We start from the raw sequence: 71,922 nt of genomic DNA, 5'->3' as shown, positions 1-71,922 counted from the left end.
CAGGGCACTCTCGTATTGGGGTATTACTTTCCAATAGGTCACCTCTGGTGGCTCCCTCCCCCTTTTATCTTCCGGTATCAGTCGGATGTTCCCACTCCGCTGTACCTGTCCGCTGGCATCTTCTGCCCCTGTAGAGATCCAGACGTGTATAATTCTGATCTCAGGCTGATTTCATGGGTGATCGGAGTTCTTTGGTAGGTAATCAGCTCACTTTAGGGTACAGGTTGAAACAGCGCCTCATTCTACTTCCCCGCCATCTTGTCCTCCTCCCTGAGAGGTCTATTTTTGATATTTTATCTTTTTTATTGTCCTTTTAAATTTATGTTTTTGGGGTTATTAGGTGTTTTGAGAATGCATTTCAGAACTATTCTACATATTTGGTCAAGTTGGAGAAATTGGACCCAGATAGTCTCCAGTCTTTTTTATTTTTTTAAAGATTTTAAAAATTTATTTGACAGAAAGAGAGCACCGGCAGGGGCGTGGCTTGATTTCAGGACCCTGGGAACATAACCTGAGCTGAAGGCAGATGCTTAACCAATTGAGCCACCCAGGCGTCCCTGTTAGTCTCCAGTCTTGAACAATTAGAATTTTGGACAAAATATATCAAACACCAGTTTTTAGACCATGGACAAAAAGCAGCACAGGACTTGCAATCCTAGAAAGAATGTAAGAAGAAATAAGTCCGCCATGGCCATGTATGCCCCTAATTAATCCTAGGCTCCCTTACAACTTGATATGATCATGTGTCATGGTTCTGGTCAAAGAGATGTAAGCAGGTGCCTGCCAGAGATTCCCAGGTAAGTTTTGCTTTCCTGTAAAGAGGACTATCCTGTTTGCTTCCTTCTTTATTGTTCCTGTATGGTAGGTGAAAGGGAGACTGGAGTTGGTATAGGTGTCTTATAATTTTTTAAAAAATGGACTGGAGGGGCGCCTGGGTGGCTCAGTGGGTTAAGCCTCTGCCTTCGGCTCAGGTCATGATCCCAGGGTCCTGGGATCGAGCCCCACATCAGGTTCTCTGCTCAGCAGGAAGCCTGCTTCTCCCTCTCTCTTTCTGCCGGCCTCTCTGCCTACTTGTGATCTCTATTTGTCAAATAAATAAATAAAATCTTTAAAAAAAAATGGACTGGAGAATGGCATCCAAATGCTACTACAGCTCAGACTACTTACCTCATGATTTGTGGTGAGAAAAATAACCCCGATTCTGGGGAGGTTTCAGTTACATATTTACCACAGCCCCAGCTGGAAGGACACTTTAGGTGGAAGAGTGAAGGAGACTTGGGGACACAGGGATTCAGGCTTCTGAAGAAAGACTGCACTAATTTACTCTAGGAACTCCTACCCTGCGGAGGCAGGGAGCCAACATGGTGGCCACAGCTGTCCTGGTGCACTAGTCCTTCATGGGGAGGAACTTTCTGGGAGAGTCTCAGTCAGTGCCATTTTGCTGCCCTCCAAAGCTGCCCCATGGAAAAATACCCTTTTAGGAACTTAGTGGAAAATGTGTGAGCCATGCAGATATTATTCTTAGGCAACATCCTAGGAGGGGCAAAACAACAAAACGGGAAGATCTTGGGTCCCAGAAGCTGTGGGCATAAGCCTGGACAGCTAATGCCAAGACTATTGAGTCAGAGTCAAGTAGAAGCCTTCTATCTCGTTTAAGCCAGTGTTACTTGGGGTTGATTCCTCATCCAAGTTATCCCAAGAAAGTATGTCTTGCGTCAAATTGTTAAAATTTGTCCATCCATGATAAAATTAAGGGTATAAAATTTTACCTTTCAATGTAAAGCAATATTTGTGTAAAGTCTGTTATGGAATTGATAGACATTAGGGAACTCTTCTAACTTGTTTATGATGAAAAAGACTTTTTCAACAGTTTTAGGTAGCTTACAGAATCTCCAAGACCTGGAGCCAAGATTTGGATGCTACAAAGATAGGAAAACCATCAGCCAAGAGAAATACCCAGGTGTGTGGCAGAAGGTCACCATATACTGCCTCCCCTCAGCACTTGTGACACTCAAGATCTGACACCAAAGTGTCCCCAGAGCTTCCCCAGAAGAGCTGAAGACTTCCAACCTCATGCTGGTTAGAAGGGCCATTCTCCTGTCACTCTCTTACTACACGTTCCCTCCCTTCCCAAATAGTAGGCCTGCGGGTTCAAACCCAGACCACACCCAATTCTGAAGCTGCAAAGAAGTCTGGAAATCACAGAGAACATTCTAGGCTCTGCAACAGGAGAGCCACCAGAGCAGGACTGAGAGGCATTGTGTGAGCCGGTCATAATATCTCCCGCAGAAAGGGATGCTGACTTATGCCTGTGAGAGCTTTGCCCTGTGTGTTGTTGTGCCTTTTGGAAGTACGTCTGAAACATGAACTAATGAAATCCTCAGGGACACCTGGATGGCTCAGTTGTTAAGCATCTGCCTTTGGCTCAGGTCCTAACCCCAGGGTCCTGGGATGGATTCCCGAGTCGGGCTCTCTGCTCAGCAGGAAGTCTGCTTCTCCCCCTCCAACTCCCCCTGCTTGTGTTCCCGTTCTCACTGGGTCTCCTTCTGCCAAATAAAGAAATAAAATCTTTAAAAAAGAATAATAAAGAGACCCTCACTAATGTGGTGATTTGTTATATTTCTATAAACTTCTTACGCAAATCAAATGTAAGATTAATAAATGTTGCCTGCTCCTGGGAATCTGTTACTCCACTGTACATCTACATACGCAACATAGCACATGTTTTAAAAAGTTTTTATTTAAATTCCAGTGAGTTAACATACAGAGTAGTATTGGTTTCAGGTGTACAATATAGTGATTCAACACTTCCACGTACCACCCTGCCCTCATCACAAGTGCCCTCCTTAATCCCCATTGGTAATCCTTTGGTAATCGGTTTTTTTCTCTATAGTTAAGAATCTGTTTCTTGGGGCACCTGGGTGGCTTAGTGGGTTAAACCTCTGCCTTCATTCAGCTCAGGTCATGATCTCAGGGTCCTGGGATCGAGCCCCACATCAGGCTCTCTGCTCAGCCGGGAGCCTGCTTCACCTTCTCTCTCTGCCTGCCTCTCTGCCTACTTGTGATCTCTCTCTCTGTGTCAAATAAATAAATAAAATCTTAAAAAAAAAAGAATCTGTTTCTTGGTTTGCCTCTCTTATCCCCCTTTGCTTATTTATTTCTTAAATTCCACATATGAGGGAAATCATAGGGCATTTGTCTTTCTCTGACTGACTTATTTTGTTTAGCATTATAATTTCTAGCTCCATCCATGTTGTTGCAAATGGCAAGATTGCATTCTTTTTTTATGGCTGAGTAATATTCCATTAAACATATATACCACCTCTTCTTTATCCACTCTTTAGTTGATGGATGCTGGGGCTATTTCTATGATTTGGCTATTGTAGATAATGCTGCTATAAGCATTGGGGTGCCTAGTATTCTTGTATTCTTAAATACTTAGTAGCGAGATTGCTGGATCATGAGATAGTTTTGTTTTTAACTTTTTGAGGAACTCCCATACAGTTTTCCAGAGTGTGGGCACCAGTCTGCACTTCTACCAACAGTATGGTGGACATTTTTAAATTCTGAAAATATTGGGAACTTAGTCACGTAAGGTCATATGTATCATAATCCAGACAAGGAGACACTCCCAGCCTTGGGCCTTCTTCCTCTTTTTTCCCTGGCCGAATAGCCTTTCCCTTTGTGATCTCATCTTCAGGAAACACTTGGTTTCCCAGCCTACTTTCCAGGGCCTTGACAGCCCCTGAATACCTTTTGAGGTACCTAGTGGCACACCCAATAAACACGGCCAAATCCAAACTCACAAACCTCCTCCCTAAACTTAGTCTTCTTCCTGTGTTTCCTCCAAACCTCTCCCTGAGAGGCTGTGAACCCCGCACATAGACTGTGAGGTCCAGCAACATTGGGATCAAGTCCCAGAAATTCTAAGGGTGAAACCTCTCACCGCCACCATGTTCTCTCATCTTAGAGAGGGGGCTGCCAATCACTAAATGGTTACCGTGAGGGTGAGGTGAGTTCACCATGCGTGATGTCTGTGGCTGCATACCAGTCTCCTCCGAGACTGAGCGGAGAGAACAGCAATCACCAATGATACGACCTCTTGCTGCTGTGGCCGGTGGGGAATGCGGGCGTGCTCAGCCGGGCAGTTCTGCAGGGGGGCTCTCTAAAGGCTGAGCTGGGGACAGGGGGACACACAACCCTCTCGGGGGCTGGCACAGCTGGTGCTCCTCAGGCCTCTCCCCCCCACCCTCTTTGGGATCTCTGCACGGTGGCCTCAAGGTAGCCAGACTTCTTACGCAGTGGCCAGAGATGCCCAGAGCAAGGGGCCCAAAACAAACCTGTACAAGCCCCAGGGAGTTTGTAACTGAGCTCAGGCGTCCCGCTCTAGTCACGGAGAGCAGCGATCCCCAAAAACCTGCCTGGGGTCCCGGGGCGGAGGTACGAACTCCGACTGTGCGTGAAGGCCTCTTGAAAAACTCCTGGGCTTATTAAAAAAAGCTATTATAGTGAGTGACCATAAAAATGTTCCAGAGGTTAGCTTCACGGCAGAGTGATTAAAAGACTGAATTAAAGATGTGCTACTTATCTTTCTTTCACAAAGAGACAAGGTTCAAATTGTTGGTCACTTCTATAGCACAAATATCTGCGGGGCAGGACATACTAAGGAACACCTTTCCTACCTGAGCTATTTTTAGGAAATCAAACACACTTAATCTCGCTTCCTGGTTGGTGTTTGGAAACGTTTCCATCTGATGTGCTCTGGTTTCCAAAGCCTGTGTCACCTGTGAAAACGCTCTCTGAACATTCTCTTCCAGCTGGCCTTCAGGGTCAGCGGGCTTCGGGCTGACGCGCTCCTTGCTTGCTGACCGAAACCCCACACTTGGCCGCAGAACTGATCTATTTCCCTTGAGACCCTGCAGACCGCTGGCTTTGGGGAAGAAAGAGCCAGACTTTTCGGAAGATACGGCGTGATCGCACTTCAAAACAGCTGCCACTAGCCATGGTATCCCCCATAGGGAGTCTTGCTTCCTGCGGGAAAGGAGAGGGCTGGCCTGCCTCGCCCAGGTGCAGCTAGTTGGGCTGCGGAGGTGTCCTTTACTGAGAAAGCCCTGTCGAGCGGAGTAATCTGGAAGGCTCGCCAGTCCAAATGATTAACTGCTGAGCGCCAGCTTCTCTTGCGCAAGGCCCCCTCACCATTTCCAGTGACTTCCTCTTTAAAAGCCCTCCGCTTCACCTGGACTGGGAAGATGGTCTATGGGACTTTAGCCCATCCTCTTCTCTTAAGAAAGCATACCTTTGCATCAACCAGACTCTTTGAGTATTGGCTTTGGAGTGGCCAGTAGCTGACCGTGGGTTAGGAACTGGTTCTCTGCCCAGTAACCATTTTAAAAGCTAGAATTTTCCATTCGGTTTAAGAATCTTCCTGGGGCGTCTGTGTGCCTCAGTTGGTTGGGCAACTACTTTCGGCTCCAGTCCCATACCGGGCTCCCCCTCCGTGGGGAGTCTCTTTCTTTTTTCTTTCTTTCTTTCTTTTTTTTTTTTTTTAAGACTTTATTTATTTATTTGACAGAGAGAGGGATGACAAGTAGGCAGAGCAGCAGGCAGAGAGAGAAGGGGAAGCAGGCTCCCCGATGAGCAGAGAGCCCGATGTGGGGCTCGATCCTAGGACCCTGAGATCATGACCTGAGCCAAAGGCAGAGGCTTAACCTACTGAGTCACCCAGGCGCCCCGGGGAGTCTGTTTCTCCCTCTGACCCTCCCCCCTCTGGTGCTCGCCCTCTTTCTCTCACTTTCTCAAACAAAACAAAACAAAACAAAAAACTTAAAAAAAAAAAAAAATCTGGGGCGCCTGGGTGGCTCAGTGGGTTGAGCCTCTGCCTTCAGCTCAGGTCATGGTCTCAGGGTCCTGGGATCCAGCCCCGCATTGGGCTCTCTGCTCAGCGAGGAGCCTGCTTCCCCCTCTCTCTGCCTGCCTCTCTGCCTACTTGTGATTTTTCTCTGTCAAAAAATAAATAAAATCTTTAAAAAACAAATCTTCCAAACTAGGACTGACTTACACTACTACACCGTGGATCCATTTGTTAAAAATACAAATGCAAAATCGGGTAGTTCACAAGAATGCAGTAGGGAAATGGAAATCTAGCAAATGAATTCCAGTAAAAACCTTTGAATAGTTGATGGGTGGAACTGAAAACTCGGCATCAGGGTTTACTTTAATAAACCACTAGTTGATGATCTATTTGGACCCAAGGTTCTTCATGAGGTCTCCCCCCAACCCCTTCTATAGTCATTAAATGCAAGTATCAACAAAGTGGACCTTCGCCTTGTTTTATCATGAAGTGTTAAATCAGGATTTTCAAAATAATAAAGCATTTATTATTATTAGCAAAATAGGCCTTTGTGTGTGTGTGAGGGAATAAAAAGGCTTTTGATCACGTGCTTCTCCTGATAAGGATGTCGTGTGTAAAGAGCTGGAAGACCACTGACACGAACACTCTGTCAGCGGGCTGGAAGATGGCCTCAGCAGGTGGCCCGGTGTCCTCAGCTTTGTGGCTTCGTGGCGCTGCCTCGACTGTGGGGGAAAGGGGAGAGTCAGGAGCCCTTGCCCCCGGGTTCCTGCTGAGCATCGTCCCCTCCCTCCCTTCCTAGAACCTTACACCCCCGGGAAGGAGGAGGAACAAGTTTCATTAATTCTGCCTATAGCAGCCTTGATTACATATGATTGTCCCCCAACGTCGCCGTCAGTCTCTATGAATGTCATTTGTTTCCTCCACAACCACCCTCTTTCCCCAAAGTGTTCACCATTTGGAAATCACTCATGTTCTTAAGTGATGCCTCTTGATTCTATCACAATTTGGCTCCAAGGGCTTTCAAGAGGAAAAAAATGTCCTGATGTGATGGCTGAGTCATGCTTCGTGAAAATGAGCAATTCATTCCCAGCACGCGCTCTGGTAACATTACATTACATTTGTGGAGACCATGTGTCTTCTGGGAGTTTTGTTTCATGAAAGGAGAAATCTAGTCTCTTTGCCTTTTTTTTTTTTTTTTTAAGATTTTTTTTTTTTTTTTTTTTGATGGAGAGAGAGATCACAAGTAGGCAGAGAGGCAGGCAGAGAGAGAGGAAGGGAAGCAGGCTCCCTGCTGAGCAGATAGCCCTATGTGGGGCTCGATCCCAGGACTCCGGGATCATGACCTGAGCTGAAGGCAGAGGCTTTAACCCAGTGAGCCACCCAGGCGCCCCGAGTCACTCTGCTTTTAACTCCTTTGATAAGCTTAACGAAACAAAGCAGCATTTCTTAATTTAAAGATGATCATGGGGATGCCTGGGTGGCTCAGTTGGTTAAGCAGCTGCCTTCGGCTCAGGTCATGATCCCAGCGTCCTGGGATCGAGTCCCACTCGGGCTCCTTGCTCATCAGGGAGCCTGCTTCTCCCTCTGCCTCTGCCTGCCATTCTGTCTGCCTGTGCTTGCTCTCTCTCCCTCTCTCTCTCTGACAAATAAATAAATAAAATCTTTAAAAAAAAAAAAAAGATGATCATGAACCGAAAGTACTGAAGTCCTCCTTTTTTTTCTCTTGGATCCTGATGGCAAGCAAGGTCCAGTTCGGCCCGCCGAATCTTGGCAAGATGCCTACAAGCCATGTCACACTGCTTGGCCTCAGTTTCCCTATCTACAAAACAGGGTCAGTAAAACCGGCCCCCTTTATGCCTTGTTAGAACAGTTATTATTGGATTGACTTAAACTAAGGAAATCTTTTTAGAAGCCTAAGTGGGACCTCGTTCTGCTATTGACAATGCAGTTTCTGATAGAAGTTTCTCTCTGTTTTGTCTTATGTTTCGATTTCCTACAGCTGGAATCTTTTTTGGCCTTATGAAATGAACTCAAATTAGATACCCTTAATTTCAGAAAACAATCAAAAACTTTCAAACAGCGGCCCCAATCTGAAGCTTGCTCAGACTACCTCTTGCTACCTTTTTTTTTTTTAAGATTTTATTTATTTATTTGACAGACAGAGATCACAAGCAGGCAGAGAGAGGTAGGGGGGAAGCAGTCTCCCCGCTGAGCCGAGAGCCCGATGGATCCCAGGACCGGAGCCGAAGGCAGAGGATTAACCCACTAAGCCACCCAGGCACCCCCCTCTTGCTACTTCTTAAAAGGCTCTTTCCCTGAGAGGTGACCGAGGGGCCGGGCAGGAAACCAATGTCTCTTAGAAGCAGCTTTTCTCCTCACCCTTTCTTCCTCTCTGAACCTCAGGGCTTCTCACTTCAGCCCAGTTTTTGGAACTTGGTCAATAGCTGCTGCTTGGGGCAGAAGGAGGTTCTGGGCTTAAGTCCGGTTCTATTTTGGAGGCCGCCCATTGAGTCACCCTCTCCTGCCCCCAGCCCCCAACAAGCTCTCTTTATCCATTTGACAGCTTCTACACCGTGTCTGGGACCGAGGAGCTTCGTGAAAAGCTATGGACATTTTTGAGACCTGACAAAAGGAAAAGATTGACCTCGAAATATAAAAACAAAATTGAGAAACATTTAATTAAATGTTTACAAACTAAAAATTATGCTGACATTATTAATTGATAAATGTTAATATTCATATAAATGGCAATTAAATTTGAAAACAATTACTAGGTCAGATTATTTCCCTTGATCTTTTTTAAAGACTTACTTACTTTATTAGAGAGAGAGAGTGCAGCAGAGGGAAAGAAGAGAATCCCAAGTAGACTCCCCACTAAGCGTGGAGCCCAAGGCGGGGCTTGATATCAAGACCAGAGCTGGTGACTTAACTGACTAAGCCACCCACGTGCCCCAGGTGAGTTCCCTTTAAAAGAACTTGCCGAGAAACTGACTATAAATTGAGTGGTTGACTTGTAGCTAAATCATTTTGAAAAGTTTTCAGAAAACCAGTACTGTGTGTACATTTTAGTGTATTTGATAAGATGTGTAGTGAGACCTTCGAAAGACTGAGTGCTTGGAAATTAGAACACAGCCCATGTGCTAGATGGTGTTAGTCGATGATTTTTAATTTTCTTAATTGTGTGGATGGTATTGAGCTTAATGGGAGAACACTAGGAGAGACATCCGGAAGTATGTAGGGGTGTCCTGAGGTCAGCAACGTGCTTTCAAAATGTTCTGCAAAATATTAACAACTGTGTGATGAAAAGGAGGAAGTAATGGTCTCATTTATTCTGCTCATAGTAGCCTTGATTATGGATAATAGTTTCCACATCTTTGTGGTCAATGTCTTATGTTTGAATGTCATTTGTTTCCTACAAAATCATCCTCTTCCCCTAGATGTTTGTCATTTGAGACTCACTGAGCGTGCCAGCCACCTGCTTTCAAAAGATTCTGTAAGTGATAATACACGTGTGTGTGTATAAATATATATGCATATATATATGATACACAAACATATATAATACGTATACTACACACACACATAAAGGGAGAGAAGCAGTGTGGTAAAATGTTAACAAGTGCTTTGAAGACTGTAATAAACCAGGTTAAGAGGATAATGAATGATGGATAGCATGGTCAGGAAAAACCTCTTGGAATAGTAACATCTAAACCAGATCAGAGTGAAGTGAAGAAACAACATATATAAAGATTTGAAAGAAAAGTATTCCAGGCACAAGGAAAGGCATATACAAAGGCCCTGAGGCAGGACTTAATAGAACTTGATACTGTCCAGCTAAATTGTTGTTGTTAATCTGGTGAGAGTAGAACGTTCTCTAATGACCCAAATTTATATTTCCCCGCTTATTTTTCATATATTTATTTACTATGTGTGTTTCATTTTTTTTGAAATTCTTGTCAAGTCTTTTGCCTAGTTTTCTATTGGGTTGTCTTCTTATTGATTTGTAGGAGTTATTAATATATTCTGGGTATGGCTCCTTTGCCTATTAGGTGTGCGGCATATATCTTCTCCCACTTTTATGGATTGTCTTTTCATTCTTTTTACGGTGTTTTTGTAAAAACAGGTGTTCTTCTTTTTCTTCTTCTTCTTTTTTTTAAGATTTTGTTTATTTATTTGACAGAGAGAGATCACAAGTAGGCAGAGAGGCAGGCAGAGAGAGAGGGGGAAGCAGGTTCCCTGCTGAGCAGAGAATCCGATGCGGGGCTCGATCCCAAGACCCTGCGATCACGACCTGAGCTGAAGGCAGAGGCTTTAACCCACCGAGCCACCCAGGCACCCCCCCCCACCTTTTTTTTTTTTTAAGATTTTATTTATTTGACAGAGAAAGACACAGTGAGAGAGGGAACACAAGCAGGGGGAGTGGGAGAGAGAGAAGCAGGCTTCCGGCCTAGCAGGGAACCCGATGCAGGGCTCAGGGCTCAATCCCAGAACCCTGGGGTCATGACCTGAGCTAAAGGCAGCCACTTAATGACTGGGCCACTCAGGCCCCCCATTCTTCATTTTAATATAGCTGGATTTATCAGTAATTTTATTTAAAGTGTGTTTTTATGTCTGATTTAAGTTTTTTTCTTATCCTGAAGTAAAAAAGAGATGTTCCATTTATATTATTCTAAATGTTTTATGGTTGTGTTTTTCATATTGAAGTCTTCAATCCACCTAGAATTGAGTTATGTATAATATGAGGTAAGGATCCAATTTTGTATTTTTTTTTCCATATGAATATCTAATTGTTTGGACACCACTTCTTAAGTAGCCCTCCCTTTTCCTACTGATCTGTAGGGACCACTCTATCAAGAAAGGCACGATTTATGCATTTATGTTTTGGGCTATTTCATTCCATGGGTTTATTTGTCTGTTCCCAGATTGACACTATATATCCTGTAGTTTATATCTTGATATTTAACAAGGAAAGTCTCTCACCTTGCTCTTCAGCCAGAATCTTATTTATTCTTGAACCATTGTTTTCCTAAGTGTTAGATTTAACTTGTCAAATTCTATGAAAAATCCTGCTGGGATTTTAACCGAGATAGCTTTGAAGTTATCAGTCAGTGTAGGAGAATGGACATATCAACAAATGTTGACTCTTCCTGCCCAAGAATATGGTTAATCTTCCCATTTATTTAGGCTTTCTTTAATGTCTTTGAATAAAGTTTTATAATTTTCTTCCTGAAGGACTTGATTTATTTCTAAGAACTTTCATTTGGTTCCCTTTTAAAGATATCTTTACAAATCTTTATTTTCTAATTTCTTGTGGCTGATGTATAGAAATATACTTGATTTCTGTATATCGATTTTGTATATTGGTTTTACCTAGGAACCAAGTGAAATATTTATTAATTCTAATTATTTCTTGGTAGATTCTTTTCGGTGTTCTATGTAAGTAATCAATCACCTACAAATAAGAACACTTTTTCTGTTATTTCTAATTCCTATACAGTTTTTGCCTTTATCTGGTTTTATTGCACCAGTCAAAATGTTCACTACAATATTAAATAAGAGAGGTGAAACTGACACACATATCTTGTTCCTGGTCTTAAAGAGAATGCTTCTGAAATTTCACTGGTAAATATGAGGTCTGCTGTAGGTTTTTCAAAGATACCTTTTCTGACATGTGTTTTCAAACACCACCATTTCTCAGCAGGCACTGATTGGGTGTCTCTCCAACTTATTTTTTAAGATTTCATTTTTTAAAGTAATCTCTACACCCAGCGTGGGGCTCGAGGCCACAACCCTGAGATCAAGAGTCATGCACTCCACCAACTGAAGCAGCAAGGTGCCCCAATGGTGTCCCACAAACTTAATTCTGACACTCTCTACCTGGAGAGACTGTCAAATCCCACAGGTTTAGGGCTCAGCCCGCAAGACTGTCCCCGCTTCAGATGCCAATCACAAGTTGTCACGGACTACAATTTGGAGTTCCTACCACCCCCTCCTCAGGTTTAACTAACTTGCTGGAGCAGCTCACAGAACTCAGGAAAACCAGTTTACTCACTCGGGTGTTAATATATCATCATAGGATATTAAAGGATACGAGTGAAGAGCTGGATAAAGAGATGAACAGAATGAGGTCCAGAAGGGTCCTGAACACAGGCGCTTCTGTCCCTCTGGACTTTAGGGTGGGTTCCTCTGGGCACACGCTTACATCATGTTCTCATGTGCCTACTTTGAAACTTTCCAAACCCCATAGGTCAGGGGTTTTTACAGGGGCTCCATTAAGTCATTATGTAATTGGCTAAATCATTGACTGTTGGCGATGGACCTCAGTCTCCAGCCCCTCTATCCGCCTTAGAGGTTGGAGGTGGGATTGAAAGTTTCAACCCTCTAATCACCTGGTTGGTCCTGTGGGCTGCCAGCCTCTATTCTCAGGATACCGAGGCACTTTTCAAGAGTAACCTCATTAACTTAATGAGGGGTGATTGTAAGGGGCTGTTTTTAATAACAAGACCCCCCCATTTTACCTTTATTGTTCTGAAGCTACTTCAAGAGCTAAGGGCAAAAGATCAGATATTATTCTCCCTTTGCTCTTAGTAGGAAATTCCAAGGGTTTTGTATTGTATCTATTGGTTCCAAGACCAATACATATTTCTGATTATAAACCACAATATCAAACATACACAGCCTTTCCTCCTTAAATCCCCCCCAAGTCCACCCTGCTTGTTTTAAAATTATAACTTTATTACTCTCTTCTATACTGGACCAGGTGCCTTATACCTTACCTCATTTAATCTTTACAATAACCCTTATGAAGCAGGTATTACTGCTTTTCTTAGAGAAATTAAGTAACTTTTTTTAAAGATCTTATTTATTTATTTGAGAGGGAGCAAGTGGGCACAGACGGAGACAGAGAAGCAGACTCTCTGCTGAGCAAGGAGCCCAATGTGGGGCTCTATCCCAGGATCATGGCCTGAGCCAAAGGAAGACGCTTAACCAACTGAACCACCCATGTGCCCCTAAGTAACTTCTAGAATAGTATTGCTGGAAAGGGATTGAGCAAGCTTTGTCCAACTCTGCAAGCTCTGCTTTCCCCAGAAATCTTTGCTGCCTTCTCCTCGGGTTGAAATCTATTCCAAGGGGCACCTGGGTGGCTCAGTGGGTTAAAGCCTCTGCCTTCAGCTCAGGTCATGATCCCAGCGTCCTGGGATCAAGCCCTGCATTGGGTTCTCTGCTCAGCAGGGAGTCTGCTTCCTCCTCTCTCTCTCTGCCTGCCTCTCTGCCTACTTGTGATCTCTATCTGTCAAATAAATAAATAAAATCTTAAAAAAAAAAAAAGATTTTCTTTAAAAAAAAAAAGAAAAAAAATCTATTCCAATATAGGGAGCTCTGTGGGGATGAACCAGAGAAGTTGATTTGGACAGAGGAGCCTGTGAGGAGAGGAAGTGAACAGAAACGAGAACTTAAATGGACAGTGAGAGCCTCCTCCCCCGACATGTGATGCTGAATGTGTGGGAAGTAGTCATTTCACCTTGACTGACTCGATCACCTTCACATCCAAATGTCTTCTCTCAAGACTCCCTCGGATGTCCGTAGCCATGGCAATCCGGGTAGTTCCGGGCGGACAAGGGCCACAAGGTGTTCCCCACCGCGTGCCACTCTCAAGCCCATCACAAGTGCTTCCTTACTTTGGTTTTGTTCTGTTGCTCCCAGGTTGGCTCCCTGAACACCGCTTCCTGGAAATCATCTCACCATCCTACGTATCCTGTGTTAAGCGTTTGTTATTCCTGCTACAACCTCTTGGTTAACCTCTCATTTCCTTTGATGGAGAAGTAATAACAGGAGATGGAGATCCACAGGGAAGATGCATTCATTTGCTCTGCAAATACCGATTGAGTGCCTCATGTGTCTCAGGCACCATGCAAGCGGCTAAGGGTATAGCAATGAACAAGACTGGCAAACCCCACTGATGCCTGTATTCGAGAGACAGAAGACAGGCACCAAGCTAATAAACAAATATAATAAACTGTGGATTGGAATAAGAGATAACCATGCAACAAACTGGGTAATGAGCCGGAGGCTAAATGGGCAGGACTTCCGAGACGAACGGTCAGGGAAGGCATCTCCAGCTCACACCGGAGGAGTTAAGAGCTGACATTTGAAAGAGACAGCACGCCCTGTGAAGAGCGGGAAGGGAGCTCTGGGCAGAAGAATCAGCAGGTGCACAGGCCTGCAGCCAGGAAAATGCTTGGCAAGTTTGAGGAACAGAAGGTCTGGCTGGAGTACAGTGAATGGGAGAATGCACTAAATGACGCTAGAGAAGGAGGGGGAGCCCGGGTCATGGCAAATCGTTTGTATTTTATTCTAACTGCAGGGAAAAGTCAACACAGGGCTTCAGCAAGGCAACAGCAGGATCTGCTTAACTGTTTTGAAAGATCACTTCGGTTGGCCGGGCCCCATGTGAAAAGTGGGTGGGAGAGTAAGAGATGCAGGCAGCATGCCTGGGGAGTGTTTTGTTTTTGTCTTTGTTTTGTTTTTTACATGGTTTTCCTAGAGGCTCTGCTCAGGGACCCTCCTCCCTCCCCCGACATCTCATTGGTTAGGTGGTCAGCCCCAGCTGCAGGAGATTTGTAGAAAGGTGACTATTTTAGGCACAGGAAGGCAAAGGGAACAATGGTTTGTGAATGGCTTTTGGGTAGTCCATCCAGTGTCTGCCGGCTAAGCCTCCAGCATGGGTGGGGCCGTTTTGGGGGGGCTTGTTTCTAAAGGGGAAACAGTTTTAAAACACACAGAGCTCACAGGGCTTGAGTCCCAGCCTTCTGACCTCAAATTCAGTGTGCTCCTTTCACTATCTTTCATTTTTCTGGGCCCTGCAAAAGGCCGACCCTGGTCACACAGGTCCTGCTGTGTCTACAGGTGAACAATTCTTCCAATTCTGTGTTCAATATCTGGCGTCCCTGAGCAGTTATCACAGCTGAATGGGAACCGGAGCCTTTCAAAAATGAAGAGAAAAAGTACTCTCTTGGGTTATACTCGGAAATACTGTTCTACCGAACAGAAGGATAAGGTAGAGACACCCAAAGGGGTGTGGAAGACAGTCCGATGGAGGGTGGGAAGGATACTTACATCTCGTCTTTGTGCGGCTATGGATGACAGAGGTGTGCAGGTTTAGCATTGCTAATATTTAATACGTGAATTGACACAAGAGGTCGGGCATGGAAGCTCCCTCACTGTGTGTTCCTTTCAGTGGATTGTGACAATATGTGCTTATGAGTGCCTGCTTAAAGGGATTTTACCAGTAATAGTATATTAAACGGAAAACTATAATTCTTTGATGAGATGGGGAGGGTCAGTGAAATTCTACTTAGAAAAACAATGGCTAGAGATGCCTGGATGGCTCAGTCGGTTAAGTCACTGCCTTCGGCTCGGATCATGATCCCAGGATCCTGGGATCGAGTCCCACATCAGACTCCTTGCTCAGTGGGGAGCCTGTTTCTCTCTCTGCCTTTGCCTGCTTGTGCTCTCTGTCTTTCTCTGACAAATAAATAAAATCTTAATTGTGCTCTCTGTCTTTCTCTGACAAATAAATAAAATCTTAAAAAAAAAAAAAAGAAAAACAATGGCTAATAACCATACATCTATTTCTTCACATGGCCTCGTAGCCGGAATGCAGCATTATAGAGTCTATTCAATGACTATTTAACACAGGTACATTTTTTTTTTTTTTTCCAGATTAAGGAAAGATCTCGTCCATGCATTCTTTTGGGTCATCCCCCACCTTCAACCAGTTGGGATGGTAATCTCTTCCAAGTAATGACCTAGACCCATGTTTTCTATCATGAAAATTCAGTGACGTAACTAACGGATAACTAGTCAGACAAGGAGCGGATAACCAGAATCCCGGATTAGTCACGGCTAACGAAGGGTGGGTTGGAGATTTGTGCTAACACAATCAGAGCACTATCTCCCTGAGGGCAGATTGACAGTCAGAGGATGGCTTTGGTGCACAAGGACTCAGAATGAGGGGAGTTTTCACATATCCATGCAATGTTTAATGCTATCTGATAGACCATTCACAACAGTGATCACTGGGCCAGTGGGACCAGGAAATTCAGGGAAGGCAGAGTTGGATAGACATTAGGGTGGGTAATGTTGGCCTCTGGGACACTTGTTTTTTGATATGTTTATGGTCACTAACTTTCACTTTTTTAAAATCTCCTTTTTCCTTTATGTTTTCATTGTGGAGATTTGGAAACATAAAAATACACAGTATAAAAGAATGACCTCCCCGCCCCCCCACTGTGTACCCATCACCCAATTTCAATCGTTATTCACACAGGTCAGTCTGGTTTTTCCTACATCCCCAGCCCCTTTCTCTACTTCTTATATTGGAATTTGAAGTAGACGCCGAAATCCTGATGGTTTCTTAAGATACCTTATGGAATCAAGTCCTGCTGGTTTGACAGTTGTTTTTTCCTTTCTCTGGTGACTGTACATGTCTCTGCTCTGATCTTAAGATGGCTCCCAAAGAGCCATTTCTGAGTTCTTGGAGGAAGCCTCTGTTCTGACAACAATTACCATTATCATTATGCAGAGTACATTCCACTTATTTTATCTTTCCTTAATTACACAGGAGTATCATTCTCAGATCCCCGACTAGACTGCACGGTGATGCAGAAATGCCAGGCTTTCTGGGTTCCGCCCAGGGACTCGACCCACATGCCGGATCTCTGCCGCTAGGGTCCAAGAGTCTGCACGGTTAGCAAATTCTCAGGTGACTCTGCCCACTCAGTTGGAAAAGCAATGGCGGAGCATGCTGTCAGAGGCTGTTGAAGTACATAGGTTTTCCAGCCATGGTGCCGGGAAAACCAGCCACACTTTCTAATGCTTCTCCCTACACTCTCTCTTGCTGGCTCCCACCTCTCACCGCTCAGAGGCTCTGAGGCTGGAAGGTTGACGTTCCACGGTGGCTGTGTCAGGGAGGTCTAGAGAACAAAGGGCACGAACTTTGAAATAGCTATTGGCGGCTCAGAAGACACTTGCTTTCAGATTTCTGGCTGTGTTCCACATAGCCATGGGGGCTGCAAGTCTTCCGTACATAAGTGGTGTTCCAGTACACACACCCACACACACATACACACATCACGCATGTACACACTGCATACACGCACGTGCATGTGCATGCACGTACGGACACACACGCACCCACACCCATGCACACATGCATGCACACACACAGGCCACCTGCTAAATTTTGGATAGCTCTATTATGTGAAGAAATTTTGAGAAATTTGTCTGATATCTCCATCCTACTGGATATTTTCCATTTAAGGACCTATTTTGGTAATATGGATGGACAAAGCTGCCCCCAGTATATATTCTGCTCACATGGTGAGCTTGAATATGACTTCCTTTTTTTATTTTTTAAATTTTTAAAAAAAGATTTTTTTGTATTTATTTGACAGAGAAATAGAGAGAGAGCACAAGCAGGCAGAGAGGCCTGCAGAGGGAGATGGAGAAGCAGGGTCCCTGCTGAGCAGGGAGCCCAATGTGAGGCTCGATCCCAGAACCCCAGAATCATAACTCCAGCCAAAGGCAGCTGCTTAACCGACTGAGCCACCCAGGTGCCCCAACTCCTTTTATTTTAAGCTACTTAAGATTCTCTTGCTTTGGAGAAACTGTATCCTTATGCTGCAGCTATGAGATAGATTCTAGAGGTTAGAAGAAACTGGGGAAGCTGCTTATTGGTCAAGGTATCTTAAACACTTGCATTTGCTTCTGCATACCTTGTGCATATGGTTCCCTAGGTCATGTTCCCTGGTGATCCATGACTCTCTCACAACTCATGGTTGACTCATGAAAGAAAGAAAGAAGGAGAGAAAGAGAGGGACAGAGGAAGGAAGAAAGAGAAAGAGAAAGAAAGAAAGAAGTGATAGGTTAGGGAAGTACAAGATTAGATTAACTCAGGACTAATGAATTTATAACCCTTATTTTGCAGAAAACTGTGATCTAGCTAGGTAGAGATTTTAAAGAGCTACATGACATGAAATGCTTTGGTTTGTTTTTAAAAATAAACAAGTTCTACAGGCAGCAATCTCTCTGACCTCAGCTGCAGCAACTTCTTCCTAGCGCATCACCAAAGGCAAGGGAAGCAAGGGCAAAAATGAACTATTGGGACTTCAAGATCAAAAGCTTTTGAACAGTAAAGGAAACAGTCAACAAAACCAAAAGACAACTCACAGAATGGGAGAAGATATTTGCAAACGACATTATCAGATAAAGGGCTAGTATCCAAAATCTATAAAGAACTTATCAAACTCGACATACAAAGAACAAATAATCCAATCAAGAAATGGGCAGAGGACATGAACAGACATTTCTGCAAAGAAGACATCCAGATGGCCAACAGACACACAAAAAAGTGCTGCACATCACGGCATCAGGGAAATACAAATCAAAATCACAATGAGATACCACCTCACACCAGTCAGAATGGCCAAAATTAATAAGTCAGGAAATGACAGATGTTGGCGAGGATGTGGAGAATGAGGCACCCTCCTACGCTGTTGGTGGGAATGCAAGCTGGTGCGGCCACTCTGGAAAACAGCATGGAGGTTCCTCAAAAAGTTGAAAATAGAGCTACCCTATGACCCAGCAATTGCACTACTAGGTATTTACCCTAAATATACAAATGTAGTGATCCGAAGGGGCACATGCACCTGAATGCTTATAGCAGCAATGTCCACAATAGCCAAACTATGGAAAGAACCTAGATGTCCATTAACAGATGAATGGGTAAAGAAGAGGTGGTATATATATACAATGGAATACTATGCAGCCATCAAAAGAAAGGAAATCTTGCCATTTGCAATGACATGGATGGAACTAGAGGGTATTACGGTGAGCGAAATAAGTCAATCAGAGAAAGACAATTATCATATGATCTCTCTGATATGAGGAATGTGAGAGGCAGAGTGGGGGGGTTTGGGGTCAGGGAAGGAAAAAATGAAACAAGATGGGATTAGGAGGGAGAAAAACCATAAGAGGCTCAATTTCACAAAACAAACTGAGGGTTGCTGGGGGGGTGGGGGGTAGGGAGAGGGTGGTTGGGTTATGGACATTGGGGAAGGTATGTGCTATGCTGTGAAGTGTAAACCTCATGTTTCACAGAACTGTAGCCCTGGGGCAAATAATACATTACACGTTATTAAAAAAAAATAAAAATAAACAAGTTCTGTTCAACTTAGTTTACTGCAGGCTTCAAAAGGGTTACTGGCTCTTCTGAAAGTTGGGCTTATTTGAAAAGTGAAAAAGTCCTGAAAGTGATGTCTTCAGTTGGTTCATCAAAGTCCCACCTGATGACGGGGATAAACTCCAGCACAGGGTTTATGTTCGTCTTTGCAATGTTATTAAATCTTCTTTTTGCTCAAGTTCTTTTTGTTTTAGTTTCAGGTCAGAAACAGTACCAGATCCTTACCACAAGAGGGAGCTGGACCATGAAGAATTAATGGGTTGCTTCAGAGCTAGAGATAAAAACAGGGCGAGTGCAAGTGAGATAAGATCAGCGATGGAAACAGAAGTTATTCCTCAAGTGATTAGCCCATTCTTGCAGTTGTTTACACCAAAATTCGGAGTCAGCCTCGACTTTTCTAACTTCCCAACGTACTAAGCTTGTTCCTCTTCTCTGTTACTTTGACCGGCCCTGGACTACCAGTTCCCAGAGAGAGCAAACATCGGCTTTCTACATGCCCAGCGAGCACCGCGGAGTCCACACCACAGCTGGCTGCTTTGTACACGGTCTTCCAGGCTCTCGCTCGCTGGGCCAGTATCACCCAGGCCGGGCACCGGGCAGCTGAGGGCCCCCTGCACCCCACAGCCTGCTGAAATTATTCAGAGTAGTCAATCCTAAACCTACTTATCCTGCCTTGCCTGTTCCTTCCCCCCCAGATCATAATAAAGGTCCCTGGACACCTTTTCCCTTGTTCCCTTGTGACCAATAGTCAGCCTTCCTCGTGTGGCCTCCTTGCCAACCCCCCAACCCCCGGCCCCCAAGCCCTGTGCCAGCTCCACGGTGGTGCCCTCTCCTTTGGGAACGGTGAGTTCCAAGGAGCCAACTGTTTTCCAGTGGCACTTGTCTCCTGGTGTGCTGGCCTCACCATATCTGGGTAAGAATAAAATATGGCTTTGAAAAGAACGCCATATCTCGTCTCTACAAATTCTATTGTCTTCGGCTTTACGGTATGTCTGAGAGTCAACCATTTCTTTGTCCCTTCTGTTCACCTCCACCATCATCTTGTCCTTCGTGCTGTCGCCTGGCCCCGCACTCACTGCTGTCTGTTCTCCGCTGGTTAAGGGCCAGAGTGACAGAGTGATCCTGCGATAGAAGGAGAGCAACTCTTCCTCCTCTTCTCTTCAGAGCACTCCAAGGGTGGGCTCACAGCAATTACAATTTTACAATGTTTTTGGAACCTATAGTAAACAAAGTTAGACAATGCTGGTTTGTTTTGAAAAACAGACTGAAGTATTTTATATCATCTGTTGATTTCCCATTACACTCTGAGTTAATCCCAAAATCCTCACAATGGCTTTGCGGAGCTCCATCGGTCTGGATTCCTGCTCTCCCTTTGAGCACATCACCCAATCCAGTCCTCGCCAGCCACCCTGTCCTCCTGCTGTCCTTGGACCCTCCAGGCAAGTGGCCCTCCCAGGGCTTGGCTCCTTGCAGCCCCTCCTGAGTCTGGAAACTTTCAGTGAGGACTTGAAGGTGGGAGGCAGCAGGCAGCTACCAGGGAGGAAGACATGCCCGGGTTCCTAGAAGGGCGAGAGCCCAGCATTTCAAAAAACACAGGGAGGTGCAGGTGACTGCCCTGGAGGAAGGGAGGGAGTGGGGCACAGTACGCATCACTCAGTCTCTTCAATCCCAAAGCACCCCTGTGCAGCAGGGTTTATCCCCATTTGCTGGAGCGCAACCTAAAGCCTGACGTCACGTAGACAGTGGCAAAGCTGATTAAAGCCAGGCTGACTCAAAAGCAAACAATCTGATTAAAAAATGGGCAGAGGACTTAAATAGACATTTTTCCAAAGAAGACATCCACATGGCCAACAGACACATGAGACAATGCTCAACATCACTAAGCATCGTGGAAATGCAAATAAAACCACACTGAGCCATCACCTTGCACCTATCAGGAGGGCTAGGATCAAAGAGATGAGAAAAAAAAAATAACTATTGGCAAAGATGGGGAGAAAAAGAAAACCCTCAAGCACGGTGGGAGTATACATTGGTGCAGCCATTATGGAATAGAGTTTAGACATTCCTCCAACAATTAACGCTAGAAATACCAAGTGATCTAGCAATTCTACTTCTGAGTATGTATCTGCAGAAAACCAAAACACTAACTTGAAAAGACACATGCGCCCCTCTGTTCATTCCAGCATTATTTCCCATAGCCAAGATATGGAAACAACCTTAGGGTTTACAGATTGTAGAATGGATAAAGAAGAGGTGGTGTGTAGACACTGTGGGACGCTACTCAGCCATCAAGAAGAACGGAATCCTGTTGCTCGGGACAGCAGGGATGGACCGAGGGCCTATCGTGTGAGGTGAAATAAGTCAGAGAAAGACAAATACCATTTCATTCCACTTATGTACAGAATCTAAACACACCCACACCCAAAAAACAAAACAGAAACAAATTCATAACTACAGAGAACAAACTGGTGGTTGCCAGAAAGGAGAGGGTAGGGGATGGGAAGAATAGGAAAAAACAAAAATGTGAAGCAAAAAACCAGTCTGCCTGTAGAGTCCAGCTCCTCTCCAGCACATGGCCGTCCCAGGGCCACCAAGGATTCACAGGAACGGTGAAGCCCCGTCACTGAGGGAGCTTCATGTGGTGGGGGTGAGGACTGGGAAATGAGATCCAGACAGAGGAGGGTGGGAGCTCTGGATCCGGGCAGAATTTGGTGAGAATTTGGTGGCAGCTGGTCTGGGTGTCCCATGGATTGGCTTAAGGAGGGACCACAATCTGTGAGATCAGTTGATTGGTTGGCTAAGCAAATGATCAAGGGAAAGGAAGATTAAGGATGTTAACGATGGCCTTAGCATGCGAAGGGCAGGAGGAGAGAGGCGCTCCCACCGTCGTGGTTAAGAGAACAGCCTAGAGCCCAGCCTATACTCTGCCTCTACTACTTCCATGACTACTACTTAATTCCAAGTTACTTAACATCTCTGTGCCTCAGTTTTCCCTTCTGTAAAACGGATTAATAGCAGTACTCATATCATATGGCTGTTAAGAAATCATCTGAACATTTAAAACTGCCTTATAAACTCTACATGAATGTATCTCTATAGAACTTTTCCCATACCCACCACTTGAGAATACTCTAAATTCATGTGAATTAAAAATTCATTTATTTACTTAGAGACTAACCTCCTTTCTTCTCCAAAGAAAATAAACAAAACCTGTGTTGCAGATGAGGCAGATACTGTGGGTGGACAGCCCAAATGTCATTTCTCCTTTCTTTCTTGCTGGGAAACCCCATCTTTGTTTGGGGCACCCACTCCTCTCTACACAGCCCTATGCTTCCCTCAGATAATCATGGCATCCCCATGGCCCTTGCAAGTGATTTGTTTAGGTTATCTCAGTGGTAGAGAGAAGAGACTTTCCTTTTCACCCACCAGATGCTGGCTGTGATGTCTGGAACTGCAACAGCCATGCTGTGACTGTGAGGTGGGTGGGCCCCTGAAGGTATGTCTGACAAGCTGAGAATTACAGGGTGGAAAGATAGAAATGACTGGCTGAGCTGCTGAATTAACACCTCCAGGGTCACCCAACAGCATCTCATTATGTGAGGGTCTTATTACGTGAGGTAATAAGTCTCCTTTATCGCTTAAGCAAATACTGAGTTGGGTTTTTATGTGTCTTGAAGCTGGAAGCATTCTGATACTTGAAGTAAAAATTTAGTAGCAAGCTAGATAAATCCATTCATCTTTTTCTATGTATACTATAAGAAGCGAAGCTCTAATTTCAAAACCATGGCTTCTGGTTTTCACAAAGAAACCAAATTTTAAGAAAAACATATACCATTATACTGTTGTAGAATTAGCATTATGTTTTTACATAAAAGGCAGTAGTTTTGGGGCACCTGGGTGGCTCAGTGGGTTGAGCCGCTGCCTTCAGCTCGGGTCATGATCTCGGGGTCCTGGGATCGAGTCCCGCATCGGGCTCTCTGCTCGGCAGGGAGCCTGCTTCCCTCTCTCTCTCTCTCTCTCTCTCTGCCTGCCTCTCTGTCTACTTGTGATCTCTCTCTGTCAAATAGATAAATAAAATCTTAAAAAAAAAAAAAAAGGCAGTAGTTTTCTAAAATCGTTTTGGGGCAAAACTTTTTTATTGAACCACCCAAATCAGTCAGATGCTGAGCTGAAGTGAAATGTTGAGCACAGGGGTGTCTGGGTGGCTCAGTCAGTTAGCCATCTGCCTTCCGCTCAGGTCATGATCCCAGGGTCCTGGGATGGAGCCCCACTCCACATCATCAGGCTCCCTGCTCAGTGGGGAGCCTGCTTCTCCCTCTCATTCTGCTGCTCCCCTGCTGGTGCTCTCTTGCTGTCTCTCTCTCAAATAAATAAATTTTTTAAAAAAGAATACATGTTGAGCATAGCACAAAATCCTTCTGAATGACTTACCTAATTCTGGATATGGCCACTTTAGTAATTTCAAGTGTTATATGAACCAGCAGGCAGAATAATCTGGAACATTAAAACCTCAAGGCAGACATTTAGTGAGAAGTATATGTGGGACGACCACCAAGACTAAAATACTTTGGTCTCCGTCTTCCTCCCCTTACCTTATTCTACCACCCTTGACTCCACACCAAGTTTAATACCCAGAAAGTTGCCTGATCCTTCACTTTTGAGATTTTAGCTTCTCAGACTTACCCAATTTGCATTAGAATTTTAATCTCATCCCCGTTTCTTCCGCAAGGAGGAAGAATACTAATATTGTGGGTCAGTGGGTGAAACTCTGTCTTAAAGATCCAGACACGATGTGTCCCTGTCCGAGTGATGAAGCTGACCAGCGTGAGTTTGGATTTAGTTGTCTTACCTGCTTCCCTTTCCTTCCTTGGGTGGAAGGAAGTATCAGCAAATCAAAGAGTGGTCAACGGAGGGAGGGAAGATAAGGCCGGAGGTCTCACAGCCTACTTTGGTTTGATGCCTAACTGCGTCTCCCTTAGTAATGCCCCACTTACCAGAAACCACAGTTTTGGGTCCCTGGGCACAAGGGACTGCTGATACAAAGCACTATTTTTATGTGTGCGTCATTGGCTTTTGTTCTTTAGAGTGTCGTAGTAGTGAGTTCGGGAATGTGAGCTGTGATTTGGGGAGGAACAAAGGATTCCTGGTTTCCTGAGCTCAAAGCTGTCCTAAGAGGGCCCAAGTCTACCACATCTAATAAAATTCCTATTATCTTCCTTAAACCGTGCACTGAGGCATCCCGTCCTTCAGCTATTTCCCAATCATTTCATCTATATTTAATGCCCTTAACATTAATGTAATTAACTAGACTTTGGGTTGATGTTGAGGATTCTTCTGGATTCGTAGGTGTATGTGAAGTCAGGCTAAATAAATAAACCTCCTAGCCATTCCACACCCCTCCTCTCTTCTCTCTTCTTGTGCTTTGAAAATGGTAAATGGCTGATAACATTTTAAAACAACTCAAAATGTAAAGTTGGCTTAGTAATTTAAACACATAGGTAGGCATGTCATAATGGGGTTCCTAGGTGGTTAAGTGCCCATCTTCGGCTCAGGTCATGATCTCAGGGTTCTGGGATGGAGCCCCAAGTTAGGTTCCCCTCTCAGCCAGGAGTCTGATTCTCCCCCTACCTCCCCCCACCCCTGCTCTTGCTCCCTGTCTCTCTCAAATAAATAAATAAATAAATAAATCTTTTTAAAAATATATAAAAAAAAAAAGAAAAAGAAAAAGAAGAAAGTTACCGTCTTTCTGCCCTCAATGACCAAAGGAAGACAATGAGAGATGATTGTATATTTTGTTTAATACTTGCATTGTTTCTATAGCGCAATTATAGCAATCTTTAAATTTACTTTTCATTACAAATATTTGTCAAGTTTTGTTTCAGAAACATTTTTCCTACTCTCTTGCACATGCACCCAGACACACTACAAAAAAACTCATTCATAACACAGTAAGGGCAAACATTATTCATGTAAACATCTTTCATTAATTTCCCATAATTTAAAAAAATCATAGAATTATAGATATTTGAATAAGGCTCATAGATTTAGTTCAAATTCCACAAAGACCAATCTTTTGTTAACTGTGATGGGGTTAACTTTTGCTCTCAATAAATGATGAAAGCATACCCCTAGGTTCCAATCCTTAAACATACCTCACAACCTAATAAACACGTTTTAGGATAAAAGAGAACATAGAAGACCCAGGAGGAAAACTTTTGAAGGAGGGAGCTCAGACCATGAACCTAACTTCTTCCATGATAAGCAGGCATCACACATCCCTGTGGTTTCCCAACACAAGAATCAAGGTTAATTACAGTAACCCAAAATATAACCAAGTCGCTATGATAAGATACATTGGCATGTGTGTACATATTGCTAGTAGACACAGTGAAAATTTTGTCATATTTATCATTTCGTATATCCAGGACCAAAGCAGAGGGGAAAAAAAACCACAAAAACAACCCACTCAAGTTGAATACCATTATAAAGGAGTGTTCTAGTAACGTAAGAGTCAGGAGAGTTGGAAGGTATGTCCCAGAGATGTGATTGGTCTTGATATTAAAACGACTTCTAACAACAGTGTGTAAAGTCACAGACAGAGGAAGCAAGGATTTGCATTATCCGAGGACGTCTCTCTCTGGATGGAAGTTTGGTGCTTGGGTGCATAGTCTCCCAGAGCCGAGACAGGAAATGTACTGTGCTGAGAAATGGGCCCCTTGCCAGCTGTTCCCTCCTCCTTCCTCTCTGTGAGGTGGAGGCCAGGAGGCGGGGATGGCTGGCAAAACCGTGAAGTTCCACCCTGGGGCTGGAACCCCAACTCCACTGAGGGCAGCCTCCCTGACACGTGTGACTAGGCAGTAAGGGTGGCGGTTGATGGTGGCCAGAAAACCCAGCTCCGAGGTTCACGTGGCCATATCTGGCTTCGGATTCTGCTGCCCTGCAAAGAAATTGTGCTCTGGATAACTGCACCAGTGTCTCTAATGCCTCTAATTCACTCGCAGGCCCTCGGAGGCCAGGAGTGACGTCACTTAAAGGTAGACACACCTCCATGAGCACCTAACTTTCACCAGGAAGCGGCTGAGGCACTGGGGAAGCCTACGAGCTCTCTCCATGTCAGACGCAACCACACAGGGAAGTTGCCGTGAGTCAGAGTTATTTGTAGGCTTTTGATTTTTTAAAAATCAAAATTGATCTGCATTGTATCTCGACAGACTCTGAGGATTCTCACCAAAAATTTTGTAATTTGTTTAAATAGCACTGGAATAATTCGACTTCATTTAAATATATTCATTCTACCATGAAAATATTTCATACAAACATCTATTTACATACAAACACATTAAAATTTGTGAAAAGGGTTTCTTTCCACCCCTGTGGTTGTATGGCTTGAAATAGTTTCATTGCTTTGAATATGTATGCACACATTTGGCAAAATAAAACTATCACAATTTAGTTTTGTTTTTTGTTTTTTTTTTTTAAATAAAAAAGTGACACCAAGGCTCCAAATTCCTGAAGGGAAAGAGCAAAGAAAAAAAAAAAAAAACCATCTATCAAGGTACCTCAAGTAGATGTAAATTTAAAGTATTTTGTGAACCTTTGATCTGCGGCAAATAAACATTACACCTATCAGTCTTGCAACATAGTTTTGCTTGTTTTTCTTAAAGAAAAGATGTCTGGATTCTAAATCACTATTCTTAGGACAGAAACTTGAGGCAACGGTTTTTAAAACAAGGCAAAACAGAAAACTCTACCTTCTTGGAAGATCTTAAATGCACTTTGCAGTGAGTCATTTAAAATTTTATATATTAAAGGAAAGTTTCTAAAGTGCCACATACCGTCTCACTGAGAAGGCAACCCTTGAATTCACTGTTCACAGTTACTGCCATCTTAATGGTTACAATTAACGCTGTCAGTGAAGACACTTGCCTCCATGTCGGCCTCTCCAGGCTGTTGGTGATAAGGAAATCCTTTTTCAAGTGGGACGAACCCCTGGGAGGCAAATACATTTAACCATATGCCCCAGACAGGTTCAAAGAGGTCTCGAAAAGCGAATTTCCTTCTTCGTTTCTCAGGCAGACCAGGGATGAAGCAGGATAAAACAAGAATAGGTACTACGGAACTCAAGTCTTCCCTGCCTGTTGCCTCTTCATCTCCTCTTTGCTTTGGGTCAGAAATTCAGTCCTCACAGCGATTCTGTCAGGCCGTCCAAATGTCCACGTGGGGACATACTCCTACAGATTAGTTCCTATTCCTAACTCTAACACAAGAGGATATTTTGTCACAGAGAAGCTGCTAAGGAAAGATCTAGTCATGCAGGGGGTGGGGATGAGACAGCTCTGAGTGAACCTCCTCGAGACCATGGCGTCACGCGCAGGGGCCAGGCGTGTTTTGGGAGAGCGTGAGGTTACTTCTTTATTCCCCACCACATGGAATCTTCCGCAGTTCTGCTGTGATCATCGCGCCCATAAAACTGCCAGATTCGGCTGCTTCCTGACACGTTTCCTTCCACGGTGGATGCAAAGATTCGGTAGAGAAATAAAACAAGGAGAAACCCTTCCTTCCTCACCAGTAAATTCCTTATGGGACCTCACCCCATCTCGACTTCTTCACCTACCTGTGGAACACAGTGAATGTCAAGGCCCCCTCGGGATTCTACTCTGTGACAGTCTTCCATTTGGGAGTGGGGGAGGGGCGGGGACGGGAGCAGGAGCCACAAAGCTAGGCAGAGACAAGGAGTGAAGGCACAGATGTACACACAGAGGGCCTAGCAGGAGAGGAGAGACACTCAGAATGGGGAGGGAGAGGATGGAAAAGAGCAAGAGATCAGCGGGACAGGGACATCCAGGCATTCCCACAGACGAGAGACAGGATGGAAAGAGCTGGAACAGGAGAGAGAAGGCCCAGAAGATGCAGGAAGAGAGGAGGGAGACAGACAGACAGGCTCAGCGTGGGTGTGGTGTTTCCTCTGATTTGTCTGAAGGTCACAGACACACTGCTGGGTTTTAACCCCAGTGCTGTCATTCAATACCTAATTTGAAAAATGGATTCGATGGTTAATTACTACTTACGACTCTTCAATCCCTTAGATCAAAAGAAAGAAAGGAAAAAAGAAAGATTCCATTTGAGTGGGGAATAATCAGAGTAACCCATGAGGACAGAAATTATACCCGTCCTGTAGCCTCAACAAGAATGGTATCACCACCAGGAATGAAATCCTTCAAAGCGAAACTGTGTTGGAAGTGTGGCCGGCTCCATCCTGACCTTGCTCGCTGACCTGGCTCCGACACCCAAAAGCCCGGGGCCACTTCAAGCCATCTTTCTCCTGAAGACAGTCGCTCACTTTGGGACGCATTTGAATTAAAGCACCCATCAGAACACAAGTCCCGAGACTGCCCATCGGTCACAGTTTGCAGAACGGTCTCTTTCTACAGAATAGAAGCTATCCTATCCTGGGGCGTTATCATCTAAAAACCCTACTCGGGTTCCCCTTGCGGGAGATCCTTCTGGCAGCCCTGACAACTTCTCATGTGGGGAACATCAGCTTACCCCCACCCCACCCCCTGGAGACCACTGCTGGCTAGCCGTACACCCTGCACTGGCCACGTGCACTGGCACCACCAGGGGAGGAGGGGAGCTCCAGGAAGCCTGGCCCTGCAGAGGACGGAAGGGCCCCTTCTGTCACTGTCTTCGAGGGCTGAATCCCGTGCTCAGGGGCCGCCTGAACGGAGAACTGTGAGCAGCCCTGGGTCAAGCACTTTTGTTGAATTCTTTCTAAGAGCAATGCATACCGGCCAAGAAACAGCAAAAACTTCCTTCCTGCCCGTTTCTTTACTCTTCTCGCTGCCAGCCAGCGACCTCTGCTCGGCCAGAGCTCCCCATCGGCTGTGGCTTGGAAGCCTTTAGCTTTCAAGCCCAGACTGGCTCAGGCAACAGGTGCCGCCGCTGGCAGTGGCCGCTCTCCACCACTTCCGGCAGCCTTGTCGAGGCCCTCGAAGACGGCACAGCTATGGCCTGGGGGTGAGGGCACTAACGAAAGCCCCAAACTCGCAGAATTCACTCAGAGCCGTCCCGGGTCCATTATACACCTAACCAGCTAAACTAAAAAACAGGGGTTCTTGCCTTATTTCTGCAGTTGTGATTACATGTGGCTTGCAAAATGGCTGAAATGCTATTGATATCATTGCTTTGAAACTATACAGGTGTTACTCTTAACTCACAATGCTTTGAAGCAGGTAAGTGCTTTGAAAATACAACAATGAAGAGTTGTAGCATTAAGGTTTGATTTGCACCTAGTGATCGGTATGTCTCTCCTAACAGTAGCAATTAAAAAAAAAACACCTCAGCTTTAGAATTCCACATTAGAATTCTAGGTGGTTGTTTGACTTTTGAATTCAATGCACTGCACCACAAGCCGGACTGCTCTATGTTATGTACATTTAATGTGTACCCGAGGAGAAGAAATTACTAGCACTATTGAAGAGATTGCAAAATTGCCACAGTTACTGCTTAGAAATACTAATTTCCCTCTCTCCTTTCTTAAAGTATATATTACAGCTCTCCCATAACTTAATGCGAACGAAGTAAATTCATTTCTTCTCACATTTTAAAGCAAAGGTATCTTTGTTTACATGCGAGAATAATAGTTCTAGAATAATACCCTGGCCCTATGAGCCAGTTCTTTATATTAGGACATGATAATGAAACAATGATATAGGAAGAACCAGAGAGACCTACGCACTGGCACTGACACGAAATCCATTTGGAAGTTTTTTCTCTCGTAAAAGATATCTAAGATAGAGAATGGGACTGATGGGTGAAATGACTCAAAAAAGTGGGATTCTGTTCGCTAGGGGGGAAAAAAAAACCAAAGCCATTCTATTGCAAGATACAGATCAAAGGTTAAAAGGCAAATTATACTACATTTAGAGAATAAAAATGTAGTAATTCTCTATCCTCCCTACGGCCCGTATGCAAGTGCGAACATACACTTTATGTTGGTCATAGGAAAAAACCTCATGGAAAAACCACAGACTACGAATGACTGAAAAGCCCCCTTTCCCTTTTTCAGTCTAATCATTTGGCATCTCTGAGTGTGGTACAGATTTAGGCTTGAACCACCCAAGAGCATCACGCTGTCTGTGTCAAGTGTGCGACAATACCTCTCAGTAGGACGTTGTTAAAAGGCTAGCTAATTTTAAATCTGGTATGAGTAATACAGTCAAACCTAGTTAGTATGCGAGAAAGTCGTTGCTAATGCAGAGTGAGAGGATGTGATGTCACAGCATGAGCAGTCCCTGGTTGTCCCATTGTCGGAAAACGTAGTGCATAGATCCAAGTTTCTATTCCAGGTCTCGGAAGCTCAGGGATGAGCCTTTCACTTCTGCTGGGCGGCCTGGAAGGCCTTCAGCTCTACCTGGTACCACTCCGGGGCTTCAGGCCCGCTCTTCCCCGGGGGGCTGTGGTCGTAGCCGTAGGCCACCGTGAGCTCCTCCTCGGCCTCCACGGCTCGGAGCGTGCGGATGCATTTGATGGGCCCGAAACGGGGGTGGACAAACCTGGACATCAAGATGCACACGGTCATTCCTGGGGCGGATCGGGAGCTTAGAAGCAAAGCCTGCGGGGGGGTGGGGTGGTGAGGGGGCAGGAATCGCCCAGGAGCTCTCCCCTGGCCACCCCGGGTAGGTTCTCAAGTGTGGCCAGCAGCAGCTTCACCTTCCTGCTGCTAGACACGCTGCTAGACCTGCTGACTCAGTGTCTGCATTTTAACAACTCCCCCAGGTGATTCACACGCACATTCAAGTTTAAAAAGCACGGCTCCGTCTTCCTCTTTGAGCATATCTGGCACTCTATTTATAAACCAACAACATGGGCAACAACAAAAAACCTGGACTTAATGAGAAATTGGATGTAGCCCGGCCAGGAGGCGTTTCGGTCCCCCTGGCCAGTGGTGGCCTCAGGTTACTGGCGGCGCCTTGGGGACAAGGCTTCACTTGGGCACTGTGCGAGGTGTAAGGAAGGGCCCCGTGGGCTTTCCTATGGCAAAAAACTGGATTCCACCTTGTACAGACAGAGGAAGTATTATTTTCTAGCACCAAAGTAGATGAAGACTTCTTTCCAGGAGCGAAGCCTAGACCTCTCTGCCAACCTGCTTTCTAACTATTTCCCCATGAAGCATCTTGTGAAGGGAGCAGCTTCAAGCGTCTAGGAACCCGAGATAGGGCTAACGCTCTTGACTGTGTTCCTGTGCCAGAGGCTCCCAACCTGGTTCACCCCTCCAGCCCCTTTAGGAGATGAGGACACAGGTAAGGAATAGATTTAGCTCACCTAACAGCTTCTGAAACCCAGAAGGGAAATACATAAGTCATGGCCAGAAAAGAAATTCACTTTATCTTTATATGCATCTGGTCAAATCAATCTCATTCATTTATAGTCACATTTTGAGCAAAGGATATTGAGATGCCACAGGAAGAAGCTTCCAGGCCCTAAGTGAGATCGGCACATAGGGCATGACAGGAAGTACCTGGCTGGTTCCCTCTATGGGTGGTGGGGAAAAAGTGTGCCTGCGGTTTAGGAACACCTTCTATGTGGAGGACAAAGGAACAAGCTCACCCCCTACTCCAAGGGGCCTCCATGTCCACCCACCTTGGGTGTCATCTTTCCTGGAAAGCACACTTGATCTGGGGTCAGAGACTTTGGCCTGAGTCCGGGTTCCGCACATTATTCCTGCCCCCTCTCAGAAAGCCCACTTCTGTATCTCTGACTCTCACCTTCCTCATCTACGGATTCACTAATACTAGCAATCCTAATGGTGTAAGAGTTGTCAGGGTGACAAAACAGGGTCCCCTATACGAAGCACCTCACAGGGGCTGGGCACAAAGTGAGGGCTGAGCTGCTGCCAGTGACGGGTGAGCACGTCTGTGTGTGTGTGTGCACAGGCGCAGAATTCTCATACTGTGCACCATCACAGACACCCCTACACCAGGGATCCGGGAAGTCCTTATTAAAACTTGGGGCACCCGGGTGGCTCAGTTGGTTGGGCATCTGGCTCTTGGTTTTGGCTCAAGTCATGAGATCTCGGGGGCCTGGGATCGAGCCCCATGTGGGGCTCCCTGCACAGCGGAGGGACTGCTTGTCTCTCCGTCTTTCCCAGCTTGTGCTCTCTTTCCAATAAATATATCTTTAAAAAAATAATACAATCATGGGGCACCTGGGTGGCTCAGTGGGTTAAGCCTCTGCCTTCGGCTCAGGTCATGATCTCAGGGTCCTGGGATGGAGCCCCACATCAGGCTCTCTGCTCAGCAGGAGCCTGCTTCCTCCTCTCTCTCTGCCTGCCTCTCTGCCTACTTGGGATCTCTGTCTCTCAAATAAATAATAAATAAACTCTTTAAAAAAAATACAATCACAACTCTGTCTCTAAATTAAAATATTGCTTTAAAAAATAATATCCTTGAAGCGGTGCTCCAGCTAAACTTCTTGCACACTGACAGAATTCCATGAGAAGCCCAAGACTTCTGGTATAATCCTCTTTTACTTTCATTTTTCCGCTTACTATCATTTTCAGAGGATAGAAAAAGGACAGACTGAAAAGAAGGCACTCCATTTCAGGTGCCGATTCTCCCAGGTGGCACGGGGGCACAGCGCTTAGGGACACTTAGTCGCTGTGGCTGGGAGCTCCGAGGTTCCGGTCTGTGATGGGGGGCAGGGAGAAAGGACCAGAGGCTGCCCCGCGGAGATCCTGGGAGGCCTGAGTGAGAGAACTCAGGAGAAGCCGTTAGCCGGACACAGGCCTAAAAGTCCCAGTCCATGCCAGCAGCACGATAAGCGGTCAAAGCAAACTTCTGCCCCCCAGTACTTTGGGCCCTTGGTGACATATCACCGCTATGGACGATGAGGGCAGTAGTTTGTGTCTGCTTGTCCATTGGATTTTTTAGCAGACTACTGCTTATACCGGGATATTGTTTTGCCGATGTTAAAGCATGCAGAACAATACCAGTAATTCGAGAAGCAAATGAATGTCATGCATCAGTACCTGATTTTTATATTTTGCTTTTCAGGGAGTCTTCTCACTACCCCATATAACTAATTGTTCACACTGGGCTGGAAGGAAGTAACCCCGAGGAGCCTGGGGACCTGATTTTGCACAACTGGTTCCCTTCCTTGTCTCCCGCGCATCCTCCTTTTTGGTGAGAAAAACCATGTCCTTGCAGCAAAATCACAGAACGCGTTTGTTTTAAGAGAGTAGTTTTTAAGTAGCATGTGTTACTGTTAGTTACCACCGCTTTAAAAGGCCATTGGGAAGCTGTGTGCAAGCCTGGAACGGTGCTTTGGCCTAATTCACACTGGGCATAAAAGCCTTGGATTTAATAACAGTGTCAGTTTCATTTCACATGACACATGTCCTTTGCCATCTCTACCTGCCCTTTTCACAGAAGTCGGAGCTGCCGTACTCGGTGCCGGCTGCCAAGGAGAGCAAGGCACTGCCAGGACCATTTCCAAGCCATCTCAGGGATGCGAGGAGGGACATTCAAATCCTGGCAATTATCCTACAGATTAAACGCACATGATTGGATCCTGCTCCTGTTAACAAGCAAGAGACGCTGGGGGGAGGGGACTGCGAGCTATAACTGAGCAGAAAAGGTGGCAACACAGCCACCTGGCTCCCAAGGGGAACAGGCATTTTCTGGCCAAGATAAGGGGATCAATGACGATGGTCCAAGGAATGCCAACTGTACTCTTCAAGGAATAGTCAGAGACGCTTGACTTTGGAAGGAGAACATTCAGGGGACATAGGAAAGCTCCTGAAATATTTGTAGGGCTACTATGTCGAAGAGAGACTGGGATAGTGCATAGGGAGATATTTAGGGCAAAGGGCTGGATGTCACAGGGAAACCTATTTGGGCTTCCTAAAAAGAACATTTTAATCATCAGAGCCTGAGAGCTAATTTCATAATATCTATGTCAGTCTGTCTAGATAGCTCCCTTCGTGGATAACAGTAACCTCCTCATCAGTGGAGGTCTACAAGAAGAGGTCAGCGAGCCGCTGGAAGGGGAGGCTCAAATTCTGAGAGGTAGGACTATTTGACTTTTTAAAAGTCTTTGAAAGGGGCGCCTGGGTGGCTCAGTGGGTTAAAGCCTCTGCCTTCGGCTCAGGTCATGATCCCAGGGTTCTGGGATCGAGCCCCGCATCGGGCTCTCTGCTCCGCGGGGAGCCTGCTTCCTTCTCTCTCTCTCTCTGCCTCTCTGCCTATTTATGATCTTTGCCTTAAAAATAAAAATCTTAAAATCTTAAAAATCTTAAAAATAAATAAATAAATAAAAGTCTTCGAAAGACAGCTTTGTTGAGATGCAACTCAACAAATGTATACCCTAAAATTCACCCACCTGAAGCATACAATTCAGGGGGTTTCAGGTGGACAACCATCACATTATGTAATTTTAGTACACTGCGCTACCCTCAAAAGAAACCCCATGCTCATTAGCCATCAGCTCCATTTCCCTCCACTTCCCCATCCCCAGCCCAGGGCAACCACTGATCTGTATTCTGTCTCTAAGAATTTCGCTGTAACAGCCAAGTCATCTCACTAGACTCACACACTATGGGGTCTTACGTGACTGGCTTCTCACACTTAGTACAGTGCAAGGCCCATCCACACTGTAACATCCCACAGTATTTTTTTCCTCTTTATTGTCAAGTCATGGGGACTCTGATTTAATCAGTCTTTTCCAACACCAAGAACTTGTGCTCTAGGCTTAGCATTTTCTTTTCTTCCTTCTTTTCACAAACATCAAAAAGTTCCTGAGTCTCCACAGTGCAGAATAATTTTAATGTTTCTAATCTTTCAAATAACACTATCTTTAATTTTCCAGAGTGAAACCACCTAAGGACAAAAAAGCATCCACGAACAGCAGCCAGGAAGTGTGGTTTCCAGAGCATTTCTACCCTTCCAAGCGCTTTGCCATCTACGAGCCTACCAAGGCCAGGGAAGGGGTTGTTTAAATTCTGAGTGTAAAGTCCTAACCTCCAGGCCTCTGGGGGAGGAGCCTCAGGAACCCTGAGGGAGTGGCCTTCCCGGTGACACACCCCCGCCCGGTTGCAGGGCCCCTGATGTTGGGGCCCGGACCCACCCTGGCACTCGCTGTCATACTCACATATCATAGATGCAGTTTGGAGTGAAGGAGTGATTGGCCTTGTGTCCCAAGGAGGCACAGTACTTGGACACGTGGTTGTAGGGCTCAGGCACATCAATGACCGTTTCTTCATCCAGGGAGAGGGTATTCCCATTAAGGGCCCAGTCCCTGCTGTCCACCTGCAGGAAACAAGAAAGCGAACGTTAGAGAGGGCCTTTCTCCCCCAATCTCAGAGCACATCAGCAACATTCACTCATTCCCCCTTACCTTGTGCGGTGTTTTGCGTGAGAAGAACCCAAGGCGCCCCTCCCCATTGATGGTGCGAGAACCCTCTGCGGGCAGCTCAACTTACTCCCTACTTACCTTTCCCCTCTTAGGTGAAAAAAAGGACCTAAAAAGTCCCTGACAAAGACACGCAAAAATATAACCAGATGTCCCTAGGCGGTTTTTTTCTTCACTGCAGGATACGACCAATTACCTCCAAAGCCCTCCAGCACCAAACCCAAGTTTTTACACATCCAGTTGTTTCTTCAATAGCCCAAACAAAGCGGAGTTTTAGCCACTTTGTTGGGACTCCCGCTGGGACATGTGACCCCATGTCTGCTAGTAGATTAGACCCAGCCCAGCACCACAAAGCCCCCAGACTGTCTCGTCCTTCGGAGCTCTGTGGCCTAGAGACTCCTCACCCTACGTCACCTAGACACGTCAGCCCCCTCTCCAGCCTGCTCTTCCCTGGGAGTCCTTTGCCCCTCTTCTGCTCCGGACGGTGGCCCCTGGGCCACAAGCCGCTGGACCATCTCAGGCTGGGAGGGCCTCCCCTCTCTCGCCTCCCTGTCCAAGCCTGGCCCTGCTATGTGTGACTGCCTCCTGTGGTGGGATCTGGGGCTCTGACCAACCCCAGGTCCCTGGAAGCCCTACTGTGAAGAAGACCAGGCAAAGGAAACACACAAGGAAGAATATCATTTGGAACCGGAACCATGAGGAATGCAAAACTGTGCTTCAAGCAGAGTCCCTCACCTTTGTTACAAGTGGGAGATCCATGGGGACAGTGTCCCCTGCTCCCAGTGTGCATGCTCATCTACAACAGCACTCACTCTCTGCAGGCACCAACAGATTCCCTTCTCCAAACCACTGCCCCACTCCAACCCATACCCCAGCATCTGCTGATGTCAGCACAGCAGGGTTTTTTTTGGAGCAAATAGGATTATGTTAAACATTTTTTAAAATATTATTTTAGAGAGTGCCCGGGGAGCAGCAGAGGGAGAGGGACAAGCAGACCCCTGCTGAGTAGGGAGCCCCACGTGGGGCTCAATCCTACAACCCTGAGATCATGACCTGAGCTGAAACCAAGAGTCGGAGGTTTAACTGACTGAGCCATCCAGGAGCCCCTGGGATCACATTTTTATATAGAACTGTTGACTCTCACAGGTGTATTGCCTCTCTTACCCCTAAATTACAATTATGCTGTTGTTTGTATCTTTTTTTTTTAAGATTTCATTTATTTATTTGACAGACAGAGATCACAAGCAGGCAGAGAGGCAGGCAGAGAGAGAGGAAGGGAAGCAGGCTCCCCGCCGAGCAGAGAGCCCGATGTGGGGCTCAATCCCAGGACCCTGAGATCATGACCTGAGCCGAAGGCAGAGGCTTAACCCACTGAGCCACCCAGGCACCATCTACCTTATGTCGCCATTAGTTGCGTATGTTTATCTCCCCAACAGAATCTAAAGATTTATTTATTACTTTGGAGAGAGAGGGAGGAAGAGCAGAGGGAGAGGGAGGGAGAATCTCCAGCGGACTCCCCATTGAGCATGGAGCCTGATGCAGGGCTGTGTCCCACAACCCTGACCTCAGGACCCAAGCTGAAACCAAGAGTCCAGCTGACTGGACTACCCCGGCGCCCCTCCCTGACAGGATCTAAATTTCTTGAAGGCAAGGAGGGGGCCCCATTCGTGTCCATGGCACAGCATAGTGAGTCTCGCCGGGAGACAGATTCTGCTATTTGACAGCCGGCTTGCACTCTGCTGGTTCCTGTACTTGTGACCTCGGACAAAGAGCTCACCCCATTTCCTGGACCAGCAGTGCTGCAGACACAGAGGTCTGGCCATCACCAGGGGGTACTGTACTGTGTGCCAGACCATGGCTCAGTTTGAGGGCCTCACCATCTCTGTACGACGGCTGTGAATGGGCAAAAACTTGATTATTTCACGGCATGTCCCCCGTAGTATTCCACAGCAATAAGTGAAAAGGGGAAGTACATGAATGAGGGATATGAGCAATAAGTCCACGTCCCATTTGTTTAATGCAAGTGGGACCAGAAGGAGACTACAAGCCATCTCAAGCAGCCGACTTTTTGCCCTTGAATGGACATGTAAGGAAGTTCATTGTGACATGAAGAGGCAAAAACAAAAACACCTCAGAATTCTGGAAAATACATCAAAGATTGTATTTTAAAAGCAAGAGGTGATTAACTTTTTATTTTTGGCTTTTTGGGCAACAGAATCTTTCCTGCCTGGATATAGGTTACTGTATGACTTTCACAAATACAGAAGTAGGGGGCCTTCTTATAAAGCCCTCTGTGCAAGATCATAAATTAATTACTGACAGAATCCAACTGGATCTCAATTTTTCAGACCCTGGGTGTAGTACGGTACAAAGCAATTGCTGTCTTCTTGATGGGCGCCGTCCCACTTTCTAGAAAATAGCTGTGAAACTTAAAAGAGACCCCAGAGAGTTCCCGTGTCCCTCCCGCCGTATGAGGCTGCAGTGAGGAGAGAGCCATTCATGAACCAGGAAGTGGTTTCTGACCAGACACCACATCTGCAGACACACTGATCTTGATGTCCGGCCTCCAGAACTGTGAGGAATAAATTTCTGTTGTTTACAAGCCACCCAGTGTATGGTATTTAAAAAAAACAAAGATTTTATTTATTTATTTGAGAGAGAGGCGGACTGAGAGAGAAAGAAAGCGAGAGAGTACAAACAGGGGGAGCAGCAGGCAGAGGGAGAGGGAGAAGCAGACTCCCCCTGGCCCTCCAGCAGGAAGCCTGACATGGGTCTCGATCCTGGGACCCTGGGATCATGACCTGAGCTGAAGGTAGGTGCTCAACCGACTGAGCCACCCAGGCACCCCAGTGTGTGGTATTTTTGCTATAGCAAAGACAATTGCTATAGACAATATCTCATCAATTTTACAAAAAAAGACTGTGTATTCCTTCATACTTCTAGCGAATACTAAAATAAAGGGGCTAAACAGGAAAATTAAGGGTGTTTGAAACCAAGCCCTGTAACCAATCAAGCTGATTCTCCACTTTGACCCCACTCACCTCTTGGTGTGTAATCCGGACTCCATTATAAAAAGACATAACAGTGTTAGGTCCCACCGCTACCTTTGAAAACAGTCCTTCTCCAGCACTGGAAATGAGCGATTCAGCAACATAAACCCTAAATAGAAAAAAGGGCCATATCATGGTTCTTTTCGTTTGATATGTCACTATATCAACCACCAAAATATCAGTACCACTAATGAATCTGAAGCATCGGTTCACAGAAATCCAGTGAGGAAGGAAGGGAGAGAGCATGAGAAGTTAAACCACAGTATTTGGCACAGGAAACTGAAGAACTCGTACTCCTGTATCTTTAACAGTGGTGTTTAAAATCTGCTCTCCAATATGGGTATTATTCTACACAGCCGGCCCTTGAACAACATGGGTATGAGCTGCAGGCCACTTACGTGCAGATTACTTACAGTACTGAAAATGTCTTGTCTCTTCCTTATGACTTTTTTTTTTAAGGTTTTATTTTTAAGTAATCTCTCCACCACATGGGGTTCCAACTCACAACCCCAAGATTAAGGGCTGCATGCTCTGCTGACTGAGCTGGACAGGCACACCTCCCCCCTTATGATTTTCTTAGTAACATTTTATTTTGTCTCGCTGACTTTACAGTAAGAATACAGTGTGTAACACGTATCACATACAAAATACGTGCGACTCAACCGTTTATGTCATCGGCAAGGCCTCCAGTCAACAGTAGGCTCTTAGTAGCTAAGTTTTTGGGGACTCCAAAGTTACACGTGCATTTTCAACTGCATGGGGGGGGGCAGGGGTTGGGGCATGCCCCAACCCCTGTGTTGTTCAAGGTCTCACTGTATTCAGAAAGTGCTTGATATAAGGTTTTTTTTTTTTTTTAACTTACATTTTTAGGGACTGAGTATTTTCACTGTCTTCCTGGATAAGTAAACCATTTCCAAAGTAATTAAAGCTGTACCCAAGCTTGCCAATGCCAAACAGGAGGGAAAGGCTGTTTCAACTTAGCCCCAAGACGAATCTTTCACATGAAAGAGTGACAATTAATAAAACATATCCAATAAGCACTTCCCAACAGAAGAGTTTATCACGGGTCTAGCAACTACGGCCCCAGACCCACATCTGGCAGCTGCGCCTTTTTGTAAATGAAGTTTCATGGAACACAGCCACCCCTATTTAGTTAGTGTTGTCTATTGTTGCTTTGGGGAGACAGAAGCAGAGCCAAGCAGTTGTAATAGAGACCCACAAAGCCTCAAATATGGGAAGTGTGGCTCTGTACAGAAGGAGTCTGCAAATCCCTGGATTCACAGGAAGACAGCGCTCGTGACTACTGAACCACATTTAATAGGAGAGTACGTGTGTGCCCCATCAACAGCTACGTCAGTTCTCTGGGCGCTGGGCTGTAATCACTTTGGTGGAACTGGTCATCCCTAATTTGTGTTACACGGATTGTCTGCTTCTCTTGTGGACTACAGGGGACTGCATTATTGTTTTCGACTCTTTCCTCCTTCCCTATGGTAGAATCATACGTCCCGGTACTTTGCTGCATGACCTTGTGGTGCTCCTTTGGAATGGGGAGATGATGTACCCCCTGCCTGGATCCCTCTGGCCTTGGCTGTAGGATCTACTTTGCTACTTGAACATGGGCAGGAGGACTACATGCCAGGACTCGGGTGGTAAGACGCATGGTGAATTTCTGCCAGCTTCCTTGAGTTTCTATTCATCTCCAAGGGCAGAGGATGCCCCAGGGGGCTGTTGCTCCTTTAGCTGGAGTCTTGGAACACAGACGTGTGAAATAGACCCGAACCCAACTTGAAATCTGGAGTCTAGCCTTGTTGAGCTGTGCCAAGAGGAGTCAAGTCGAGCCCAGTCGGAAGGAGCTGAAGCTCAGCTAACCTACAGAACCATGAGTATAAAATAAAATGTCGCGTTCATAAACCACTGTGAGTTTTAAGGGCGTCCTTACACAGTCTCATCACAACAACAGTAACAAAAAGGACTGACACACAGGATGGTCGCGCTACTGTGTTTTGGGGCTAACAAGAGACCAAACCTTTCCCTTTGTAAATGTACCAGGGCTCTGTATCAAGAAAGAGGCCATTCATTCTTTGTGACATTGTGGTGTGAGCCCTGTCAGTTCGACCAGGGAAGAGGCCCACTTTTCGGATGGGAACAGGACAGGAAGCGAATGGAAGTCACGCTTTGTAAGCCATGCTTACGAAGAGCAAGGCAAAGAGAGAACTAACTACCTGCTGAGGGCTCTCTACCACATGAACAGGCCAGTTGCTGGGGGTAAGAATCTCGGGCCGAGTACTAGAGAAAGCCACACCCACAGCTGCCAACTGGAGTTTAGAGAAGATGGAATGGAACAGGACTTGACACTTGGGGAGTGAGCTTATCGAATCAGAAGCCCGTCATTCGTAAGCTGGAAGCTTGTTAGGTTTCTTATAGTCTTTCCTTCACTTGTGTTCTCCCTTCGTAAATCAAGAAATTGTCTAGCGTTCGAGATCCCCTGTGGCTGGGCTGAGCAAAGGAGGCATTCTGGTTCCTGCCCAGGTCAGAGGTTTAAGGAGTTTGAAATGCTCCCCTAGAGGCCAGCATGCGGCTGTAGCATCAACTGTACCAGGGCCCCAAGAAAGGGGACATCGGGCCTAGAGGGCTCTCTAGACGTAGATGTTTCCTCTGGGACTGACCCACGGCCGTTCTGTGCTTTCTGGGTGGAGAAACTCTCTCACAGGGACGGATTCCATACAAGCATAAAAACACTCTTCCTTGGACTCTATGAATATTTTCTTCTACTCAGAGGGCTACAAAGGAGGGTTGGTTCCCACCACGAGGGTTATTTAACTTCCTGTAAACAATGCCGTTCAAACCACAAGGAAAAAAGTTACCTCTCTGATTCATATGGATCTGGAAGAAGAGCACGGGTAGAAATGCAGGATGATGTCGATTTGTCAAAGTGGTACACCGAACCTGAAAAGCAAGTGAAAATCTCAATCTAGAGATTACCAAGTTAGGGAAGAGCTTTCAAAGCAGGAGTTAAATAACGAAAACTGTTACTCAAGTTACACTGACTAGGATAAACTCTTCAATATAAACGCACGGTCTTTAGATTTGCGTTTGAGTTTATTTTTAGGTCTTAATGAACAGCCCTCAGACGTATCTCTTAAAATCCCATTTTTGGCCTTTAAATTTTCTTTCTTCACATGGTTTACAAAGTGCTTATGCAATTAAAAATTTTTAATCAAGAACCTGCTTTGTCATGAAATTTTGAGATCTCTCTGGTCAGATAGGGTTGGATGATGGTTTTAGAGTTTTCTTTGGTTTTCTTCCTACTAGACACCCTTCTGTAGACTCCAACCACCCAGCCCTGGCAATTGTCCCCTTCACTAAAAATAAACATTCGCCTCCCCAGAATTAAGAACAGAACTGCTTTTGATAAGGCAAAAACAAAGTCTTCTTATTTCTATAAAGGTAGTTCAGAAGCCAATCAGTAATTTATTCCAGAAACTAAGGACCACAATTGTTCTAGAATCAACACTGGTTCTCTGCAAAGGATTAGCCTCCGAGAATCTTCCCAGAGCACAATGAAGACATCCGTGCTCTAATCCCTCCTAAGAAACCCATTTTAGAACCGAAGGTTTACTCCTTTTAGGCACTAAGACATCACGAATCATCCCATTAAGCAACTCCTCTGCAGTTACCAGGTCCTTCTGGTTTTTGTTTGTTTGTTTGTTTGTTTGTTTGTTTGGTACAACCACAAAACCCAAATCAATGCCTCAAACTAAAAGTTAAAAAAGCGAGCCAGATCAGGGGTGCCTGGGTGGCTCAGTGGGTTAAGCCTCAGGTCATGATCTCAGGGTCCTGGGATTGAGCCCTGCACCCGGCTCTCTGCTCAATGGGGAGCCTGCTTTTCCTCCCTCTCTCTCTGCCTGCTGCTGTGCCTACTTGTGATCTCTCTCTCTCTGTCAAACAAATAAATAAAATCTTAAAACAAAACAAAACAAAAAAAGCAATCCAGATCAGTCAGTGTCTAGCTAGGAAACAGACCATTTGCATATTTTGAAGAGAAGATTTCACTCAGGGAATTGGTTCTACGGAGCACAGAGGAATTGAGAAGCCAAAGGGACCAGTGAGGGACCCAGAAACTGGCAGGAACTGTCAGCCGGGTAACCCTAAGCCGGAGGGACAAAGTGGAGGTGGTGTGTCTGGGTCTGGAGAGCTGGGGTATACCTGGCCAAGGAAGCTGGGATGTTGGGGAGAACCTTCCCGGTGGCAGATGGAATCAGGAGACAGGCCCCTGCTTGGAGACCCTGCTGGACACAGAGACAGCTTCTCCCTGATGCTTTCCCTCTCCATGTCCCTGGCCAGTGCCTCCCTGTGGCCAAAGCCAGATAGAAGCCAACGCATAAGAGCCTAGGAAATGTGGCCTGCAAGGGGCAGAAGCCCCCCGCCATAAAAGCAGGGCAGCAGAAGGCCGAGAAACGCAGTGGGGGCCAACTGGTAATGAACCAACGCACAATCCGTTAAAGGAAGTCAGCTGACAAAAGAAACAACCCACATTTTTAAATGAAACTTTTCTGTGAAATACTTGTTCTATTGTGCAGAAAATCTCTGAGCTCCCCCTTCCCTTCATTAGACTAAAGCTGTCATCACAAAGGTCCCATGTGCCAGCTATACGGAAAGCCCCACATTAGGAATGGGGCAGAGGCAAACGGGAAAGGCATCCCCGGCTGCTTTCAAGGGGCTGATGCTGTCTTTTCCAACACACCCTGTCCCCTCCCGTTTTTCTGCCACTGGCCAATGCTCTGGTCCAATGGAGCATACCCTTTACTTTTCCTCCTCTCCTCTGTAATTTATACCACACCCTTTGACCAGAATCCATTCATTCCCTTGACCGACATTAATTCTAAGGGGCGAGCTAAGCCTTAGGATGGCACAGGAATTACCAGAGAAAGGAGTTCCTTTGTGGAGAAGGTAAAGAGATGAGGCAAGAAGAAAACCCAGTGTGAGCCCACCACGACCAGTTCTCAGGAATATAACTCTCTGAGATTATCACCCTCACTTCCCAAAATCTGTTGCTTACTCACACCAAGAGGAATGCAAAGAGAACAATAACTTCTCTTATGCTGTTGTATACTTGGTGCCAATAGCTGTGTTTTATAATGAAGAAACAGATTCTGAAGGGATATATAACTTGCTCAAGACCATACACTATGGTAAATGTTAACACTGAAACACAAACCAGGTGATTCTCAAGTTCACAGCTCTTGCTGCTAAAACACTCTACCACTTCTGAAGTTTTAAAATGGGCATCACCCATTGGGACCCTCCCCTGGCCCAGAGCCCCTCATTTCTAAACACGGTAGCACTGTCTCCGTTCAGAACTCATGTGAAGAGCACAGAGAGTAGAATTTGAAGAGCGAAGATTACTGTTTCACTTAAAAAAAAAAAATCTTTTCATTTTGGAAGGCTTTTAAACTTATAGAGAAGTTGAAAAGATAGTACAGGGCACCCCAATACTCCTCACAGTTTCTTGTAATGGTAACTCCTTAAGTTACATGGTATGTTTGTCCAAATTAAGAAACCAACATAGCTATGTTACTATTAACTAAGCTTCATACTTTTTTCAGATTTCACCAGTTTTTCCACTAATGCCTTCTTTTCGTTCCAGGATCCAATCCAAAATCCCTCACTGCATTTAGGCTGCCTCAATTTTTAACTTCAAAAAAACAAAACCCGAGACATTTAAAACAACCAAGTTGGACCTAAGTGTAAATGCTAGATTTCCTATTTTTGGACATTCTCCTCTGGAGATTCTCCTTCGGATCGCAAAGAGCTAAATATTATTTAGAATGATTAATGCATAGATTTATTCTCTTCTCTCCTTCTTTTCTCCGTATAACCTAACTTAGATTAGACACACAGGCATATCTTGCTTTCAAGGAATCAGACCAATTTAAACAGATTTTGTTTGTTATGCTACCCAAAATACAAAATCCTGGTTTTTCTCCTTGTTTTTTTCCCCCCAGACATTCTACAGTAAATAATTTTATACTCAGAAAAAAATGCTTAGTATACCATACTGTATTTCTAAAAGGAAATAGGATTTTTTTCTAATACGGATTCCATCAGACTCACTAATATACCCACCACGTGCCCCATGGAGATACTGGGCTCTGAAGGAGGCAGGGGATACCAACATGGATTTATCTTTCCCAATCAGAGCTCAGGCTGAATCAGTTTTACAATTTGTACCAACCCAGAGATTTACCTAATTTGATTCTTTAATATCATTAAGCTGTATTTCAGTTTTTTCTGAGATCTAACCTTTTGAAATTCACCAAATTCCTCCTATCATCTCTTCGCTTCTTCCCTGTCTCAGAATTATACAGCTATGCCTTTATCTTGACTTTTTAGCACCTGCTACTGAAACGCATGGCATCTATTTCCCCATCTCATTGATACTTGGCTTGGCTGTGTGACCTGCTTTGTACAGTGAAACGTGGGTGAACGTGACATGGTGTCCATTTCAAGCTAAGTTTTCAGAAGCAGCACAGGTGGCTACTCATGCACTGGCTTCCTGGGGCCCACCTGGGAAAATCTTGACCCAGGTCACCAAAGTCCCTTCAGACTGGGCCCCCAAATTAAGACGTATAAGGCGTAGTAAGATAAGAAGCCTCAAGTCCAGCCATGTCCAGCCCAGCCCAGCCCAGCCCAGCCCAGCCTAGACCAGCTGGAGTACAGCTTGCCAGCTGACCTGTATGTGAGGTATTGACGTGTCTGTTATGCAGCAAGGCTGATTAATACATGATTCAAGTGGTCTAGACAAAGAAATTCATTTCTCTCAAATATGCCCTAACAACCTGCTTTGGAATTAGAGCAACCCATCTGAAGCAGATCCGACTTACTTCCTGGCATCAGCTCAAAGTGAGGTCTTCCTTCTTCAGTGGACATAAGGGTAGCCAGTTTTCCCTCTATCATCTCTCCATCAATGAATTTTCCATAAAGGGCTGTCCTCTCATCAGGGTACACATAGGCTATCTTCTCTCCAGTCATCTCCCCATCTTCATTTACTTCTCCCACAAGGCTACCTCCATCCTGACAGGAGAAACCAAAAGCCAGAAAACATTATATGTAGTATTTATCCACAGGACACGACTTCAAGGAATTTTTCTTGCATACTGCCATCATTGATAGTGCTAACATGACAGTTGAAGAGCTCAAAGCTCAAAGTGAGTGAGAAAAACATGATGTATACCTCCCCAGCCAGCCCTATACAAATAAACTGCTAGAAGTTACACACACAGAAGCATAGAAGCACGATTTAGGGAGTCAGAGACCGAGCCCCACGTTTTAATCCTGACAAGTTATCGACACTCCATTTTGGTTCATTATCTAAGAAGCAAGTGCATTGTACTTGTAATATTAGTTACAAACTATTAAAGGAGGTGTAACTATGTGTTAAACTGTGGACCCACACCCAACATGATGAGGAGCTAGAGCAAGATGGTTTTACCCGCTGTTCATACCATCTCACTTCTCCATGTGGGATTTTTGGATTTCAGGTCCATTAGGAAAATCTTTAGTTCAAATGTATCTAAGAGTTAATTTAGTGAATGTGAGTAAAGAGTGTTGTCTGCATGTCCTAGGAGATAAACAAAAGGACTGTGGTCACCGCTGTTGTGAGAATCCTACACTGTCACTTTCTATGGCATTACAAGGAAAAGGGAAAAAAAAAATCAACTAAATTTGATTCCCTCCCCCATCACCTCTTTCTTCCCACTTTCCTTTCTTTACTGTCCCCTTCTGTCTCCTTCCAGGAGAGAAGCCAGCTGTATTTTCTGCTTAACTGTCGCTTGCTTGCATTCCTAAGGGTCATTAAATACTTTAGGGCACAGGCTCTGATATAACTGTGCATCCTGGTAAGTGCTAGGGACACAGTAGGTGATCCATAAATGCTTTTTGAACTGAACTGGGATTATCAGTTCAATAATCTAATAAATAAGCTAATACATTATCAAAAAATTATTGAATCTAGGGTCCAAGCGACATTTCCTTTTTTCTTCCCCATGCAGAGGGTCTTTATGGTATAACTGAAAATCTGAGACCTATGTGGGTTCAATATAACAAAAGTAATGCCACAACATCTTCTGAAAGCTTGGTTATTTCTCCAACTCAAAGGTTCTAGAAACAGCTACTCCAAGTCAGTGGTGTAGGACGGCTTCTGAGTGATCTCAAATGCTGCTTACTGAGAGATGGCAGGAATAAATAACACCAGGTCCATGATTTCTACAGCTCACCACAGTCTAATTGCTCTTTGGAGAAAAAGGGTCATGAATTTTAAAATGAACCACAGCACTTTCATAGAAAGAAAAACATTTGGCAGCATTTTTAACACATAGAAAGTGCATTAGAGCTATCTAATTGCTCTCCTCCCAGAGTTAATTCTTAATAAGCCAGCATAAATGGGATGATACTTTCTGTAAAATCTGCCTTCAGGCTTTCAGTGGTGATTACTGAGCTGAAGGGTGTTAGCACACTTGTGCTCCTAACACGCCGTAACTAACATAAGCCACTGTCACTCCTTATTAGTGCAGAATTCTGTCTTTCTAGGCTCTCACATTTTTTTTTTCCTTAAGTACCTTAAACTTCTGGTCAAGGAGGTGGTGAATGTATTTGTCTAGTATGATAAAGCAGAGATTCTTCTTTTATTTCGAAAAGAAGGTATACGTTTTAAAAATAGATTATTCATTTTTTTTCAGAGAGACAGAGATAGAGAGAGCACAAGCAGAGGGAGCTGCAGGCAGAGGGAGAAGCAGGCTCTCTGCTGAGCAGATGCGGGGCCCGATCCCAGGACCCTGTGATCACGACCTGAGCCGAAGGCAGACGCTTAACTGACTGAGCCACCCAAGCGACATCACTGTTCCAAGGTAAAAATTTGAAGGACATAAGCTATCCTGAGAGCAAGCTTATAAATACTACAGGGCCAATCATGATTTTCCCTGCCTGCTCTGACTCCAGATCACAAAAACGTCCTTGTTTTGCTGTGTCGGGGAGCATCGAGGAGGAAGGCGCTGCCTTCTGTCCTCTGCTCAGTGGCTCCTCTTCATGGGAGAAGGAATCATTCATTTGATTAGTGAGCAAGCAGGGTCTGACACCCAGTGACACCCATCTCTTTATTGGGTGGGGGTTAACAGGATAAAGCCAGCTGCTCCCAGAGGTCCTGCTACATTTTCACTCACGCTGTCCTGGCGGCTGCCGGTGCCTGCAGGCTGCACCTGTCCCCCTCTCCCGTCCTGTCCTCTCCTTGGGGAAGCTCCCTCAGGCAGGCCCTACTCCCCCCAGGGAGACCTGCAACTTTCTAGAGCTCTATCTACTGCTGGTCCAACTGTTTAGTTCACGGGGGGGAAAGCAGAGAAGCCCATTTTGCCTTCAGGTCCACACCCCATCTCCAATCCGCCACTGCCATTAGAATAAACCCACCTTGATCTCTGACACCTAGAGACACAGGTGTCTCGGTTGAATCTGAATCCAGGGGGAAAAAGGGATGATTAGCTCCCTCACTGCCAACAGATATCATATATAAAGCAAGTGTTATTCCAAGTTAATTTTGGATGCTCCTATCTCCCTAGTGCTTCTTTCCCAAGGCAGAGTCTCCTTTTGGCCTTTGATAAGATAATCATTAACACCAAAGGCTAAAATGTAGGCACACCATTTAGGCGTCAAGATGCAACTACACTGAGTGGACTGGATCCATTCATCTTGGTGCATCTTTGATCTCTTCGAGAGACTTTAATTGATCATCGTAAGTAAGATGGCAGGTGGGAGGAGGCTCTGGTAATCCCCGTTTTGCCTCTTTCCTCTACCCAGGCTCCCACAGAGGGTTCCACATTCTCTGACTTCATGATTCACTGTCATGTCAGCAGATCCCCGGTGCCAGGCAGCAAATGCTCCCCCGGCCTCCTCACAAGGAAACAAAAGTTTCAGTCTTCCTAAGCTGGTAAGTACCGCCACCACGTCCTTCTTCCTGCCTTAGAGGCAGTAACCGAAAGGACTTTGGATCTATTGCAGAGCCTACCAAGAAGATATGTCATTGCTTTGGGCATTATTTTAAACATGTTTTACAGTCTTCTTTCCTTAAGCCCTGTTCCCTAGAGTATAACCTGTTTTTAAAGAACAATAATGTGTAAGGAGATTTAGCTGGGGCTACTTTTCCTATTACACATGTAATAGATCATTTGTTTTTATTAACCTTTTTTAAGCATAAGAAGATAGGGTTCAGAGTAAGAAAAATGCTTTTGTATTTTGACTGAAGCTCTGGAGGAAATAAAATATTACTATTATTATTATTATTATTTTTTAAGTAAGCTCTATATCCCACACAGGGCTTCAACTGATAACCCCAAGATCAAGAGTTGCAAGCTCTACTGACTCAAATCAGCGAGATGCCACGGACAAAATAGTAAACAAAATATTTTCTAAGGTCTATTTCCTGGCACATTTTCTGAAAATTCACTAATAACAGATGGGCTATTTGAGATGCAAACAATTAGAACATTAATTCCCAACCCCATGGGTTGTGTCACATCATTTTGCTCTAGTAAACTCCAAAAGTATTGGAAAATGTTATCAAATACTCAAAGGCAAGTTAATTTTAATCACCTTAATTTAAGCAACATAAGCCAAAAATCACTTATAAAGTCGGGAGTAGGGTTGTAAGAGCAACTAATAATAGTGCAGTACATCCCCGAAGATGGGATAATGCTGGGACAGGTCTCCTGCATGAGAACCAGAATAAAATTAATAGCAACAATGAACTAGTCCACCATCTCTTTCTATATACCAAAAGAATATTTCTATATATACATATTTTTAAATATTTTATTTATTTATTTATTTTTAATAAGAGAGAGCATAAGCAGGGTGAGTGGCAGGCAGGGGGAGAGGGAGAAGCAGACTCCCCGTTGAGCAGAGAGCCCCATGCGGGACTCGATCGCAGGACCCTGGGATCATGACCTGAGCCGAAGGCAGACACTTAACCGACTGAGCCACCCAGGCGCCCCCCCCAAAAGAATATTTCTAAAAAGCATATATTTTTTATATTTATTAGTGGAACAATAAAGCCATTTAGTTCCAATTTATTTGAATCATGACTATTCATTCCTTTCCAGAACAACACCGAGGAGGAATGAATAGTGGCTGTGAGGACCCACAGTCTAGGAGGACAGCGAGTAACAGGGAGGGGCACACCTCAGCAGCAGCTGGGGGCTTCAGCTCCTGCAACTCTCCAGTTTCACAGCTTCACATTTTCTAACACAGAGGATACATTTTACTCTTTATTGCCAGGAGCCAAAGCATCGGTTTAACCCATGTTACATTCCAGCAAAATGAACAGTCACCAGGCTTACTGGGTAGTATATCCAGCAGACTCCATGCCGAATGTTATCCTTGTACTGCCCCTTGAAGATCAATCTCCCATCCGTGTCATACTCCTGGGCGGGCCCATTCAGCTCTCCGTCTACATATGTGCCCTGCAGCACACCCCCGTCCTCATAAGTGTACACTCCCTGGCCCTGCAGGGCATCGTCCACATAATACCCCTCCAGGGTGCTGTGAGAGAAGGGAGAACAAAAGGGAACAGTCAGACCATGACTCCACTCTCTTAAAGAAAGGATCACATGCAAGGAACTGCATGCCCAGCTCTGTTTCGCTGCTGACCTGTATTCAGTGCACCTCCTGAATTCCCCACATCTCTAGGAAAAATACTCCAGAGATGTGGGTGGGATTAGGGACAGGGGGGGGATTTCATTCTTAACTTCCCAGTTCCCATTCATGTTTTTTCTCTGCTAGCAGAAATAGAGGGAACAAAGCCACAGGTGGAAACTGAGAGACCAAGCCTCATCTGAATATGTTTTCAAGGCTAAGATGCAGACCAATACCGGGCAAGAGGAATGGTGGCAGTACCCTTTTCATAAATAAAACACCCATGTTTAATTCCCTCAAGAGTGGTCCAGACATCACTGGGTTCTCAGGCTCTTTCAAATGGCCTGTATACAGTGGTCTTTAATAATACAGTCGTGGTTTAGAATGTAAATATCTACATATTTATCGAAGTCATTAATGTATTACTTATGTGTGACAACCATATTGATATCCAGTCAAAAGAATCCCTTCCATTTATTTGGATGATGTATGGGGATTTACTTAAGTATAGGCATGTGCACACGTGTGTGTGTACGTGTGTGTGTGTGTGTGTGTGTGTATACATGATCAGGGCAAATGGGGGCAAGTAAGGAAGACCTCAAGCTGAACCTTGTTAATATCATTAGCAACCTCATGGTGTTGAGACCCCTCCTTCCACAAGGAGAAGAAGAAACTCACAAGGGTGCGGCTCATGGTGAATTTACAAGAACCTCCCTGTCTCTCCCCGCCCAAAAAACACTTTTGGCATTTCAATATGTTTTCAGGATTAGCTTCTCAAAGGCCATTATACCATGAAACTAACTTGACCAAAAATTTCTTCTCTGTACGGCCATTTGCAATAAGGGAAAGAGCAGCTCAAATAATTTTTTAAATTTAACATGTAAGATGTTTATTTTATTTTAAATTTATTTTTTAATTTTACTTATTTATTTTATTTATTTTAATTAATTTATTTATTTTAAATTTAACATGTAAGATGTTAATTTAACATGTAAGGTGTTTAACATGTAAGATGGTTTATTTTAACATCTGCAGATAGTACTCACCCATTAATTCAACTAACATTTATAGGGTGCCTTATAAGTAGCAAGCATTGTGGGAGGTTCTAGAGAGCACGAGGAACACGACAGCAGAGGCTGCAGGCACATGCTGTGTCATGCGAATAGACGGCATGCCAAGGGGCCACAGGGACTGAGGTGGCTGCACCTGGCTGTGCCTGGTAAAGTCTGGTCTTGCTTATGGAATGACAGAATGATCTGTGATAGTTAAATGAAAAGCACAAGCTAAATAACAGTAGCCTCTGGTCACACTGTAATTACACTATGGGTAGTCTCCCAAGGAGAGAAATCATTGTTTCAGTTTTGTTTGTACTAACAATGATAAACAGGCTGAGTAAATTCATGAAGAGAATAGAGTGCACTTCAGCATAGCCCTTGCATAAATAATCAAAATTCTGTATCAGTTGGCATTAATGAGATCCGACTCCCCCTTTGGCCATTAGACTCCCCCCATGGCCAAAAAAAAAAAAAAAAAAATATATATATATATATATATAGCCATTAGGTTCCCCCCCATGGCCTGCCTCTCTCTCTCTCTCTCTCTATATATATATATATGTAACAACCTTGGGGAAGGATAGCTCATCAACTCACATAATGATATAAGAGTGCAATAAACTACTTACTCACCTATCTTCCCATTTAGGTTGGCCAGATAAAATATAAGAGGCTCAGATAGGTTTGAATTTCTGATAAACAACAGATCATTTTTTATTATAAATAGGTCCCTAAGATTGAGCAGAACACTTATCCTAAAATATTTTTTGTTGCTTATCTGAAAGGCCATTTTAAGTGACTGTCCCGGATTCTTATTTGCTCAGCCTAGCAACCCTATTGGCGAAGTTCTCAGGAGCATTTAGAACATGCCTGCGTGTGTTTGAGCAGAATTCTCCCCTGACACACTAGTCTGCCAATGTTTCTCAGGTCATGGTCAAATCCACAAAGCACAGGTCTTGGAAATCACTTAACAGTAATATGGACTTGCACATATTTCCCGCTAAGTAGCTTGTCCCATCCTCCCTTATACTGGAGCCCATCCTTGCTAGTCTCGTAACACTAAGAATCACAGCTATTTCCCTCTGAGCCCAAATGACAAATGCGCACAAATGTCAACTCTTAAGGCGCTGGAGAGCAAAACTGATTGCAATGTTTTTCAGCACCTGCTTGAGCAAACAGCTCAGCTCTCTTAGCGGGTCTGTAGGATAGCTTGGATGAAATCTGATGACCAAAGGGGCACGTGATCTCATGAACTGGGGCCTCCAGGGCCAGAAAAATGATGAGGCTTTGACATCCTCTGTCACGGAGGAAACAAAATAAAAGCTTCTGGGTCTGGGGTCAAGGGTCCCGCCGTTCCAACTTTTTCTTCCAGGGGAGGTTGGCAAAGCATGGCCCACTGCCTGTTTTTGTAAATGCAGTTTATAGTCATGCACGTTCCTTCCCCGCGTCCTCAAGGCTGCTTTCCTCTCGCAAAGGCACAATAGCAGAGTTGCACCAGGCACTGTAGGTGGCCCAAAAAGTGGAGAGCGTTTACCATTTCACCCCATACCGGAAAAGTTCGCTGACTCTCGTTCTAGAGTCCCTGCTCACATAAGTTTATTCACCGGCCCCAAGCACACACACCTGTCTCTATCTTACCTCCCATACCATGGTACCCTTGCTTCCGCCTTTAAAACACAGGTAACCAAACGTTTTAAATCCCTGAGGACACAGTCAGGAAATCAGCCACGGGTCACATTCTCTCTTTTTTTTTTTCATTCAAAACAAAAATAACCTTGGGGGTAATAGTGAATATTCTCAAGCCTCTGGCATTTTTCTATTCAAAAAAGAAATATGCTGAGACAATGGCACTGTTTTGTGGCCGCTAAGTTGTTAATATCAGAGAATATCAGAGAGGAAACTACATACAAGTGGCTTCCTCATCCTTCTTGCTGAAATTGGATGGACAGTTGTGTTTTGGAGGAAGTCTGCTCATCCTGGCTTAACCGGAGCCTGCCCACCCTCCCTGCGGAGCCCTGCTTCCCCCAAAGTCCACCCTGAGCAGCGCGCCCAAGCCACACTTCTCACTGGAGCCTCATCATGAACCATCACAGAACTTTCCGGGTGTTGACCGGTGGTCACCTCAGTGCCCCACTCCTCTAACTAGATTGTAAGCCCTTCGTAGGAACAAATTAGGCATTACCCATCCACACATCCCTCCCAGACATGGGAACATAGCCTATCTTCAAGTGGTACTTCCTGAATGAAAGAATGGAAACGGAAACTGGGCTAATTTTGCTTTGAGAAGAGACGACTGAGAGGGAACATAACGATGTTATACTCAAGGGCAGGGAGTACTCTTTCTGCTCATCAGGAAGTCTCTTTTCTTCATTTCTTCATTTGTAAACTGCAGCTACTAACAGGTTAATATATATCAAGTACTTAGAAGATGATCTGGGACGTAGTGATTGTCCAAATAAGTAATAGCTATTCTTATTAAGCATGCACGCTCATGGGTATGCTAATGAGCTTTCTCCTGAGAAACTGGGCTTTAAACAGCATCAGGGAAATAGTTATGAGATACTGGAGTAGTCAAAGACATTTACCAAAACTGCTTTAAATCTACTGAAAAAAAAAACAAAAACAAAAACAAACCAACAAACAGGCAAGAAAGTGTCCTCTGTCTGGAATAATTTATGAGTGACCCATTACATGGCAGAAGGAGGATATAAATGCTTAAGTGAAAAAAGTAACATGTATTCATTGTAAAACAAACCAAACCAAACCAAGTACCACAAAGACGTAGAAAGTAGGAATTCCCACTCCCCTTGCTCAGATTGCCATATGCCACTGAAGGCTTTGTCCCCATTTACATAGCATGCACTTTCCCACCTTTGTTGTTTCTGTTTTAATGAAAATGGGATCATATTATATATAGTGTTCTTGACTGTTATTTCCTGAAGTCTCTTTCAACATCTTGGCAGATTCTTTAGTATGTTAAGAAACTTCAAAAATGGTCTTTCGACTGTTAGATTTTTCTGGCACCAGCATCGAATCAAGTAACCAGAAAATGTGGAGAAAATTAAAACATCAACTTTAAATTTCTTTCTGTACATATACACACAGACCATTGTTACCTGTTTTATCAAAGCTCTTGAAATTAAATGTGTGTAATAAATTAAATTAGGAAATCTAGCTTAAAAAGAAATTGGGAATTTTTATAATTATCTAGGCTAACACATCTGCATTTTAATCAAATATTATTAAATTTTCTTTTTAAAATTCTCTTTAATGTCTGAATACACAAAAGTGCTCTTAGGAGATGTGACAGCTTTGGCCCTTCCTTGGTATTTTGGGGACCAGGCTTTCCACCTTGTGAGGCATAAACTCTGTTCCCTTCCTGTCATCAGCTGTTGTAAAATAAGAATCAAGAGGGAAATTTTATTTTATTTTTTTTTTAAAGATTTTATTTATTTATCTGACAGACAGAGATCACAAGTAGGCAGAGAGGCAGGCAGAGAGAGAGGAAGGGAAGCAGGCTCCCGGCTGAGCAGAGAGCCCGACGCGGGCCTCGATCCCAGGACCCTGGGATCATGACCTGAGCTGAAGGCAGCGGCTTAACCCACTGAGCCACCCAGGCGCCCTCAAGAGGGAAATTTTAAATGAATCATAATTCTACTTTAAATTCCCACTTGGAACCAGATTAAATTGTGACTCTTAGTATTAAAACATTGAACAATTATTTTGTGACAATATATATTACCTTTTTTAAAAAAACTGAGATGTAATTGACATACAGTATTATATTATACATTAGCTCTTAAAATATTGAACAGTCAGTAAAGATAAAGAACATCCCCCACAAACCCAAACCATCTGCTCGGGCTCTCTCTGAGAGAAACGTCAACTTCTTACAAGGTGTGATAAGCAAGCTGAATGGAGCCCTACCACGCCTTCCCTGTGATAGAGTGTGTTGTCTATCTTGAAAGTTTTTTTTATCCTTTAGTAGAAGATCTGTGAGTCTGCAGGATCTGATTTTTATAAAGGCTCAAGATGACAGTAAAATTTCCGAAGAGCAATTAGTGAAACTGAGCTTTGCTCTCTAAAAATAAATCCTAAGGGGCATCTGGGTGGCTCAGTCAGTTAAGCACTGGACTCTTGATTTTGGCTCAGGTCATGATCACAGGGTTGTGAGATCGAGCCCCTTGTCTGACTCTGTGCTCAGCGGGGAGTCTGCTTGGGATTCTCTCTCTCCCTCACCCTCTGCCTCTCCCACCTTCTCTCCCCTCACCTAAAAATAAATAAATAAATAATTATAAGAAAACTCTGCCAGCTATTGTTATCGACAAATAATAGTAACGGTAATAGTGAGAAATAATAATAAAAATCCATCCTTGATCTTGAGGGCATTGTGCTAAGAGAAATAAGTCAGACAAAGACAAATATTTTATGTCCTAACTTACATGTGGGATCTAAAAAAGCCTAACTCATACAGAAACAGAGCAGAACAGTGGTGGCCAGGGGCTGGGGGCTGGGGGCAAAGGGGAGGCGTTCATCAAAGGAGACAAACTTCAGACTATAAGATGAATAAGTTCTGGGGATCTAATGTACAGCATGATGACTATAATTAACAATACTGTATCACGTACTCCAAAGTTGTTAAGAGAGTAGATCTTCAATAATATCACCATTAATAAAAAGGTCATTATATCAGGGGATGGAGGTGTTAACTAACCTTATTGTGGTAATCACTTCACCATATAAATGTATCAAATTAGCATGTTGTATACCTTACACTTACACATATCATATGTTGATAATATCTCAATGAAGCTGGAAAAATGTAGATACAGAGCAAGAGGAAACAAACCCATGTTTTCCCATATGTGCCTCCTAGGTACCCTCCACGCTGCAAGGTCTTTACAGGTGTTCTCACTCAATCTTCAGAACAGCTTGAAGAAGTCAGTCTAATTATCCCCACTTTACAAATGAGGAAACAAGCTCACAGATCAGAGTTCTTCTGAGCTGCTTTTTTTTTTAAATTTTTATTTATTTATTTATTTTTACAGATTTTTATTTATTTGACAGATCACAAGTAGGCAGAGAGGTAGGCAGAGAGAGAGAGGAGGAGGAGGCAGGCTCCCTGCTGAGCAGAGAGCCCCATGTGAGGCTCGATCCCAGGACCCTGAGATCATGACCTGAGCCGAAGGCAGAGGCTTTAACCACTGAACCACCCAGGCGCCTCTGAGCTGCTTCTTTAAGTAAACTTCCCATCAATCTGCCAAGCTCCTACCAAAGTTGGTCAAGCTCTACAAGGAAGTAAATAAATTCACCCCAGCACTCTTTTGAACTTTTCACAAATAACAACTAATGAGTGACTTCAAGAAAACTTAAAGCAAGCAAGGAAGGCAGTTGGGGTCAGGGCTATTTCCTGGCTCCTCGTTGGAGGAGAGTGATGGGTGTAGTGAGAAAAGGAGGGCTCCAGGATTGAGCTCACTTTGGCTTGAATCTTAGCTCCAACACTCACTGATGGGTGACTGGGCAAGTTATTTAACCACTCTTTGTCTCAGCTTTTTTTTTTCTTTTAAAGATTTTATTTATTTATTTGACAGACAGAGATTGCAAGGAGGCAGAAAGACAGGCAGAGAGAGAGGAAGAAGCAGGCTCCCTGCTAAGCAGAGAGCCTGATGTGGGGCTCGATCCCAGGACCCTGGAATCATGACCTGAGTCGAGGGCAGAGGCTTTAACCCACTGAGCCACTCAGGCGCCCCTGTGTCTCAGTTTCTTATGCAGAATAGGATTTTAAGCCTACTATACAGCTTGTCCCTAAGGGAACGTGTCCAGTGTTGAACAGATGATAGGTATTCAAAGTTATCCATTTTTCCCCATTCCCTTTCCTTCTGTATGTCACAAAAAATTTTGCCTTAATCAGAACAGTTCATTAGAATACAGACAAATGTATTTGTTGAGCCTGGTTCCAGCAAAAGCTGGATGACTGTCAGAAATATAGAAAGAACTGTGGCTTGTGCAGGAGGCAGGAATACATGACTTCAGAAGTCCATTTCGGCTCCAATTTCCCTGATATGTGACCAAGTATCTTCCAAAATCCAAACACAAGGAATCATGCATGGGCCTGTCACTGGGAAAATGTCAGCCTTTCTCAGTGGCTCACAGAATGGACAGCCTTGCTTACATTATTTGGCCAATGATAAATGACAAAAGGCCCTCTCAGCTGGACACATGCATGTAGCAATCAACACTAGGAGAAGTAAATAATACTCTGAAATCTAACTGGCATGTTAAGGGGAAGCATCAATAATGTAAAAAATATGTAATTAAATGAATTACCTCACCTTTATCTCATAGTCAGGCTAAAAACCACATAATTCCCTAATATTACCCAGCCCAAAGCCAAGCTGCATTGAAATACCTCTTTCTTGTTATCATCCTAAAATTTCAAGTAGTTCTGCAAAATTACCTTTGTATCTATAAATCTTGGTTGAAATGAGAACAATTCAGAAAAAAAATGCACTGAAATGGACATCCAGAATTGGGATTAGCATAAAAATTAGAGATGTGTACCTCAAAGTACTCCACATGCTGAATACTTTCCCAATATGCCACCGACCCCACCACAGTCCAGTGGTGCCAGAGAGATCCCAGAACCACAGCAATGAAGCTCCTAGATCCCCTTCTTTTCACCGCATTAAGGCCTTCATCTCAGGACCAGAGCAGATGTTAAGTCCCAATGACCTAATCTTAGTCTCAGGACATTTTCTTCATTTCTTTACAAAGGGGGAGAAAATGGAAAACAATAACTGCTTGAAGAGACAATTTAAAAGATAAGGTCGATTTTCCCATTCATTCCTAATTGTTGGGATAACTTCTCTGTTAAAGAGTGACTGGCCTGCCTTAAGCCAGTTTTAATGTTTTTCTGTTCTACATTTCGCCATATAACAAACGAGAGACCCACCGTTGAAGATCTCAAAACTAGCAAACATTCTAAGGCTAAGATAATAGTAAGGTACAATGTACATTTTGGCTATTTAAATTGATTTAGAAATAAATAGCTACTTCCTTATTTTACCTTCAATATGTGTAATTAATATGCTTAAATTCTCTGCCAATAGTGGTTACCCCTGTGATGTGGGGGTGACGGCACAGAAAAAGGGGAGGCATATTCACCTTTTACATTGGTATATTTCTTCTTTCGTTTGTTTAAAGATTTCCTTCCTTCCTTCCTTTCTCTCTCCCTCCCTCTCTTCCTTCCTTCCTTCCTTCTGAGAGAGAGCATGCATGTGCATGGGGGGAGGGTGCGGGGGACAGAGGGAGAGGAACAAGCAGACTCCCTGCTGAGTGCAGAGCCCAATGCAGGCCTCCATTCCGGGCTCAAGCTCAGGACCCCGAGATCACGACCTGAGCTGAAACCAAGAGTCAGATACTTAACTGACTGAGCTACCCAGGAACCCCACATTGGTGTATTTCTTAAAGTCTGTTATTCTACCAAGTATTTGCTCTATGTGCAATTGAAAAATATTCTGCTTCTATCTAGGAACTTGCCTCAAAAATTTAACAGGGCCATTTTTCCTCGTGATCTTAATATTTAAAATTCTTATTCATTATCATAGTCTATATAAAATAGAAAAGTGATTCTAGAATTTCCCTGCTATAAATCTGTTTTTGTTTGTAACCCTCTCATAAATCACGTATGGAGCTTATGGCATAGACTGTGGTAATGGTTTCATAAATATATACTTACCTCCAAGTGCATCAAGCTGTATTAAATACGTACAGCTTTTTGTATGTGAGTTGTACTGTAAGTAAGCTTGCTTACAGAAATCCCACAGCCCCGTTCAGGTGTCACATAAGATTAGAACGCACCAAGGCCAAATCTTTTGTCACGACACTTTGCAATTTTCCAGACAGGTTCCGGCAATTGCAAACAAATCCTCTGATGGGAACATAAGCCTGCATTACAGGTTTGGACAGCTTTTAAAAACTCTCACAGAAACTTTGTTTCCTCACCTGCTATTTTAAAACCTTGATTTCAGCCCTTTTGGGGGAAATTTTTTCAGACTAAAGCTCCTGACTGGCAGTGAAAGCATAGGGTCCCCACTTTGTTTTACCCAATACATCAGACTCTAAAAATTAGAAGCAGTTAATAGGGAGAAAAATTAATAGACAAACCTAAATTGGGTACCATTTCATGGAGAAACAGCTGACTTCTCTAGGACCACATCCTGCACCCTCCTTAAAAAGGCCCAGTAGATTCCATGGCCTTTTTTTCAGTCTTAAGATTATCTCACTCATGTTTATGGCATATCCTTTTAACAGATGTCTCATAATATGCTCAGTATTGGGTTGAAGGAAGGAGGTGACAGTGACCTTTTGAGAACCTGTCATCATACCACTACATCATAAAAGCAGTGGTACGACTCTTTCCCCTCTAAGTGTTAGCCCCAATCTATCCGAAGAAGGGCACAACAGTAACCTCTTGAGGTCTGTGCTAATACCATCATTCTTTGATTCTATCTAACCTAAGTCTCTCCAGATGTTTGACTGGTACATATAAAAACTAGTGAATTAGTGACTCAAAAAGGAAAAAAAAAGGGGGCAATCAATTTCTATTCCATTGATAGGTACTGGCCTCATGTTTCAATGGGACCCAGTGTTTAAGCTTTTTCACGCTGGGACACGCATGCGCAGGGCTGCAGGGGGACATGGGTAAATCGAGCTGCAGCTAGAAGTGACCCGCCTGAAAGAGGGAGGGAGGGAGGGAAGGGCTTGGGAAGGGTCCGGCCTCACTCAGCTCCTCCCATGGCCAACAGGATCAGTATCTTGGAGCCAGCACAGCTTATTCCTGGCACACTGGTGCGGAAGAGAAGTCTAGCCCTTCAACACTGCATGTCAGGTCTGGGGACCAAGCAAGTCAGCAACATTCCTATCAGCTGACCCTGCTGCACTGTTTCCCCAGAGTCAATGACTGGCTGGGATCATCAGCTACCAGACATCAGTTACCAGAAAGCATGAGAGAGAGAGAGAGTGTGTGTGTGTGTGTGTGTGTGTGTGGTGAGGGTGGAGTGGGTGTTCTGGGTGAATTCTACCTTCTCTTTCTGCTTCCAGACTCATTTAGCAAGACTCTCTCTCTCTCTCTTTTTTTTTTTCTTTAAGTATCAAATTAAGGGAAAGTGCCATGAAGCGTAGCAGGTCAAACAGCTTTTGTCCTCAAGGAAACCTCTGTCCTCTAGACGAAGTAAGACATTTGCACAAATATACATTTGTTGAATGAATAAAAGAATAACTGCCACATGAGAGAAGAAGTAATACTTTTCCAGAAAAGAGATATAAATAAACTGCTGTGAGAACAGGCAGGAGCAGCTACCCTCTGGACAGGCTAAAGGAATCATGAGAGAAGCAAGCATTGATACCAGATCTTGGAAGAGTTCTGTGTGGGACTCTGGTGTCCATCAGGTATCCACAGGGGGGCAAAGGAAAGAGAGTGAAACATCTGGCCATTTAAAAGGTACAGTTTGTGGGGTGCCTGTCTGCCTCAGTGGAGCGTGCAACTCTTGATTTCAGGGTTTTGAGTTCAAGCCCCACGTCGGGTATAGAGATTACATAAAAGTAAAATCTTAAAAAAAACGTACAGTCTGTAAGCAAAGCTCACTGAAAAGAGATGTGGTGTGGGGTTGGGGAGCATAGGAAAGAGAAGGTTGGGATCAATAATGAAAATGAAATTGTACAAAAGTTCTGTGATAGGTTTTTGCTACTTTCCTCATTGTATCAGATAACGGAGGGCCCGAAGAACTGTTAAAAACTTTAAAAACAACCCACTCCATCTACAGAAAAGGCATTCTGGTCACAAGCCAGTCCCTCTGTCACCCTTGAACTGTCAGCTTAGACATTTCCTTTCCCAGGGAAATTCCCAGGCATAGGAAGCTTTGGCTTATTACTGATGTCCAGAGCTTAGAAGCAGCGCTGTACCCTGCAGAATCTTAGAATCTGCTTTAGTTAAATCCATTTCCCTATTCCTCAATCAAGCGGGCAGAAAGAGAGCTGGCCTTCCCCTGTCTCTGAATTCCTCAGTGCTTGAGAAATTCACGTGGTCATTCTCTGTTTCTGAAACTGACATGGTTTAAAAGTCACGGTAGGAAAACTGTGCCCCTACAATTCCATCTTTTCTTGAAAGAGAAAGTCATTCCTGTGGTCATTCCCACCTATTTCAAGAGGGTAAGGAGCTTCTGCCTCATGGCATTCTCAGATGGGAGGTGAAAGCAAAATAACAAGAACCCTGCTGTGGAACATATTTTAGCTAGAGGCAGAGCATCAAAGGTAGCAATTGTGACGTCACCACAGAGGGACCACACATAATGACGGTCATCCCAAAGGGCAGCCTGTCAAACACCATGAGTCTGGAGTTGAACACCCTGTGTTCACCTGTCCCGTGTCTCCCTGGTTGACCTGTGATGAGGCAGCTTTGAAGAGTCTTGCTAAATATTTTCTTCACCCGTCTCATGAGGACAGGGCATATGCTGAGAAAATTATGAAGCTGCGGAACCCACGAGGTGGCCACATCATCCTTCAAAGTGTTTGAAGGAACCAGACCGTGACAGCAGAGAGAGAGAGAGGGCTGCGGGCACTGGAGTGTGTGTTGTCCTTGAAAAGAAGTGAGAATCAGTCGCTACCTAAGCTGCCCAAGCTGGGCCCTGACAAAAACAACCCCCATCTGTGTGACTTCACAGGGATTCATTATGTGGACAAGCAGGTGAAATCCATCAAAGAACTGGGTGAGCCCCATAACTTATGTGTGCGTGATGGGAGCTCCCTGACTCGGGCACGACAGAGGAGCTGTAGCGAGCACAGCCTAGGAGGCAGTGATGAGGGACCTAAGCCTCAGGCTGACTCCCCAGAGGAGCACGAACGACTCCCTAGGTCCCCAAAGCAGTGTATAGCTATTGGGGTGACTTTTGCCTCTTCTGTAAGTGGCACCAAAACATCCACTTAAATTCTTTCATTTGTATCATTCCTTCAAGTACAGTAATTTGGTGACCCCCACCCCCCACCCCGCCACAAGACGAAACTCAACAAAACTGTGAGGGCTACCTGCCATCAAAGAAGAAGAACTTCCCTCGGCCGTTCTTTTCTCCGTGAACAAAGTTCCCCTCAAATCTGTCCGTGGAGGAGTAGGTCACCGTGCAGAACCCGTGTGGTAATCCATCATCATCCAGGTGCCCTGCAGAAAGGGAAGCACATAGCAAAGCTTAACATCTTCAGTGTGCTCCCACCGCCATGTCTGCACTCAGACCCTGCCAGCACATTCCCTGAGCAGCCCGAGGGCCCCCTGCCTGCCTCGGGGGAGAGCACCTACCAAGCGTTCTGTGCCTGCATCAGCAGTATCAACTGATCTGTTATGTACACTTTGTGAACAGGTGGGGGCTACAGCAGAGGGACTTAAGCAGATTTCAGACTAGGAAGCACAAACGAGCTGGAATTTTACTGGGGACTACAAGTTATTCCCAATAATAACATCTGCATGTTGCAATTTACCAAGTACTTCCCTACATGGCACTGCTCATATTTGGAATCAATGCCCCCAAACTCTCTTGCTTAATTGAAATGAAATTGAGATAGCCCCATTTTATAGTCTATTGTAAGGTACTTTGTCTTTGCAATAAGTTATCTAGTTGTAGAACTCAGTATACGATGTAATTTTACAGATCATTATGTAGGAGGATGTGGAGGACTGCTAGCCGGTGTCTTTCGAAAACCTTACTGCTTGCTCTGTCATACTCACACAAAAAGGGACACAGCCACATCTCTGAAACTGCTCTAGTATTTATACACCTAACATTGTACTAACACATGAACTCAGAGTCCTTCTAAGCCTGAACTTCAACTTCAACTTGAACTTACTGCTTTCCTTTACAGTGTCTTTCAGCTTTGAATGTTTAGTAATAACATTGTCATTTACCCTCTCCCACTATGTTCAGAGGGTTTGTGCTTTAAATGCAGCTGCAAGTATCCATGTGGTCATTTCGACAGTGATTTTGAACATCAGCAGCTCTTATACTGTGACCTTTAAATTGCTGGTTCTTCCTGGGTCACAGACTCGTATATTCCAATACTTATGTTTACAGTCAATGTTTAGGTTTTTATTATTATGTGCATATTTCACAAAACCCAGGAGTCACCTCATTGGTATCTCCCCAGTTATTCTGGGGAGCTAATTTTATGGAGGTGGGTGAAAATGAAGGCAGTAGTTAATCTCCTGGCTTTTTCTTGGGTTAATGACCTGGGTCATGGATGAAAAAGGTATGAAAGCATTAAACACGGTGTGCAATGCAGGGACATTAGACACTTAAATGGGGCTTCTAGATGGCTCACAGACATAAAGGAAAACACAAACTATACCACCACAGTGAATGCTTTAGTCTCCTAAAATGGTTTCTTCCAACATGATAAAAAAAAAAAAAAAAAAATCACCTCTTAGAAGAGAGGTTAAGTAAGCGTTATTATGAACAACAAAAAACCTCTCTATTTGTGTTATTGATTATATACATAAAATAACAATGAACAAATACACTGTTTTATTGCTACACTTGACTCTGTATGGAATGAATTATCTAGAATATTACAATAAAACGTGACTACTTAAATCACAATTGATATGGTTCCTTTCCTCTTAGCACAAATTTTTTTCTACAAAAGGCCAGGAAATTAATGGTTAGAAAGCAACCAGGCCATAATTGCTTTCTTCTCACTCAAAAATTAGCTATACATGGTATGTTCAATGATACTCAAGTCATATGAAATAATTTGGACAATTATTTTCTAAATATGTACTGGTGACATTTCTCTCATTGAAATAAATTAAATATACTTTTTTTCTTTTCATTAAAAAACTCACTCCGTGTATAGCTGAAAGCTTGCTTCTGTGAAATGCTGGGATTAACATTTCTATGGATTTAGCATTCTACTTATGATTTAGGTATATCAGAATAATCATTTTAGCCTTATATTGAAGTGGTCACTAATTAGTTGAAAGTACTTTCCTCACAGAAAAAAGTTCACATATTTTAAACTTTAAAATGTTAATGTTTGATGAAAATTTTTATGGTACTTCAGATGAAGAGATCTATTATAGTAAACATGAACACTAAGGAGGAAAAAAACAGTGTAAAAATTTCATTTCCACCTTCCCTCATTCATGACAGTCCTGTCCTATTTCTGAATAAAACACTGCTGGTGCATCCCCAGTGGTGGAAAATTAGAGAAAATTTAAAGTGTCATGTGGACACTTCACATGGAACATGCTAAAAGCACCTGAGGGGCAGTACTGATCCCAACAGAGATGAAAGCAAAAACACTCAGTCCCATCCCGTGAAGGATGCTTATGTCAGTGTGTCTTTCAACAGGCCCGTGAAAAGTTGTCCCAACACCTTAGCCCCTAGCTGAGATAGGGACAGAAAACACGAGCCATTTCTTGGGTAACACAGTGTGTTTGGGAAGATGTGGATGCATGATGTTTCCCTCTCCCTCTGCCAGTGCACAGCAGGCCCCTCTTGTTGGCTTGTTTTGTTTTCCTCTCATCTTTCCAAAAGGAGGACGATGTTATCAATGAACAGGATCAATTGAAAAGAGCTAGAAATTAAGTCCTGTGATCATTCGAGAATTCCACCCTGAATATTTAATAGCCTGGAGTGGTTTTCCTAGCAGTAGAACCTGGTATCTGAAACAACTCCAACAGTTAACAACAACAAAGAGAACGTTCAGAAGAAAGTAATGTAGGGAAGAGAAGAGATTTGGTTGTTTGGCCCTTCCACTTCCGTTCAACATTAGAGCTTTTGTAGACGGTCTGGTATAGCTCTTGTTCAAGCACCACGTGGGTAACAGCATCATGGAATAGCTGTCTGGTCAGTATTCGTCAATACCGCTGCTCTACAGAGAAGAAAAAAGTCTGCATGCCTATTAGGCATCTGGCAATGGAGAGCATCCTTTCCTGTTATCTCAAGCACACCTCACAACAAGCCCTCACATTCCAAGCTTATCTCATCTGAGGAAGCCCACGCCTTGCACCTGAGAAACATATTAACCACTTTGAACAGTGTTAATGAATACTGGAAGCCCCTTCCCCAATTCTTTCCATCTTTTTCTCTCCAGATAAGAGCAAACCAGCAGCATACCCTTTCTTTCCTGCTGCTGGTGGAAGAAGGTATCCCTAAAGAGGTAGGTATTCTTGGGACCCAGGAAGAGAAGTGGAAGAAGCCTCTGGAATTACGATATTTCTCAAAAAAACCCAGGATCTCCAACAGCATGTCCTGCTTGCAAATTCCTATCACTTCCAAGTGTTACCTAACTCAAAGAGAAACACTAGTCCTCCTTGCTCTGATTGAGGTCAATTTGTAAAAATGCTCCAAGTCAGCCAACAGCCTTCTGGGCCAGTTCCCGATAAACAGAGGCTGAACACCAGACTCAAACAACAGGAAAATTCACTGGAATGACTATTCTGCGTTGATAATACCATCCCAACCCAAGTGCTGTAGATCCGACCGCAGCGTGATTTTAAATATTTATAGAGGTTAAAGGAAAAAATGTAACAGTTTCATACTTTTACTTTTTCACTTTGTCCTAAAAATCATTATCTACTGAATAGTTAGAAAGTTAAAAACTCCCCCTCCAGTTACCTCTGAGCTTTTTTCTTAATCTGATGAGAGCCAGGCCTGTCTTCTGGGCAGTGATGGTCCATCTCCGCAAAGGAAATTCCCTCTGGGTCAGACCCACCGCTGTTGACCGCCTCAGGCTTACCCACAGGAGATCTGAGAGTAGGGCTTGTGTGTGTATGTGCGTGTGTGTGCGTGCGCGCACGTACACACGCCTGTGTCTAGTGTGTTTCCTTCAGAACAAGATTTTGTTTGTGGTTTTGTAGAATAGAGCTGCTTAAAAAAGTAATAAAAGGCAAACTGATTCTGTTTAGTGCAAAGAACATGCCCCTCACGATGATGCATTTACACTGGGTGTTAAAAGCATACTTTGGTTTTTGAGAGTAATTCTTCATGAGAGCTTAATTATTAGTTGTGAGGGTCATAATTTTAGTGCGTGGCCCACGGGGAAGGGGTGCTACCAGTGCACTTGGTATGCATTTTCCCCAAGTACAGAGCACGAGCCAGCCTTGTTAGAGACAGGCTGAGGAGCTGCAGACAGTGGAATACTGGCTTGCTTGTTTTCATCCTGGCTCCTTACTTTCAGACATTCTGATACTTCCTTTTTTTGGAGTATTTTTCCTTAGCATCTCCTATATTGCTCCAAGCCTTTCCTTTTTTTTTTTTTCTGGCTGTTTAACCACATATCTGTTTAACCACATTATTTCAAAGAATCTTCTAGGTGATCCCTTATCCTGCTCACCATTGCTGGTTCACCTTCCCAGAGCAGAACTCTGCTCCTGTCATTCCCAGCTCTAAGAAGCCCCCATGGCTTCCCATGGCTTTCAGCACACAATCCACATTTTCAGCCTCTGATACACAGCCTCTTCCCCTGTCTTATTGTCCACTTTTCTCCCAGGCTCTCTGTTCTGACAGAACCAAATGTTTAGTCTCTGAATGTGCCTCCATAATGACAAGATACCAACCTCTGTGTTCGCTCACTGAGGCCCCTTTCAACTAGAATCAACTCCATACCACGTCTTCTGGGAAATCTTTCTCCTTCTCCCTCCCCAAGCTAGAAGTAATTTTTACTTCCTCTCAACCATCATAATTCATCTGTTTGGATAGGATAGATGTATTTAAAATTCTATTAGAGACCACAATGTATTCATCTTTGTTATCTACGGGTAGACAAAGAAATAAATCTAGTAATAAACACTACTTCCTACTGAACTAATGAGCCTGGAAGAGTTTTTAAAAAGCCACAGCAGGATCTCAGGTGGCTTTCTTGGGCCCTCTGAGGCCTGGGCTTGCTGCCTACCCAGCAGTAGTAAACAGCTACTCCCTCCACTGGCCACCTCCCCTCGGGATTCATCCACTCAGAGCCTAGAACTTCACCCAGGCTACCGTTCCACCCTGACAGAAACAACATTTCAACTCTACTCCTGCAAAGACCAATTTCTTCCCCAGGATAAATTGCTAAGGAAGAAGAAAAAGAGGAATAACGATGTCTGTTGGAGAGGCTGTCAGCTAAATTCTCTTCCCCCAAATACATTTTTCTGAAAGTCACTGAACTCTGTCAGAATCAAGCTCTCCAGTGATAAAAACTGATACTGAGTGATAAAAACAGTTACTGAGTATTGCATATATTTGACTGACTAAAAACTTAAAAAAAAAAAAAAAAAAAAGGAAAAATGTGGGGAGACAGTCTGGTATGATGGAGTGAGGTCCTGGAGATCTAAGCCTATCTCCTACCTCGCTGAGTATCCCTGGATTAGTTCTTAACTCTTCTGTACCTCAGTCCCCTCCCCTGTAAAATTAGGATATTAGTGCCCACTTCATAAGACTGAGTGGATAACATGTGTGTGAAACATTTAGCACAAAGTCTGAACATAGTAAGAACTAAACAATTACAGCAATGATCATAATAGGGAAGACAAAGGAACTGTGGAGACCAAAGGCTCTGTTTATGGAGCCTTTTACCAGTCTCCTCAGGACATGTTAGATGGTAAGCAAAGACTGTTACAGACGGCACTAGAAAGGCCAACACTGGCTGGAGAAAAGCCCACTGGTACAGTTCACTTCATGTATACACACACACCCGCTAGACAGAGTTTGAGCCTTAAATGCTTCTAAGGACTCTAAAAGATTCTGTCCTACTCTCATTGTTTATTGTCAGGTACAACGAGTGACCATGTGTCCTGGATTGCTCCCAAACATTCAAGGCTTGAACTAGTTGTGCCAGCATGAGTATTACTAGTGACCCCCTCACCCTCAAGCATATTCTTGATTTAGGACAGTAATGCATACAGTTGGTCCTATATAACAGATTCTTCCTTGTTTATATAAAGGACTAACCAACAGACACATTTCTAAATCTGCTTGTTCACCTTCTGCAAGGAACCCAGGGACCATGAACAACTGGGCCTTATGTTTCTAAACAGCTTCAAAAAGGAATGTGGTTTTTAACCTGGGGAGCACTGCCTGTGATCAAAGGTTTGCATTAAATTTTTACAAATAAAAGTAAGCTTTGAAGAATGAGAACAAGCCCTAACAATTTGAAGAGAGCACATGTTTTGTTTATCTTTCATAACATGAAGGCACAAGAAGTCAATAATTTAAATTAAATGAAGGCTTCCAATGGACCCTCTCAATCACCGTCTCTGGGGCCAGAAGCCCCCAACATTGAATTTGATTATTAAATAGTTCTGTGAATTCACAACATTGTGAAATTAAAGCCACAACAACAACAACTAACACTCTTTGAAGCTGGATAGAGAAATAAGAAGTTTTAACAGTTACATCAGGATGGATATCTTCCAGAGAATTCAGAATTATTATTATACTTAATCTCACCGTAAGACCTCGAGATCACTGCAAAAGGAATCAATTATGTTTTATGAAAACATAAAAATTGATTTCTTCTCCCAGTGTAGCAATAACTATATATCCTCATGCATTTGTACATTGTTGCTACTTTCTTTTTCATTACCTTTTGTGACAACTTGTTTATACAAATTAGATAGAAACCAGATTCAACCAAAATCTTAACGTTATTTACTTGGACGCTTGGTTTAAAATATTCTGGAATAATATCACACAACATTGCAAAACATCACGACGTGCTGTCTGGGGTGGAATCAAAAAAGTAAACATGCTAAAGAGTATTTTCCAGTACTCACTGTTACAAAATCATAACATCTCCTGATACAAACAACTAGATTGTATAACGTCCCCACCTCGCTATTTAGAACTAGCAAAAAAAAAAAAAAAAGGTGGAGAAACTCAGCAAAACAAAGTGGCGAGAAAAGTCGGGGGAGGGGCGCTAGAAGAGAAGGGGCGGAGAAACACGACACCGAGGCGGTGATATCACCCACAGCCAACGGCATGGAATTCAGAAAGTTAAGTGTCACCCAGCAATTTCGGTCAGGGCTTGCGGCGCGCCTGAACAGCGTGGCGGCGGCGGCACCCGAGCTCGGAAGCAGGAAGGGGGAGGGGCGGTTTGCCTGAGTTCGCTCGGGGGCAGCGGAGGGGAGGGCCTCCCGGTCGGCGTGCGTTCAAGCCCCGGGTCCGGAGCGTGGTGGTTGCCCTGCAATGATTTCATCTTTTCGGAAGAGCGGCCGCCCCGGCCGCGGCTGCCACGTGCCTGGGTCGGCCCCGTGCGCTGCGCCGGGGGACGAACCCGGACGCGGCCGCGGTCACCGCAGGTCGCAGCGGCGAGCGGAAGGAAAGGGCTGGCAGCCGGAGAGGGGCTCGGGTTGCCATAGCCGGGCGGGAGGGAGCGCTCCGCGAGGCTGCGGGTCTCGGGGGGCTATCCTCCCGCGCACCCCCACCTTCCATCCCCAAAAGGGGGGAGGCCAGAGTGCGGGGTAGCTTCGCAACTCCGAGGGCGGATGCGGGCGCTGGCCCGGCAGGCTGGAGCGGCCGTACCCTGCCGGGGCCCCCGGCCCCGCGGAACCCCGTTCCCGGCCTGCGCTCCGCCGCGCAGTGCGCGCTCCCGGCGGCGTGGCCGTGGCCGCCCGGCCCGTGCCCGAGCTGGGCAGCGGGCCACCCGCGTAGGGGACAGTGGGGGCCGCGGGGCCCGGCGTCGCGCCGGTCGCAGCCCGCCACTCCTTCCGCGTTCCAAGCCCTCGGCGCCTCCTCCCCCAGCCCCAGAGAAACGCTGTACCTTCCACCGCCTCCTCCACCATCTCGTCGTCGCTATCCATGGCGGCTGGGGACCTTGCCCAGTTCGGGGCCGCGCGGCTGCCTCCCGTCCGTCCGGGTGCTCCCGGCGGCTGAGCGAGCGCTGGGGCTGAACCCTGCGAGTTTGGAGGAGGAGGAGGAAGAGGAGGGGCAGTCGGGGCTGGTTCGCACTGCCTCCCCCTACAGCCCTTTCAATTCCTTGGTCTTAAGCTGCTGCGGCAGCAGCCGTTCCCCCCCCCCCCTCCCTTCGCCCGCTGGCCCCTCGCCTCGGAGGCTCCGGGGTGCCGCCGTGACCGCCGCCGCCGCTGCAACTTTCTCCTGTAATACCCCCTCTTTGTTATCGAGCAGATGATCCGCTGACATCACCCAGCGCCGGTGCGCTCCCTCCCTCGCTGATTGACAGTTCCCTGTCCCTTCCCAGAAGTAAGGCTCCTTAAAACGAAAGGCGCTCCGGGTCCGCGCTGACTCTGCGCCGCAGCCGGCCAGCCCCCGGGCCCAGCGGGGTTTATATTTTGCTTCTGCTCGGCTTGGTGCGCTCCGAGCGCTGCATGCGGTCGGTTGCACCGGGCTCCTAGCGGGTACTTGGGACAGCTGGGGCACCGCCCTCGGGGGGCTTAGAACTCCCGACCTCCAGCTGTGCGGGGGCAACTTGGAAGTCCGCCGTGCAGAGCCCTCCAGCCCCACCTCGGGACAGCCTCCGAAGAGCAGGGGAAGCCAAGGCAGCGTTTCTGACGCTCCAGCACCGCAACTTCCTCTCGCCCTCGCCCCCACTTCACCCCGTTTGCCACCCGGAGCTGCACGAGTGCGGCACGCAGGGGAGCGCAGGTGTCCCTGCGTCGCGGCATCACATCCGTGAGCAGGTTTCCTGGACTCCAGGGGGTGACATCCAGTCCCGATTCCGCCGAACTGGGGCTCCTACCCCAGCGCACCGAGTCCCCACCGGGCGGCTCGGGTGATTCAGAAATTCAGCAAATCCAAACGGCAGCGGGCTCGCTATCAGGCAGGAAACACGCCGCGCGGAAGGCCCGGCAGGTTCCCCCTCGCGGTTGCGGTAATGGAAAAGGAGCCGCCGAGCGGAGCTAACGAGGAAGGACCCTCCGTCTGGCGCGCCGCCTCCTCGCGCCTTCCGCCCTGTACGTGTGATGCCCCAGCTGTCTCCTTGTTCCTCCAAGGGCCAACCACTCCATAGATTCGGGCTCTTCAAGTGGAGAAAGTCACGGGGCACCCAGTTCCCGGCCCAGCCACTTAGACTCGTTATGGCATTGCCTCTTACAGGTGGCGGTAAAGGGCGGCTGTAAATAGCTGGTTGAGCGGATGCAAATGTACACAATGTCCCGTGGAATTACAGGGTGCTGCTCTGGGCATCTGCCAGGAACAGCCACGGGAGGAGGGGACAGGAGCGAGCAGAGAAAAGTTGCTCCATTTTGTTTCCTGAACAACAAATGAGACTTTCAGGATTTCAGCGTACTTCCAGCACCTGGGCGACCACGCCTTGTTTTGGGCTTTGTGCTTAAATGCTAGATATTTTTATCGAATATTGTGAGTTTCTCCTTAAATTCATGTTCCCTTTGTGAAAAAAAGAACAATGCTAGGGACACTCGTACCATACACTGCCAGGAATTTCAATCCCTTTTCACTGCTTTAGAAACAGAGGGAAGGGTCCTGGACCAGGAGTTAGGACACTTGGGTCCTGGTGCAGCTGACCTGCAGGGGGGGCCTGGGAGCCCCCCGCCCTTGCCAGCCTGAATTCCTCCAGCAGGAGATAAGAGGCTTAGGCTACTCTGGTATAAGGCTGCTCAGACTTAGGCTAGACGACTCTGAGATCCCCAGC

At 44.9% G+C, this 71,922-nt stretch overlaps 1 protein-coding gene across 2 annotated transcripts; it reads right to left on the bottom strand.

The window, feature by feature from the left end:
- Positions 1-24,872: 24,872 nt before the first annotated feature.
- On the bottom strand, positions 24,873-70,773 carry LOC111149217 (SET domain containing lysine methyltransferase 7). Of its 2 annotated transcripts, none has more exons than XM_022506164.1 (8): positions 70,075-70,773; positions 62,371-62,500; positions 49,939-50,140; positions 45,439-45,628; positions 41,419-41,500; positions 38,546-38,663; positions 35,244-35,401; positions 24,873-30,649 (listed from the first exon to the last, which is right to left on the bottom strand). In XM_022506164.1, exons 1-8 carry the CDS (start codon positions 70,112-70,114, stop codon positions 30,469-30,471), a joined length of 1,101 nt encoding a protein of 366 aa, XP_022361872.1. In that variant the 5' UTR covers positions 70,115-70,773; the 3' UTR covers positions 24,873-30,468. The 2 variants fall into 2 exon arrangements, with proteins under 2 accessions (XP_022361872.1, XP_022361873.1); XM_022506165.1 differs by lacking the exon at positions 24,873-30,649 and adding an exon at positions 30,688-30,708.
- Positions 70,774-71,922: the final 1,149 nt, after the last annotated feature.

The sequence above is a fragment of the Enhydra lutris genome, unplaced genomic scaffold (assembly GCF_002288905.1).
Source record: "Enhydra lutris kenyoni isolate GAN:26980312 unplaced genomic scaffold, ASM228890v2 scaffoldscaffold21, whole genome shotgun sequence".
NCBI lineage: Eukaryota > Metazoa > Chordata > Mammalia > Carnivora > Mustelidae > Enhydra > Enhydra lutris.
This window is presented reverse-complemented; position numbering and strand designations above follow the sequence as displayed.

Excerpts from the sequence above, each read along its gene's own strand:
- LOC111149217 (XM_022506164.1), bottom strand. The coding sequence starts at position 70,114 with ATGGATAGCGACGACGAGATGGTGGAGGAGGCGGTGGAAG. Across the intron at positions 38,664-41,418 it reads GATCCATATGAATCAGAGAG|GGTTTATGTTGCTGAATCGC; the intron begins GTAACTTTTTTC and ends TTTTCTATTTAG. Across the intron at positions 30,650-35,243 it reads CCAAACTGCATCTATGATAT|GTTTGTCCACCCCCGTTTCG; the intron begins GTGAGTATGACA and ends CTTGATGTCCAG.